We start from the raw sequence: 72,089 nt of genomic DNA, 5'->3' as shown, positions 1-72,089 counted from the left end.
TAAACTAGGCTCTGATACTAATAAATGTAATACACCGAACCCGTATCCATCGCTGAAATAGGATTACGGAGTATTACCAGAATTTAAAGATTAATTAACAGACATTTCATATCATCTGGCATACATATCAGAAACCAATCAAAATCAATTATATTGTCCCTTATGCGAGCCCTCGAGGCTCAAAATACACATTAGAAATAAGTCGGGACTAAATTGGTTACTTAGAATTTTTTTAGAAAACATCAAAATTTTTCAAAGATGCAAGGGACACACGCTCGTATGGCCAGGCCGTGTGTCTCACACGGTCAAGAGGCACACCCATGTCTTAGGCCATGTGGGCATTCGAAATTGGGACACACGGTCGTGTCCCAACCTGTGTCTAAACTTATAAGCTCTCTGACTTGGGTAACATGACCAAGCCGCACGCCCGAGCATTTTGTTTTGTGCAAATTTAAGTTATAAGGGGACACACGACCGTGTCACTTGGCCATGTGTCACACACGGCTGAGACACACACCCGTGTCTATGCCCGTGTGGACAAAAATAGGTCATTTTTCTAGCCATATTTCTCACCAAATTTGTCATCAACCTAAATCAAGATTTTTTGACATCAATAAGTCATAACATGTGTAACACCCCTAACCCATATCCGTCACCGGACTAGGGTTAAGAGGCATTATCGAACAATTTACATCATTATACAAACATTTCATATCCATTGATCACATATCTTCATATCACATTCATTGATAATCACATTGTCCCTTAAATAGGTCTACAAGATCTAAAACATGCTTTTAAGAAGGTTCAGGACTAAACTGGTTTCACATAAAAATTTTCGAAACTTTAAGACTTTTCTAAGTAACAGATGTCTCACGCCCGTATGAACAGCCGCGTGGACAAATATAGGCCATTTGCAAGACCAATTCGCCAACCATAAAGGTCAACCCTTCATAAGCACATTCCAATTATAAGGTCATCTACATATCAAATCTCACATTATAAACAAGTCAAATCTCATGGCTCAATACATTTCAAACATATAGGCACCAATAGCCAAAATCACTTATACACTTAACAAACCAACTAGCCTATACATGCCACATAACCAAAATTACAAACCTTTTAAGTACTGAAACCATAGCTGGATAGTGTGATGGGATCTCCGAAGATTTCCAACCCGAGCGAGCCTTTGGGACACTATAAACATAGAAAAATAACACAAAGTAAGCTATAAAGCTTAGTAAGTTGATATGTAAATAATAAGCAATCTGTTAAACTACTTTTACCAATCCTCACGACATGTTCTCAAGATAATAGAATCAAAATTGCACGTAGTTCCACTATTTACTCATGTTCACATTAAGCTGTCTACTCGAGTCATAGTCACTAAATTATTTATATCTTGCGCTACAGAACTCCATATTAAGATCTGCTTGATTTTCCAAAACTAGACTCATATATCTTCTTACTATAAAATTTTCAGAATTTTTGGTTTAGCCAATAAGTACAGTTAATTCTTCAAAATTGTCCCTGTTCTGCTGTCTAACAGTTTCAACCCTTCTTCTCTAAAAATTAATTATCTCTTAGTACGGGTTTCGAATGATATTTCTGTTTGTCTCTATTGAAAATAAACTCCTTAATAATTTTAATAATATAAATTATAACCCATAATTATTTTTATACAATTTTTAATGATTTTCTAAATTCAGAACAGGGGATTCCAAAATTATTCTGACATTATCTCACAAAAATTCAAATATCTCATAATACAATATTCTTTTACTTACACCGTTTCTTCTATATGAAACTAGATTTAATAAGATTTAATTTCATATCTTATCAACCTCTAATTCGATTCCCACAATTTTTAGTGATTTTTCAAAGTTATACAACTTCTGCTGTCCAAAACTGTTTTATTGCAAATTTTACTCTTTCATGATTTCTTTCATACATTTCATAAAATTTCATTTCCAATTCCATACGTCTTTATAACACATATCATATTTCATCTATACAATTCACATAGATCATATTTCATTTCATTATCAATCATATAATCATTTATATAGCAAACCTTAGCTTCCACAAGTTTAATCAATTTAATTCTCATATAACATTCAATTCATACTTCCATATAGCCAAATGAGCACATTTTGGTATACAACATATTTAAACACATACCTTTCTCATTTCATATACATGATACGGTATGAACTCACCAATTCAGTTTCATTCGATTCTCACATAGGTTCTGTACATACCTGTCTTGCTTAACTCGATCGTACTTTCATTCTCAACTTTCACTTACTTGTTGATTTCTGTCACGAATACCTTGCTTTCGTTGTACCACCACTTATAACCATGTTTCATCCACTTTTCCCGTTGAACCATTTGGAATACTAAAGGATACTCGGGGATCTCGTACACATAGTACCGTAACAATTTCATATCCCAGATATGGTCTTACATGTAATCTCGTATTGATGCCAATAACCCATCCATGGTCTTACACGAATTCTCATATCGATGTCATATCCCAAATATGGTCTTACACGAATTCTCATATCGATGCCATATCCCAAATATGGTCATCTTAGTAACCCTAATGTCATGACATGTGTATCATATCTATTCCTAAGGTTCAACCGTGACTTTTACTTTGTCGAATCTCCGTCGAACATTTTCAAATCATTGTAATCACAATTAAATTCAATATTTAAGCATTCACCATAATTATCTCAACTAAGCATTTAAACATGTATAATTTAATGCTTATTAAACATACGAACTTACCTCATTCGCTGAAACGATAAATTTGGTCGACTAATCCGATACTTTGTTTTCCCCCGTTCTAGATCCAAATCTCATTTATCTCAATCTATATAATATCAAAATTTAATTATTTAATCATAATTTCATTCAATTTAGCACAATTTACATATTTTGGCAAAATTACATTTTTGCCCCTATTATTTCACATTTTTGCAATTTAGTCATTATCACATAAAATCACAATTTCATGAAATTAAACTCAAACCCAAGCTGGCTGAATTTTCCATATCTTACTATCAGCCCATATTTTCAATTTATTTCACATTTTAACCACTAAATTTCCACATTTCACAATTTAATCCAAAATTGACATTTTTTTCAAAAATCACTTTATAAAAGATGAAAATCTAACATTAAATATTCATAATCTATCATAAATAATCAATTTACTCAAGCATTCAACAATTGCAATATGTTAAATCTTTAACAGTTTCGAATTCAGAGGCACGAGCTAGCTAGATTACGAAGCAACGATCTCAAAAATGTAAAAATTATTAAAAACGAGTTAATAATTCATACCTAATTGAAGGGATTAAGGTTGTCGAATGTTGAACATAAAAATGGCTTCTTCCTCTTTCAGTTTCAGCTGAAAATGGTGAAAAGATGATGATGTTTTGTTTTTATTTTATTTAACTTATATTAATTACTTATTTACCCTTTTACCCTTTAAAAACTTTAATAATAACACCAATTGCCACTCCACTATCATCCACTATCTCATAAATGGGATATTTACTACATAAGGACCTTCACTTTTAAGTTCTATAGCTATTTGATATCTTTACCTTATAGAACACAACTTTTACGCTTTACGCGATTTAGTCCTTTTTACCGAATTAAACACTTAAACGGTAAAATTTATTTACGAAAATATCACACAATAATTCTATCATGCTATAAACCATAATAAAATAATAAAATAAATATTTTGACTTCGTATTTATGGTCCCGAAACCACTGTTCCGATTTAGCTAAAACCGGGCTGTTACACAAGGCATTCAAATCAAGTCAAAATCAATACTTAAATATGTAATACTATTACATACCAACAATATTCCCTTAGGCTCTTTAAATGACAACATAACTCATATCAACCAAATAACCAATTTCACCTACATGACCTAATACATATATGCATAATTTACCAAATATACCAATTCAACCTAACCATCAATATACCTATAAGATTTTCATCATTCAACCATTTCAAACACACATCGAACATGATAAGGCCACTTATACACACATCAAAATATATTCATCACAAGTCATTCAAATGGCTAGTCTTAACAAAACATCTATTTTCCAACATTGCCCAAACTAACCTATACATGCCATTATAACCAGAATTAATTTACTATTTATACCGAATGAGCCGTTGGATAGTGTGAATCTGCTCTGACTAGCTTCCAACCAAAACAAGATGCCGAATTACTATAAAACATGGAAAATAACACAGAGTAAGCATTTAAGCTTAGTAAGTTTATATAACAAGAAAATTAACTTACCATTTAATCACATTTAATTTAAGCATGCTAATATAACCAAATCAATTTGGCCAAAAGCCTAAACACATACCATCCACATGTTAGCCATGTAACACTTTCAATAATCAATACACATGGATGTACATAATCATTAGGCAAGATTCATATACAGGTATCATCCATCTCATATTTCAATATATCATTAATATCATTTCTATGTAATTCAAGTATACACCCTTAATTGTTCATTTCGAACTCATATTGTTTCATGTCAAAACTTTACCTGTTGAAGCATTTAAAATATCATAGGATACACGGGTAGTACACACGAAGTGTACAAATCTGTAATCCGTCAATCCATGTACTTGTATGTTTATACAAGCATGTAAACGGGAAGCTCTTGCGAGCCAAATATCGGGAAGCTCAAGAGAGCTGTTAATCGAGAAGCTCATAAGAGCCAAGTATTGGAAAGCTCAAGAGAGTTGTGGTGTATCCGCAACACATGGAGGATTACAACTATATTAGGAACCCTTATGACATGTCATTTGTATCCTTCGGATTTCTAAGGTTAAAACAGGACTCGATAATTATCAGATATATGATCATAATTATACATGGCAATTTGTACAAATCACACACAACAATATTCAATTTAAAACATTTAAATATACAATTTAGTTACACGAACTTACCTCGATAAGTATATGTAGATACCAAGGCTACTAATCTAATACTTTTTCTTTGCCTCGATCTAACTTCGTATTAGGTCTATCCAGATCTATACGAATTTTAATTCAATTTAATATAATTTATATTCAATTTAATCCAACACACATCTTTGGAAAATTACTATTTTACCCCTATACTTTAATTAATTACAATTTAGTCCCTAGGCTCAAAAAATGAAATTCATACAATTTAATCCTTATTCAAGCCTAGCCAATTTTTATACATATCAATAGCAGCCTATGTATTTCACAAAATTTAGAATTTTTCCATAAATTTTTCATCTTTTCAATTTAGTCCCTAATTGACAATTTCATCAAAATTCTCTTTACAAAAGTTGTTTATCTAACAATAACATTTCATTTTCTATCATAAAACTTTAAAGTTAAACTATACTCATCAATGGAAAAACCCTATTACTTTAACGGTTTTGCAAATTAATCCCCGAGATAGCTAGATTAAGCTATTACGATCTCGGAAACATAAAAATCATTAAAAATAGGAAAAAAAATACTTATCCAAATGAGAAAAATAAGGTTGCTAAAACTTAAGCTTCTATGGCTAGGGTTTCCATATTTTTGATGAAAGATGATGAGAACAGATGATAATAATTATTTAATTTATTTATCATCTTTTTATCATTTACTTTCCAAAATTAACCTTAATATTTTCTTCAATTTCTAATGGTGAATAATCATACTTATCCACTAACTCCTTTAAATGGTCTATTTGCTATATAATGACCTTCAATTTTAAATTTCATTGCTATTTGATACTTTTAACTACTAGAATTCAATTTTCACACTTTATGCAATTTAGTACTTTTTATCAAGTTAGGCATGTAAATGGTATTTATACGATATTTCTATCATACTGTAGATCAAAAAATAATATTAAAATAAATTTTCTTCCGACTTCAGATTTGTGGTCCCGAAACCATTGTTCCGATTTCACTGAAAACGGGCTGTTACATAAGGGCTGGTTTGTAATGGCCATTCATTTGGCCAAATGCTTTGAATGAGCAAGGGTCGAATGCCCGAAGTTCAGTTTCATGTATTCTTGCTAATTGGTTGAGGTTGATGTCTTGTGCAGAACGTGCACTGTTACTATGGTTTCGACCTCTCCAAAACAATTAGGTGTATGTCTCTAAAAAACACGTAAATTCATGCAAAACTGAATGTAACAGTCTTGGCAGACGGCGTGTGCCTGGTCATATGGGCCTATTTTGAACATTCATTAAGGCCACATTTGGGCCGAATGAGGGAGTTTAGTAATATACCAAAAACTATTATGTATATTGTCGTACGTAAGTTTTCTAAAAGCATGTTAAAACATGTAAAACTGTATACTCAATTGTATGTTTGTGTGTACGAGCAAGTCTCTATTTAGTAACTCCAACTAAGTTTATATGCATGTCTCTAATCTATAAATCTGTATGCACTATTGGCATGTTTTCGTTCTGCTATGTTCATAAATGAGCATGATTAATCTTAGTGTATCTGAATATGTGATTTGATGTTTGCATGTGCATTGGGGTGAGTTATAAATATAACATGGAGGAAGTTCTGGTAGATTATGTTAATGATTTTGGCAGTTAAATTTCATTATCCGTATCTGGTGATTTTTCGCATATTATCTGGTAGTTCGACTGTATGATTTTTCAATATTACATTAATGTTAATCTGATGTGTTGGTTGGATGAGTACTTAATAACCCTAATTGGTGTGTTGGGTGAACGGAGATGGTGTCTAGCGATTGGGGGTAGGAATTATTTGTAGGACATTGCAATGCTAAGCATGCCTTGTATCTGATATTATTCTGTAATAAGTTTTGTCTGTGCATTATTTGACTATCTGTTATTTTTTTGGGCCATGACACACATTGGGCTTTTAGCTCACCATATTATTTTATCTTCTCAAGTAATCCTCAGAATTAAGATTGGACAGCGTACGAAAACTCTGATTCAAATTCTCATAAACAAGCTGATTTTTAAAGGTTTATTTTTATTTTAAAACATAGACTGTTTTTCTGACCGTTGATAATTTTTTTGGACTTTTTCATTGGTTTTGGGCTTTTATTGGGGTTTAGCAAGTTAGTTTAATTAAACTGCAAGATTTCTCTCTTAACTAAACTGGTCGCACATTTGTTTTCAAAATTGATGAATTACGAGTTTTTACTGTTGCAAATCAAAATAAGCAATTGAGTTTCCGGAGGAATGATTAAGTTAATAACCGTTAAATAACAAATGTGCAACCATGAAGATTTTTTAAAGTAAATAAAGCAGATTTTACAAAATTATTTCCACAAGATCAAACATTTTTTAATAAGGCAAGCTTTCTTCTATTAATCTCTAAGATCCGGTCGTAACGTCTAGGCCGGTTTGGGATGTTACACATAAAATATTTGTGTTTAAATTTCTTGTTGGTATAAATTTCACATTTTATCTTTAAAATATATTTTATTAAAAAATTACATTTTTTATATTTAATATATTTTTTAATTTTAAAATACACGGTGACAAGAATCAGAAGATAATTGAAGCAACCAAACAAATAAGAAATCTAACCCTTATATAAAATATTAATAAATAATTTATAAGGGAATGAAAGTTAATAACAAATTTAATTACGGTAGGTCGTAATACTTACAAGGACCCAAAGTCTTTTTTTTTTATAAAGTTAGTTCAAACAAATATATTCAATTCGCTTCGATTTAAATTTGATCTCACTCGACTGAATTCAAAAAAAATTTAAATCGAATTAAAATATATTCAATTCACTTCAATTTGAATTTTATCTCGTTTAACTCAACTCAAAAAAATTTTAAATCGAATTAAGATGATAAAATAAAATTTATCAACTTGATTAACTAGAAATAGCATTATGTACTTCTCAATTAATTATAATTGATGCCTGCATTAAAAATTGACGCTGGATATGGACAGGTGGGTAGCTGCTGAATCATCAACTGGACCGGATAAGGGCAACAGGGCATGATACCCCTAAAGTTTGCACGTGGGTTGACATTTGGGCCTATTTGCCGCCCATTTTCATTATTTAACTAATCTTTTAATACGGCTCGGTTGACTTCAGAGTAAACGGCTTTTGGCCTGATGTAAAAAGGATCGGATCAAGTCTTATTTCTCCTGGATTCTTCTACAATGTAATTATATCACCTAATCAGCTCTAATATTATTAGATGCTTTACTGATATTCATCACATCTATATCTATATTTATAATAATTAAGTTATACATTATAGTAGTTTCTATCGTAAATGGTGTGAAAAATCATTAAAGATATAGATGGTTCATGCATGAATTAGAGAAATATCCCTTTAAAAAAAAAGAAAAATGGGTTAATTTCTAGAATATTTAGGGAGATAGACCGATTTTAGAGAGAAAAAGAAAAAATGTGTGAAAATGTATCCTGTTGGACGCATTTTCACTGCCACGTCAGATAAAAATGCATCCTACAATATGCTCTTTTTGATTTTTTTGATATATTAATTATTTTAGTTATATGGTTAGATATTAGTGATTTTATTATTGAGCTCGATTCCTTTTTTACTCACATTTTTATTTTTCATTTCATATTGTTTCAAGCTTCTTCTTTTTGTTATTTTTAATTAATATTCTTATCACACTAGTTTTTTTGGTTAGATGATTAAATATTAGTGATTTCATCTTTGAGTTCTAAGTTCAATTCTTCTTTTAAGCGCATTTGTATTTTTTATTTCATATTGTTTCAAGCTTTTTCTTTTTCTTCTTCTTCTTCTTCTAATTTTAATTAATAAATATATTTTTTTCAATTTTTTCAATTTTTAATTCATCTTTTTAATTAATAACTCTTTAATTTATAAAATCAAATAATTATTGCAAATATCGTTATTTTTAGTAAATATAATTTTTATATGTTTAATATTTATTTTTCAATCTATATCATGAGTGTAGTAAAATTTAGTATTATATATGTTTGTATGTATATTTGAAATATTTCACATGTAAAAATATTTGAAATATCATATCCACAATGTAGATGAAAAAACAATGATATTTAAAATATTTTACGTATAAAAATAATAATGATATTTCAAATAATTATTTTATTTTTATAATATTAAAAATCACAATACCCACAATATAGGTGAATAAAATAAATATTTGACATATAAATATTATATATAAAGAAAAATATATAAAAAATTAGTTGATGTTTTTAAAAACTAAAATATATTTAACATAATGATAAATATAAAAAATATATTTTTATTATATAATTATTATATATTATATATTATATAATTTATTTATATAAATAAAGGAGTTATTAATTTTAAATATTGTTAACATAATGATATATAAAATATATATTTATTATATAATTACATATTTATTATTTCATTTTATAAACAAAAGAGTTATAAATTTAAAATAAAAAACTTGAAACAACATGAAATAGAAAAGTACAAATATGCTTAGAAGATGAATAAAATCTAGGACTCAAAGATGAAATCACTATTATTTAACCATCTAACCAAACGAGCTAATGTAATAAAAATATGAAATAAAAAATACAAATGTTAGTAGGAGAAGAATTAAACTCGAGACTCAAGGATAAGACCACTAACATTTAACGATCTAACCAAATGAGTTAATATAACAAAAAAGTCAGAAAGTACACCCTGTAAGACACGTTTTCATCTGACATAGCAGTGAAAACACATTCTAAAAGGCACATTTTCTCTTCCTCTCTCCAAAATTGGCCTATTTCCTTCTCTTTTTTATCTTTAAATTTGACATTTTTATCTAATTTGCTCAGTGGTTCACGCCATAAGTAGTGTAGAGAGCTACTAAGAATGATGGTTTCTTTTTGTTAGGAGGGCATTTGAGTAGAATGTTGTCTATATAGTCAATCCTATTTGTTTGTCCCATTGTCTTAATACTGAGGTGAGGTGCTTGGCATGGGTCCCAGTCATCAAGTGCCCTACTTTCTTAGGTGTAGGTGATAGAGTGGAAGATGTTAGCTAAGAATATTGTTGGAGTCAACTTAAGGGGACTTTGTGAGGTGATCGGACGAAGTGTTTATTAGGTCCGAGGAATTGACGAATTGATAGGTGCTGACAAGAACTCTTTCTCATATATCTTTATGTGATTATGTGGGGCTCACCTTGTGTGATTTGGTGCTTTGGCGAGGTAAGGTTGAGATTATTCTCTCAACGAGGTTGTAAGACCAAGCTTCGTCGAGCTTTTCCTATAAGCAGACAATGAGTGATATGAACAATTGCCCCTAGACGAGAGTTGAATCTCTTGTGGGGCTTTTGAGATTTTTAGAGATGCCTGAAGAGATTTAAAATGTCATGATTATTACCTTTGAATATTGTGCCTTTAAATTAATTGCTTTTGGACACATGTTTGTCTTTAATTAGTGTTTTTCAAAATATGTCGCATTTTTGTTATCATCATTTTGCTTTGTCGCTTTAACTTCTTATCTAGGTACTTATAAATAAGGCTCTTTTTATGACTTCAGGGCTTGTACCTTCTTCTTTTAAAGTTGTTAATCCTTTTTTGTTGTCTTTTAACCAGAACATTTTTTCATTTTCATTTTCTTCATTCCTTTACGAGAGCTCTATCATATCGCTTTTTCTTCAAATAATCAAAATGTGTCATTTTTTTAACTCTATTCTTTTATTTAGCCAGTTGTTAAAGAAAATGTGATGGCAGAAACAATATCATTTTTAGTGTATGTTTGATTTGTTTAGAGGTTTTGATGTTTCTGTATGGTTAAATGTATAGATTTATACAATACAATATATATTTCACTGTATATATTTAGTGTATTTTTATTTAGTTAGGTGTATAATGTTTTTATAGGTTGTATAAGTGTCAAGATAATATTTGTTTTGCTTTAATTATTGTTTCTATCATTAATTGGGGTTAAAATATATAATCTAATGTATTCAATTTATATATTATAGTAGGGACTTTATCATTAACAAGTAGTTGGGTATAGTGGTAATGTACATTATAGTCCTAAAAGGAGAATATAAGTTCAAATCTTGGAGACAACATTGTTAAATACAAAAATCTCGTATACTATAAATTGAATCCTTCCAATAGAATCATTTAGTTTTTTTTTTCTAATACATGTTAAAAAATATCATAAAATTGTAATAATTTTTTTCCACATTTTGATATTCCAATAGTATTAACATCTTAACCTATTTCAGTGAATAAGGAAAAGCATGTTCAAAGAAACTGAGAACTGAGACAACCTCCCAATGAGTTGGATAGGTATATGAAGCATAAATAATATAAGTTGTCCAAGGTATATCTGTGCAATATATTTTTCCTTTATTGTAATTATTACGATTTTTTATTCAAACTTAGTTTAGTAATCATTAATTATTGAAAACTTTTATTCTCATTTGTATCAAATTGTAACGCCCCAAAAATCTCTTATATATATCTATTTTCGTGTGTTTGTGACATAAATACATGTTTGCTTCAGTGGTTAAGTGTTTTGGAAAGTGTTTGAGAGGTCCCAAGTTCTAGCCTGAGCTTGATTAAAATTTTGTTTTTAATTGAATAAATCCCTATCTTTAGCCAGTAGGCTTATAAATAAATGTTAATAAAATATGTTAGAATGAGCTTACTGGTTTGGTGGATAAGTAATGTGTGCCAGGGAGTGTTTTATTTTGCTGCTAGTGTCGTGTGGGTGTTTTAGTCTAACCGAACTAGAGCTGGAGTGGAATTTGAATTAGGTGGTTAAGGGAGGGGTGGACGGTTTTTGGGGAGAAAAGTAAATAGTGGAGGCGTTTGAGTTGGACTGGGATGCTGAGTGGTTGGAATGGATGTGATTTAGTGGAGTAAATCAAGGAGTTTGGGGAGTTACCCTTTGATTCCGAAAATCTCTGCAGAACTCTCATTTACCATCTTTCATTTTTATTTTTTTCTTCTGTCTCCATAGTCGAATTCTGTCCCTTTCTTCCCCACCCCCTTTTCGTTTTCTCTTGACTTCAATCTTCCTGTGTTGCTGCCGAGATTTCGAGTGCTTCCCCTCTACCTGCCTAATTTTTCCCTCTCCACCTTTTCTTTTTCTTTTATTTTCAGCCGAAATCCCTCATTGCTGCTTTTTCCCCCTCCAATTCTCTTTTTTTTTTGTTCTGTTTAGTTGCCGAAATTTCAAGTGTTTCCCCTTATCTTTCGTTTCAGTCTATCTGGCTCCTCAGCTTTTGTTTCCATGCGATAACGGTAAGTAGTGTTTTTGTGTTTTTTTAGTTTTCGGAAGATTTTGATTCTGTTGTTTGTATATAGGGGACGATTGTGAAGCGATTTTTCTTCCCAACGAATTGATTAGTTGTTGAATTCGAGATTGGGTACGCTATTTGCAGGTTGCAGAAGGTTAGGAAGTGCTTAAGCATCGAGAACGACCCAGGTGTGTAAACATAACACTAAAAGCGGGAATTGGCAAAAAGCCAAAAAATGTGTTTGTCGATGCCACACGGGCGTGCGGCCGTCGTGTGGTAGGCTGTGTGATCGAGCATGGGCGTGTGATCGTCAAGGCTGGTCATGTGCAATTCATAGGCCGGGCCGAATTGGGCTGTGTGGGCCACATGGGCGCGTGGGCCCCACACGGGTGTGTGGGAATATTAGGCCAGGCCGTGTGATCCACACGACAAAGGCCATTTCGGGCCGTACGGGCTACACGAGTGTGTGGGCCTCACATGAACATAAAATATGGGCCTGTGGAACCATTTTCATTGTTTGACTGCTAAGGTTGCACAGGTCGCCCAAGTCGACTGTGAACCTACTGAAAGGTCGGTAAGTTTACCTAGACCCCTAATTGACTGAAATGACTAAACGACTGTTATATGTCTATATGAGATAGATATGTATGTTTGTACTTTGAGCATGCTATATACTCTATACTGTTTATACATGATACCATGACATGACTGTATGATGCATTATATTGGGTTTGGGACTAATATTGATTGGAGGAAGTGTACTGAAAGGCCTTGAGCCTAACTTACTAGCAGCTCAGCTGCAACTATTGTCTAGTGTCGCATTCGGTACTATTTGGAGTGTAGGGATGTGTGTGGGTTGATTATATCCCCACTGAAGTGTAGGGTTGGACGGAGATAGAGTGTAGAGGCTGGCTGGGTAGGACCTGTATACTGTATAATCTGTTACTGTACTGATTATTGTTACTGTAATGGGCCAATGTCCAAACATATGATTGCTTTTGTGCTAAGATGGGCTAAAACCCAAACTGATATTGTCTATGATACTGGGAAGGGATTAGGCCCAGACTGTGATTGCTTCCTGCCTATTTGCTTTATATGGGATTACACACTGAGTTTTCGTAAACTCGCCATTCTGATTTGACTGTACAGGTAATCCCCAGACATAGGCGGATCGGTGCGACGGAAGATTCAGCGGTGGCCAAACGATCTATTTAATTCGACTTAGTACTTATTTATGATTTCAATTTTATTTTGGGAGTATTTTGCTGTAATAATGGCCTCTTTGGATTTTTACTTTTAATTTGGGGTTTCTATTGTTTTGACTTACAACTGCTAGTAGTAGGGATGATCGAGTTTTCAAAATGAATCAAACGTTTTAACAAAATACGCACAAATATGCAAACTGTTTTAAAAAGCTTCCGCAATAAGTGACGTTTTGAAAATTAATAATGTTTTGAAAGAGAATAACTTTTGAATATGAAATGGATCGACACGTCTTAGAATTAAGCATAAGAGAGTGTAAAGAAGCGATAAAGAAATAAGGTTTTTGACGACAACTCACTTTTTGAAAAACACTACCATGTGACATTGCCAGATTCGGCCATAACGTCTAGGCCGGGCTTGGGGTGTTACACAAATCTTTATTTTAATTATTATGATTTGTATTAACAATTATTTGTATTTGTATTCTCAAGCATTTATGATGTTTTTCTATACTGGAAAACAGTAAAAATAAAATTAAGAATTTTTTTTAATTTTGAATTTTTTATCAATTAAAAAAGTATTATGCTAAAAGTGTATTCAACTTTAATTTATTTGGACTCAAGAATTTTTATATATCATATTGCTAATGCAGGAAGCATAATCTTCTTATTTATGAGTTGGGGAGGAACTAGGGGTAGTTCTAGACATTGTATTCAAAATAACAGATATGATCAAAATTTATAATGATATTGTTCAAGAAAACTTTATATATCATGTAATAATTAAATAAAATTATATGCTATAATAACTAACAATTATTAATTTAAAAATTACAATATACAATGATCAGTTACACGAATTAAACCAATTTTAGTTATAATATTCAATTACACGAATAACATATTGGATATAATAATAATAATAATAATAATCTCCATAACTAAATTATATTCTAATTAAAATATTTAAATTAAATCATCAATTTATTTATCATATTAATTCCTACAAATACCATTATATTTTTTAAAGGAAAAATTATTAATTCATTTCATGAATGAGACCATATAATTTAAGGGGAAAAAATAATAGGTAGTGAAGGACAAGGTCCACAAACACAACAAAGCTTCAGCCTCAATATCAATAGAATATTATGACGCGTTGACAAACATGCATAAGTAAGACTAAAAAATGTGCCATAAGAGTAGACGAAACTTCTAAAAGTGAAAACTTATTAAACAATAGAAAACAAACAAAAAAAACATATAAAACTTAAGATAACACGGGTCCAAACCTACTCGTGAAACCATTTATTATTCTAAAATACTCTCAAAATAGAAATAAATTAAGAAGCCGGCGAAGAGCCACCCACTTTCAAAGAGTAACTGTTGGTAGTTGATGGAGTTTTAGTGGTGACAGACACCGTCATCTGTCCATCACAACTTATGAAGATAACAAAGATATCCATAAAATAGATCTGTAAAGTGGAACGAAAGACGTAGAATGAATGAGAAGAAGAAAGAAAGAGAAGGTAGCTAGTTTGAAAGCTGACATCATTATATAAAAGAAAGGAAAAAAGGTTTAAGGTTTGAATTTTAGATGGGTAAGTTAAATTGTAAAATAGCCTTATATTTATAACTGTTAATTCCTTATTTGAGTTAGCACTATGAAACATTATATATATTAGTTTAATGTAATTTGTCAATGCCAAATTTATATAAAAACAGTATTGTGGTTATATTATATATGTTACTCATTTCTTACGTTTAGTATAACATCCAATGTTAGTGCAGTGACATTGATTAAGAATACTATTTTAGAATCATATTAATTTCCATTTTGGGATCAATTTTTTTAAATTCCTTATAATAACCAAAATTGTCATTATTTAGTACTAGTTTTCTTAAAATTAATGTTAATCTCTTTTTTGTCACTAAAAATTCAGAATACAAATCCGCAAAATTAAAGAATAATAATATCATTATTATTAATTACTAAAATTTATTTACAATTTTTTAAACAATTTTATAGGTACACTAAATACTAATTATTACCATTTTGTACATTCAATAAACAATTAAGAAAAACTCACCTTTTAAATTGCTATATTATTCCCTTTGATTTTTAATTATTGTAAAAAGGGTATTTTAATTATTTACTTTAAATTTTATTTTAAATGTTTCTTTAATGTTATTAAATATTACCATGCTTTTTTTTAAATTACATATAAAATTAATTATTTTTAAATATAAATATTATATTTATATGTTAATTGAATAGTATAAGTACTTTTTTTAACACATAATATTTTATAAATCATATAGATAATCTTATTATTTCAACATTGTTTTATTGGAATTCATTTTGATATTTAATTATTATAATTATATAAATATGTATTATGGTAAAACATGTAACTATCCAATAATAATTAAAATACTTTGTATTATTCTAAGACTTTAAACTTATAATATGCTTAACCCATAAATTGATATCTAAATTATTTTTTTTCAAATTTATACCTCAATTAGTCAATTAAAAAAAGCTTAACCTAGAAATTCATATCCCTAGTTGGTATATAAACTTGTTTTTGGACACAATAAGTGATATCTAAATTATTCTTTTGTTACCTAATATTGTTGATTTTCTTTTTGGTGAATTATAATAACAGAGCAAAGCCCAAACAACAAACACGACTAGTACGGCTCGAACCCAGACCACATCTGGTGTGATGAACACCTTTAACCATTAAGCCATCATATGAGGTTCCTAATGTTAAAATTTTTGTATAAAAAATTTAATAAATACACACAATTAACCTCGCGCGCACACAAAAATAAATATAGTTAGTCTTCTAAATGAATAAATCATGCCAATCGCAAACTATTTCGTTTATTTTGTTTTCAATAAAAAACTTTAGAGAGTGTGTCAAAACATTTTCGATGGTCAAATTTCTTATAAATATCAATGAATTAATTTTCTTTATTTTTAACCTATAATCATTTTATTCACATTCATTAAAAAACTATATTTTATGTCTTTTCTATCATAGAGTGTGCCAAAAACTCATATTTTATAAAGTATAATCAACCCATTTATCACGTTTAATAAATTTTACATTTATTTATTATAATTTTTATAAGATTTATTAACATATATGGGGTAATTATTAGATAAATAGGCAGTGAAGATTTTTATGATCTGTTGGGGGTTTGAAATTTTATCATATGTCTTATTTATTTTATTTTTAATTTTTTAAATATACAAAATAAAATCTCAATCCGTTTGTGGAGTTAAAATTTTGTACCGTTCATATATCAAATAATTATCATATATAACTTTGTTTCAAAAAAAAAATATCATATATAAAATTACAAATGGGTAGGGAACTAGTTTATTGTAAACATTGAAACGAATAAAAGAATTTTAAGGAGAAAATTGGTAAAGCTGATGAGAAATCTGGTAAAAGTAGTTTTGGATTTAATTTTTTTTTTAATTTTATAATTCTTTTGCATTTCTACATATATATTTTTGAGAATTTTTAATTATTTTATATTTTAGATTTTTAAAAAAATTTAAAACTTTCATAACAACACCATTATTGTCACGTGTTAGAATTTCAAAATTCAGAGTAGTCTTAACTTAAATAGAGTGGTGACTAAAACTCTTGTCAAATAGTTGTTTGTCACAAATTTGAACCGTGTTATCTCATCTCTTACCCCTTATATTGTATTAAAAAAAATTGAAATAATAATTTGCTAAAAGAACATAAGTACAATGAAGAAGTAAAAGAAGTTCTAAATTTATTTTTTCTTAACGTTATTAATTTTAATTTTTACTAATATAATTTATAAATTTAAATCCTTAAAATACATTATCAACGGACGAGTAGACGAAAGAATTAAGAAACTAAATATAATTAGACGAGAAGAGATTGTATAAAACTGTGATTTTACATCATCACTATCCCTTCCCAATAAGACTATAAGAGAATGATAAATCATAACTAAAAATGCTGAATATGAGGGTCTTCTATTGGAAAGGGATAGAAAATCACAATTTCATCGCATCCTTTCTTCTGATTAGACTAGAACAGTTGTTAAAACTTTGTTACTTTTAAGCAAATATTTAATTCAAAAGTCTAAATGCATATATAAATTATAAGACAAAAAATGGCTAACTACTGTTTTTGGTGATATTATAAAAGGACAAGTTTTGAAGACGCTTGTTGATGGCAAGCTTTTCGTTGTTTCCTTTGGCCTTTCTTCATTTGCCTATTATTCTCCAATCAATTTGATGTAAGTATACTGAAGTTTCACATTTATCAGATCAGCTTTTAATAATACAATATCACAAACCAAGCAGTGCATATGAGGATTGCTTAGGTCCTGGGATGAGTCAGACGGGACCTTGGATGACGTGTTCGTTCTAAAATACACGGCCGAAATGGCCCTATCAGCTCACCATTATTATATAAACCAAGAGTACGAAAGAAGAAGCAAGTTGGAAAACATTGCAGAAAAATCTCAAACCAACAACTTTTTCTTTCCTTTATCTTTTTGTTTGTTCTTTTGGCGAAAGGTGAAGTTCATGAAGAAGCTTCATGGTTCTATCCTATTCATCCCGGAAAAGTCACAGTTTTGAATACAGCCGCAGTACCAAGTATTTTTAATATTACTACGCTGGGTTACTTTTGAGGCCGGTTGTTACGTTGTTGATTTGGTCACAGCTCTCTCTCTCTCTCTCTCTCTTTCCTGTTGATTTATAAAAACACCATTGTTGCCGATATTGACTTGCTTGCTTCCTCATCTTTCCTATTAAAGTCTCGGAGCATGACAACTATTTCGCTCCTTCTTTATATGCTTTCTCACTGCTTTCTTCTGCAACCCAAAACCAACCTTGTTGCTTTCACTTAAAAGGGTCAGGATTTTTCTGCTTTTCTCTTACTGAATGCAGCTCTTCATCACCCTAGCACCAATCCATGTAAATCACTTTTCTCATGCATTTTCTACTCGTTTGTTTAACTTAGTTATCTTTCTTCTTAACGTTTTTGGGGTGTTGCAGATAGTAGATCATGTCGTTTTTACCAGCACGAAAGGGGAGACACAGACAACGGTACCAGGATCATCTCAGACTTGTTGCTGGGTATATCTCAAGTTGATTCACTGCTTTCTAATTTTGACCTTCTTCCTTGTTGCTGCCTCATGAAAATTCTTATGTCAGTTCTGCTAACGCTCAAATAATGTGATTGTGGATATCTTTTTGGTGGTCGTGATATTTAATGTAGCGCACATCGTTTTAGATGAATAGGGTGCCTATTTTCTTCGTTAGAGGTGTTAAAAAATGAGTGGTTAGCATCCATCCTTATCTTACTGCCTTACTTACTGCTGCTCTATTCGAAACAGAAGAGAGTAAAATAACGACAAGAAGTGCCAAATTGTTGATAGTGATTTTACTTTTTATGACAATAGACTGATAAACAATAAAACAGAGATGGGCCATTGCCTTGACTCTCTATGTTCCCCTGTTATTGTCATCATATTTAATTGCGCCACATCCATTTTTTCTCTAAGGACGGAAAAGTTAAAATACTAAAAAAAGAAAAGAAAAGAAGGGTACATCTAGAAGTGGTCATGTTTTTAAACAAAAACGATAAAATTAAGGCATAATTTTTGTTTTTGAGGGAGTAGTATGGGTGACAAAACTTAAGATTTATAGGGTTAACAAGCACATGAATCTATTTAAATGCTGAAATTACTTTGTTAACTTCTCTGCCTCTTTCTGCTATGTTACTCTACATCTATTATGTGCTTATAGCATATGACGAATGGACACTTAGAAGATAGTTTTCTTGGCATAAATTAGAGGCGTTGATCACTTGATAATTTCTTTTTCAAGTGAGCTGCTAGTATTCCATTTCACTTTTGCTTTTTACCTAACGGAACACAAGCACGCTTAGTTATTAATTAATAAGTTAGTGGTAGTGCAAAGTATCATGATGAGATCAACTTACCGGAATCTTTACAAGTGGAGTAAAATGTAAATGACTGCAAAACTGTTTTGTTTCTGTGCGGCCTTCTTAACTCATATTTGGTGTTTATGGTGCAAAAACTTAGGTGCATTCCATACAGACTGCAGAAGGATGTCGAGGATAGTAACAGCAGTGTGACGAGCAGGATAAATGTTCTTATGATTTCCACACCAAACCGTGATGATCTTGTGTTCCCTAAGGTAGATACTTATCTTCCCACTCCATTTCCTCATTATATGCCAAACTGTTTAGTCTGATGTATTTATACGTAAACTGTATACTGTATGAAATTGTGATAACAACCTAGTGTCATTGTTAGGGTGGATGGGAAAATGATGAGACGGTTCATGAAGCAGCATGTCGGGAGGCCCTGGAGGAAGCCGGAGTGAAAGGAATACTTGATGTAGGTTTCGATATCCCTTCTTGGCATAGGCATCACTATCTCTTCTTACAGATTCTGGATACCAGAGTTATCTGACTTACTCTCCTTTTAATTATCAGTGTTATTAAATTAACCTGCATAGTTCATGTTGTTGACAGTCATAAACAGTCTTTTCTAAATTGTCATTAGCTATTGGCTTACATACCTAGTATGAAATGAGGAAATACTCGGGCCACAAAAAAGGAATTTAATTTGTTCGAGTGTGCTCAGTACCTTATCTGTTTCCTTGATTCATGATGCTAAATATCTTTGAGCAGTGCTAGCTGGTCTCGGTTTTGGTTGATACATTATTTTGAGATGAGTTCTTCAAAAGCATTTGACTCGTTTCAATTATAGTGGATCAATATTGGCAATTGATGAAAATCACGATGTACTTATGAATGGATGGAAACATTTATATATACGAAGGTTTTACTTAACAGGTTTATATGCCCTACGGCATGATGAAATCATTGATTATGGTTACGCCAAAAAAAGAAAGAAAAGAAAAAAAAGGGACTTGAGGCAAGTACACGGTGGTGGATTGTTGCTGTTAAAATTGTTATGCTGAAGCTGCAGGTGTTTTTCATCTTTTGCAAGTTCGATGAGAATGGGCTGTTGCATGTGTATGCGCCACTCATGCTAATACGTATCTTTATGGAAACTCCCCTTTTCAAATAAACATGTCTCACCAGCTGTAGTTCCTGCTTTCCATATTTCTAAGCGAACATTGGGTTGCTTTGATCCTTTAATCTTTTAAACACGTCCTCATTTGATGAAGCAGAAATTTGGATGAGGTTTAAATTCCGTCGCTTACATGTCTGTATTACTCATCGTACTTCACTGCACAAAATCATTGCTACATGGACCGGCATTTCTTACATAAAGCTGCGTTTTCATATATAACAATGGTGTCATTTTTACGTTATCCAGGAGGATCCACTGGGAGTCTGGGAGTTTAGAAGCAAGAGTAGACAAAACTGCTGCAACAGGGAAGGTGGTTGTAGAGGTTATATGTTTGCCTTGGAGGTGACTGAAGAACTTGACTCTTGGGCAGAACAGACAAGTTACAAGAGGCAATGGGTCAGTAATAAAAAACCTAAGGTTTAACATTTTTTTTAACCACGAATTTGTGTCCTTTCGATTTTTCACCACTTGAGCTTAATTTTGCTTCTACCAATTTGATGACTTCGACTGAAACTGTTTCATGTGCTTTACAGCTCTCCCCAGAAGAAGCGTATAAATTTTGCCGGTATGATTGGATGAGAGATGCTCTTCAAGTATTTTTAAGAGCCATCGAGGAGAGGGGGAGTAGGAGGGCAGAAAAGCTGGTGGAGCTCCCTATGTTTCCAGCGGCGGATTCCATGGCGGAGCATCAGATGTTAACATCAGCTGGTTGCTCTGAGAAACTACCCACCGTACAGCATCTTGAAGAGTCTTTTACTAATAAGTGTATTGTGCAGGGTTAATGAGTCCTAGAGAAATGTTATCAGTTAGGTGTTTGCCATCATTAATTAACTGTTGAATACCGTGTCACAGACAGTCTTCTAATCTCCTCTTGCTGGTGCAACTTCTGTAAAAAGATAACAAAGGTGGAGAGCAAACCGAAAACTAGAGTTCTTTCTTAATGTTAAGAGTTTAAATTATATAAAAATGATGTTAATTCTTACCCTACATTCTTTCACATTAAATCAACTCATCATAACACTTCAACTCTGTTTCTAACTACAACCTCAAAGAAATTCTCTACAGTTTCATTTTGGTGTTCTTACTATTTGTAATTGCAAATTTATAAGAAAGTGCAGTAACAGACACAAAAGCAAACATTGATATGTAAAGCTTTTACGATTAAAAGAAAAAAGAACATAAGAACTTAAGTCTTAAGCTACTCATCATCAGAGAAAGTAAACCAATCAAAGTTGGTTAGTTGATTATACACGTCACCCTAACTGTTAGTATATTAACTGAGTTGTAGTTAATTGATGGTTAGTGCTAATCAAAACAAGTTAAGATTATTGATCATCTGGTTCGATTGTTGTTTCATGATTCTTTGGCTTCCTTAATTGCTGCTACAATATTTTGTGATGTTGGATTGTGTGTATTATTATTGTAGCTATTGTGATACTGACCGAGAAAAGTGAACCAGATAGTTTAGATACTGCTGCAAATGTCCAATCTTCAAGTACTAAGTTTACCACCAAGAAAATCAATTTGATGTTAATTCTAATTTCTCGTTATGGCAACAACAAATTTTGTTGACCTTAAAGAAATAGGTTGTAGAAATTTGTTAATGGTTCAATAGTTCCTCATTCCAGATTTGTGATTGATGTAGAAGGAAAGCAAACTATTAACCTTGCTTCAGAAGAATTTGAACAACAACACAGCTCACTCCTTCACAACTGTTTATTGTGAGTGCAGGTGTTTTGTCTTATCTATTTGGGCATGTGCTTGTACGATTTGGGAAACTTTAGTGAGGCTTTACAACAACAAGACTACTTTTAAGTTGATGACTTTCGGAAAACAATTCCATGCATAGAAGGAAGGAGAGTTGACTATGTGTGAATTTCTTTTAAATATCAAGTCTATTTGTGATAGCTTGGCAAGGTGTGGAGAGTTGATTTAAGAGCGTGAGCATATTACAACCTTAAATGGGGTGCCACTTGAGTATGACCATAAAATTGTTGTAATTACCTTCAAGGGGTTACTACTATACCATTTGATGCTGAGACAATAAAGGAAAGTGTAACACCCCTAACCCGAATACGTCGCCGGAACAGGGTTACGGAGCATTATCAAAATTTACAAATTAATTTTCAGACATTTCATTTCATCTAGCATTCATATTTGAAACCAACCAAAATCAAAATATTAATGAGCCAACGTTGGCTAAATTAACTTATACATGCCATTATAACTAGAATCCAATCATCCAAAATTACCGATAAAATCAATGGATAGTGTGATATATCTCCGACAAGTTTCCAACCTAATCAAGTTTCCAACCCAATCGAGCTTCCAATAAACTGTAGGGTAAATAAAAAAAATAAATACGTAAGCAATGAATGCTTAGTAAGCTCGTGTAGTCTTTAATCATATTAGTTCTTTTAAAATATGAAATTTATACATATCAATGATAACCCAATATTGATACCACAATACCCATGAAGCTATATTCATCAACTTACAAGGTGAATAAATCCACAGTATCACTTAAACTTATTATCCCAAGCTTAGTAGGATTTTATATAACCTTAACTCTTGATAATTTCTTTATTTTCGTTTGCATTTCTTTACTTTCCACGCTTGTTCCATATGCATGTCACACAAGTCATAAACATATCATTCAACCATGGTCACAAGTTAGTCCATTTACCCAAAGCCTTTCCCGATCTGATCACATGATAAGTCATTTCATAAGAAAATTGCTTAATTTAAACTTTAATACTTTTTCATGAGCAGTAGCATATTTTCACTTAAATACTTACCAATTCAATGCATCATATAAATAATTATATTACCATTCAAGACAACTCCCAATATTTTACCTTTCGAAGAACAACTTACGGATATGAGTACATCGTTTTCAGAAGCCCGAAGGCTGAACTTAAGCTCATAAGAGCTAAACAGATAGTACACATGAAAGTCCGCAACAAATGCTGAACCTCAGTTTACTTGGGTAATTTGTCGTCAATTCATCCTTTGGCACAGAACGATTGTACTCAATCCAGCGTTCAATCCAAACTGGGTATTAAATCCGATAATATATTTCCAATAAAAATTCAATTCCATGTTTTCTATTACCCTTATTGTTTTCCATATTTATCTCGTTGAATTTCTCAGAAATTTCGATGGATTTTCAGAGGTACACTTTTAGTGTACAAATCCGGGTCTGTCAATTCATATTCATGTGCGCACATTTCCATTTCAGAGAGCACACTCCCGCGAACCTCATCCTTACAGCGGGATTACTAGTCCAGGCTAAATCCCCTGTAATATAAACTCATAGAGTATTGTCGGGATTACCAGTCCAGGCTAAATCCCCTGCAATGACAATTACTCTAATGAGCTTGGATCTGAATTACCAGTCCAGGCTAAATTCATACCCTAATTCGGATTACCCGTCCGGGCTAAATCCATTTTCCACATATTCTTCGGGAGGGCTATATCAGGATAGGATCACCTGTCTGGGCTAGATCCTTTTTACCGTCAATTCCTTTTCAGATATCCATCGAATTTTCCTTCCATTCAACCCGAATTTCTTCCCCTTTTTATCAAATATATCAATGTTTCATCAATTTTCATACAATGAACATTCAAATCATATTCACATCAATAACATACATTTCAAGAATTTAAGAATATAATTCAAGTTACACGAACTTACCGGGATAAATTGTAGAAATACCAAAATTTAGGGACATTTTGGTAATTTTCCATTTTCCTCGAATTTCCACCCAATCTTGATCTAAATTAATATTTCATTCCATTTATTAATTTAAATAACAAAACAATTCATTTCATGCAATTTGGTCATTTTTGATATTTTTACAAAATTACCCTTAAAATTTTACTTTTATTCAATTTAGTCCCTAAAACTAAAACATGTAAATTAGCTATTTTAAAATAAAATCATATTAGCTGAATATTCACATATATATTTTTTCCTCCTCCACTCCATTCCACATCCTTGATATATACATAATACCACTATTTACTTGTTTACTCATAACAAGCTGTTCACTTGAGTCATAGTCACTAAATTAATTATATCTTAAGCTACAGAACTCTGAATTGAGATCTGCAAATTTTATCTGAAGCTAGACTCACATATATTCTTATCATAAAATTTTTAAAATTTTTGGTTTATCCAATAAGTACGGTTTATTCATTAAAGTTTCCCCTGTTTCACTATTTGAAAGTTCCAACCCCTATTTACTAAAAATTAATTATCTCTTTGTACAGAATTTGAATGATGTTCCCGTTTGTTTCTATTGAAAATATACTCATTCAGTATTTTAAACATATAAATTTAAGCCTCTAATTATTTTTATTCAATTTTTTATGATTTTGCAAAGTCAGAACATGGGAATCCAAATTCATTCTGACATTGTCTCACAAAATTTATTATATCTCATGATTTACAATTCCATTACTTACACCGTTTCTTCTATGAGAAACTAGACTTAATAATATTTAATTCCATATTTTTTTCATACTCTAATTTTATTTTCATAATTTATGGTGATTTTTAAAATTTAGCCCACTGTTGTTGTCCAAAACTGTTTTAGTGCAAGATATTTATTATCATGTTTATAACACCCTTAGTTTCTTTCTCTACACTATTTCTCATCACTTTCTCTTAATTTTTCTTCACTAAAATATCAAGAACATAAGACCATATATGCAAAAACTTTACATTAACATCATTTCCATACTTTTTCAATAATATCAAACTTTAAAAAAATATTAAAATCTTGATGTTCTTACCTTGTCATATTGATTTCAATCTTTAACTTGATTTTCTCTCTCCTCTGGCTTCTATTTCTTGAATCCAACTTGATATTATAGCTCCCCATAGTCTTCTTGTTATCTTTCTCTCTTGATGGATATGGAAATTCTTTTGATTTCTAGATGAAAATGGTAAATTTTTGGTGGAAGGACCAAATTGTAAAGAAAACAAAACTTTCTTTCTTTCTCTCTTTTCTCACGTTGCTGCATGGGAAAAATGGTGGGTTGAATGATTCTTCATCTTTCTTTTCTTATATATATACACTAAATAAAATAATAATAAAATAATAAAATATCATTTAAAAATTAAATTAAAATATTAATAAACTAATATTTATTTATTTAATTAATCTAAAATATCTCCAACATATCATTATCTTCTATATTTCTCTCTCTTCTAATTGACCATTTTGCCCTTCATGATCTTTTAAAATTCCATCCTTGAGTCATCACTTAATTTGGTAAAATTGTGATTTAGTCCCTCAAAATTCTTCACCTTTTTCAATTTGGTCCTAATCCATCCATTTTCCTTAGTTTCTAGATCATTCCACCCTTAAAATATTTAAACCATTGGTCCTTCAACTTTTTCATATTTACATTTTAACCCCTCAAATTTTGAGTATTTACTCTTGGACAACAAAACTTTTCTCACTTTTGCGATTTAATCCTTTCTTGAACTAATATGTCATAATATACTTCCCAATGTTGACATAACTCCAAAATTTCCCCTTTTTGTCGCTTTATTTCCTTATTTTATTATATCAAAGATAATATCTTACTATAAAAAAATTTTGGGGTATTACAGAAAGTATTGTTTCTTAAGCTAATTTCTAACCTTATATAACAGTTCATTAAAGTTAGGTTAGGAAAATGTTGACTGGTTAGCCACTGTCTACTCTTGTTGCATATAGGGTGAGCGAAACTTGATTGAATTTCAAAACCTCAAAAAAAGAAATAGAATTTCGAGTTAATCGAATTAAATTATTCAAGTCAACTCGAATAAGTAATTCGAGTTTCGAGTACGAGTTGAGTTGATTTGAATTTTACAATTCAAATAATTCAAATCATTTGAATAACAGATTGGTGTAAATACCCCTTTGATCCTTATCAATTTTGAAAATGAGCAAATTAGTCTCTCTCTTACCAAAAATGATGGGAGTCGAATCCACCAATATAAACCTACGCCTTAATTTGCAAATTATGCAGTATAGGGAGTAGGGTCGATCCCTCAAAGACTGGTTTACTGTAAATTGTCACTCGTTTGGCCAGATTTATGTCGGGGCAGTTGTCGTGCCCAAGACGTTCGGGGGGATAAAAATTTGAAAACCTGAAATTAACAGAAAAATAACGTCAAAAGTAAAGGTTGAAAATAGAATAATAAAAACTGTGAAATAAATATTAAGAAAAATTAATTAGAATGAGCTCAGCTTTAGACACGAATTTTCCTCGTCTTTGAACCGATCCTCGAAATTGGATGAACTCCTCTTTTCCAATAAGCTAGTTATAGCTACCAAGGACGCCTCGGACACCAACTCTTCCTTGTGTAAATTAGTTATGGAACGTCCAATAACTAACTCTTACCGACCGAACAACCACGAAACGTTCGTGATTTAGAACTCCGGCAGCTTTGCGTTCTAGAAGAGCCTAGCTCGAACCAATGCCCTCAACCGCGTGGGGCATTTAAATCCGGTTACTACTTCCCTTGACGGAACCAAACAGCAGCCTCCACTTGGCACGCCAATGTGTTCACAGAAAACCGATTAGAAACATTCTTTTCGGAATTCCAACTGTACGTCTAATCACACCAAATCAAACGACGTCTTTTTTGACTTAGTGTTGATCTGACTTTATGAGCTGACAAAATCATACTCTTAATCCGGAGAAGCAATAAGTACTGGAATTTTAGGAGTTAAATGGCTCGGGTTCGTAACTTACGGGTTTTGACGAGGCTAATTTCGGCCTAAAGCTGAAAATGGGTTTAGTTGGCTAAGGTTTGGGACATGTTGGTATTTGATAAATTAAATAAGGTAGAAAAGGTTGAAAAGATGGGTGATGTGATTAAGTGTGGGGGTGATTGAAAAAGGGAATTTGAAAAAGGTGTTGTAAATGGAAAGTAGTAAAAGCTGGAAGTTTTTAGGAATTAAAAGTTAAAGAAACTAAAGACAATAAATAAATTTGTGAAAAGTTGAAAATAAATGTGAAATGGATGGTAGGCTACTGGAACTAATGAAAATTGAAGGAAAACAAGCTAAGAAATAACAAAGGCTACGTGAGAAAGGAGAGAATTGAAAGACAAAAGCTAAAATATTTTTTGATTCATTGATGAAATGATGAACAATACAAGCACTATTTATACTAGAGGATTTACTAAATTAGGAACCTACTAGTCATAGGAAATTAAGGAAAAAAAATATTCCATGACCAAAAATATCCCAAAATAATCTCCCCCACTAAATCAACAAATTTTCAGCTAATTAAAAATAGGAAAAATTCTACTTTGGCCCTCCTTCTTTGCTTCTTTCTTTAATTTGGCCCAATTGTTCCCTTTTTCTTCTATTTAGCCCCCAAATTGCATTCCTGCACAAAATTCAATAAATATGGCAAAGTTAGTGGTGCATTCTCATAAATTAACCAATTTAATTACATAAAATATGTAACTTTAGCATTTAATCAAAAAATTACAAAAAAAATCAAAATAATTTTCAAAAATTCAAAATATTTATAAAAATTTCAAATTTCATTTTTTTAAAATTATAAAAAATTTAAAAAAAATCTAAAAAATATATAAAGAAATTTAATTTTTTCTAAAATAATAATTTTTAAAATTAAATAAGTTAAAAAATTCAAGTTTGTTATACTAAAGTATCTTATTTTTTTATTATTTTACTTTGAAAAAGTTTTCAAAAATTAGATATAATGTAACAAGATTTTAATTTGATATGTTTAATTTTTTAATTTAACTCGAACGATTCGATTCGATTTGATTTGATTCGACTCGACTTGACTTTTATTTCACTCGACTCAATTCTAAAAAATTTCCAATCGAGTTAGTTTGATAAAATAGGACTCGTCAACTCGATTAACTCAAATTTTTTTGCTCGATTTGATTTGACTTGATTCAATCGAATGTTCATCCCTAGTTGCATATACTCCATCCTATAGACATGTTGTGTCATATAGTAAGAGTTTTAGGGGTGGAAGAGGTTATTGCAGGCATCAAGGCTCCCGCTCACAATGTTAATTATGTGGAAAACTAAGACATTTAGTGGACATATGTTTCTTCAAGTTTGATCCTAATTTTACAAGGGTATCTTACAGGTATAATGCTCCATTACTTACTTGTACGCCTAGCTCACACACACGTGAAAATATGTGTACCTACAACTCCACTATTGTACACAACTTTTACTTAAAACCAAAAGCCAATCCATGCACAAATCTTTCCCCTTGTAACCCCACCTTTAATCACATACTTCCAGATAACCCTCCATCTAGTCATATATTTCATCTATCTTATAATCCTAACCATTGCCTGGTTCCCTACAACTCTACTCCTTTCATACAACCAAATAGTCATTTTTTATCATTAATACCTTTCACCAATCAACTGTCCTCAACTTTTGTCCCAAATTGGATTTGACCAAGTTGTGACATATGTGGTTGAGACATGCTGGTGAGAAATCCTTGCAAATTCTAGCAAAGTAAGGATTTTTGAATGGTCCAAAGGCTTCAAGTTAGAATTTTGCAAGCACTGTGTTCTACAAAAGCAAAAGAGAGTGAAGTTTAGCATCATTATCTATGATACGAAAGGTATTTTGGATTATTTTCACTCAAATGTGTGGGGGGCTTCCAAGAAACATTGTTAGGAGGAAAACACTACTTTGTAACTTTTGTTGCTGAATTTTCTAGAAGATTTTGGGTGTGTACGATGAAAACTGAAGATGAAATGCTTAGAATCTTCCTTAAATAGAAAACTATGATAAAAAAAAACCAAACTAGCAGAAAGATTAAGTAGCTTAGGACAGACAATGGAAGGGAATATAAAAGTGATCCATTCTTCGACGAGTGCTAAAAGTATGGTATTGTTTGACACTTCGTTGTTAGGGATACACCACAACAAAATGAGGTGGAAAAGCATATGAATCATACATTATTGGAAAAAGTTCGATATATGTTGTCCAATATTGGGTTGTACAAGCAATTTTATGCTAAGGTCGTGTCATATGATTGTCATCTATTAATCATTTACCATCATCTACAATTGAGGGAAAAACACTTATGGAGGTATGGTTTGGAAAACCTACTACTGATTACGATTCTTTACATGTGTTTAGATGCATCTTTTATTACCATGTAAAAGAGTCAAAATTATATCCGAGAGCAAATAAGCTATGTTTATGGGAATCACCTCTGAAGTAAAGAGATTCCGACTTTGGTGTTTAGACACAAAGAAAATGATCTATATCAAATATGTTACCTTTGATGAACTTGCCATATTAAAAAAGGTAACAAATGAATATTTTCAAAGAAGTGGTACTTTACAGCAGGTGGAGTGTACTCCAAAATAGGAGGCCTTTGAGCATATGGTGATTAGCGCAGATAATGAGTCTGATTCTTCAATCATAGCGGAGGAATCAAAAAATGAAGAGGTTTCAACCCAAGAATCGTCAAATACACCATAACCATTTGCAATTAGAATGCCAAGGAGATAAATTCGTAACCTGCTCATTTTACTAATATGATGGCCTATGCAGCCTTGTTGAGAAGTGTTGTAGATTTCAGAAAGTGAGAAGTGCAAAAGTATCATGGATGAAGAAATACAATCTCTCTAGAAGAATAATACTTGGGAGTTGGTGCAAGTGGGTATTTGCAAAGAAAAAAGGGTTTCCTATCAAGAAAGATGTTAAACAAAAGCAAGGTTGGCAACTAAAGGCTACACTTAGAAGGAAGGAATTGACTACAATAAAGTAGTTTCACCTATTGTGAAACATTCCTCCATTAGAATTTTGTTGGCTTTGGTAGCCGACTGCCTCCTGACGTACCAACGTCCAGAGTAAAAATCTTGCACAAAATATGTCAAATAGGCGGTGTCTGCAAGTATATGAGTCAGGTTGTAATATAGTTACAACGAAGTAGGTGAGTACTCCAAGGATTGTACCCAAAAGAAGGGAGTACTAAATTAATCCTAACCTAAGCACAAATAGAGCTAATTAGTACTTTAAATAAATTATATTATGAATAAACATAAAGAAAGGATTTTTGGTATTTTTATAAATAAAGAATAAAATACTATAAAAGGAAAACTTTGAGAAATTTGATATGGAAACTGAATCAGATCTGAGCATGGGTGATTAGCTCACTTCGGTAGTCATAAGTAACTGTTACTTCGAGTTTTTGTTCAATCAACTAGCGTTACCCTCGCAGGATCTCTCAATCTTCCACTAGAATAATGACTTGGAAAAAACTACTTATCTCTCAACCTCACAGTCCAGACCGGCTTGGGGCTAAGGTGTTCACAGATAAGCCATGCCAATTTTGGGTTAATTCCCACCTAAATGACTTCCTAAGGTCGTCAAGCCTAGGGTTTAAGTTCTTCCTCTCCTAAACAGCTGATTCATTAATAAAAGCCTGCACAACAATCAATTAATCATACCTCCACTCACTAATCCCCCATAAGAGGATTAGTTCCTCATAGATCTCAAAAACATAATAAACTTGATGTAAAAGATGAACATTAATAGCAAATCAAGAGCCGAAGGTTTAAGAGAATCCTGAATTGTGTTTAATTGAAGCACGAAATCCACAAAGAGTTGATCAAGTTCCACAAATCAAATCTCCTAACAAACACAAAACTAACAATAAGCTAAAGCCTAAGAAAAAGGAAAAACTAAAAATTAAAATTATAAAAAAATTATAAGGTATGAAAAGTTGTCCATAACAAGTGTTAAATGAGCCTATTTATAAAGTTAGGGTTGTCGTCGTCCTCAACCTTAGGTTAGTTGACACTCTCGTGTTTAACTTTTGATTGTGCAGACCAAAACGTCCTTAGCTCATAAGTATTTCTCGTACAGGATCGATCTCTTAACACCCTAGTACGTGTGCCGCGACATCGAAGGCAGTATGCTCGTACTTAGGGTAGCTTTAGGGGTGTGTCGCGACATCTCTTGGTTGTGTCGCGACACTGAAAGAAGTCTTGGAATTCTTGCTCTCTGCTTCCTATGTTGCGACATCAAACTTCCTGTGTTGCAACACAGCGACTAGTATTGAGTTGGTACGTCGTCTAATGGTCTTCTGCACACTCACAAAGTATATTAGCTCACCCTTAGGCCTCATTCGACCCCTAAGGTCAATAAAATACTCAAATTACACTTTTTATTCAATGTAAATAAAATTATAAAAACTCAACTAAAACCTAATAAAAACGCTTGTATTCAAGCTCTTCAAATAGGAAAACTAGTTTAATCTATTGCACCGAATTACAACAAATCAGTAGCATAGTTGAATTTGGAGCTAGATCAACATGATGTGAAGACAACTTTCTTGCATGGTGATTTAGAATAGGAAATCTATATGACATGGCCAGAAGGATACAAGGTTGCTATTGGAGAAAATTGGGTTTGTAAGCTAAAAAAATCATTGTACGGGTTGAAGCAATCCCTGAGGTAGGTACAAGCAATTTGATAGCTTTATGAGCAGGCAAAAGTACACCAGAAGCAAATATGACCATTGTGTATATTTGTGAAAGCTACTAGATAATCTTTCATTTATCTTCTCCTGAATATTGATAATATGTTGATCGCTTTGAAAAGTCAGAGAAATAGATGAATTAAAGGCTCACCTAAATCAAGAGTTTGAGATGAAGAATCTAGTTGAGGTCAAGAAAATTCTTGACATGGAGATACATAGAGATAGAAAGAGAGGCAAGCTTTATTTGACTCAAAAGCAATATTTAAGAAAGGTATTACAATGTTTTGGTCTGCATGATAATACAAATCATGTAAGTACTTGTCTCGCTTCTCATTTGAAACTCAGTGCTCAATTATCTCCTAAAAGTGATAAAGAACGAGAATATATGAAAAAGGTTCCGTATGCTAATGTAGTTGGGAGCCTGATGTATCGATGGTGTGTACTAGGCCAGACATTTCACAAGCAGTTAGAGTTGTGAGTAGGTATATGCATAATCCTGGTAAAGGACATTGGCAAGTTGTGAAATGGATTCTACGGTATCTTCTGGAAACCGTAGATGTCGGTTTGATCTTAAAGCAGTATAAGACGCTGGGTCAATGTTTAGTCAGACAGGTTGATTGTAATTATGCCAGTGATTTGGATAAATTTCAATCTACTACTTGGCATCTATTTACTCTTGCTAGAGCCCTAATAAGTTAGAAGTCTACCTTACAGCCTACAATAGTTTTGTCAACGACAGAGGCAGAGTATATGGCAATTTCAAAAGCTGTTAAAAAGGTTGTTTGGCTTAATGGATTGTTGGAAGACTTGGGAGTTGTTCAAAGTCACATTAGCCTTTATTGTTACAATTAAATCACTATTCATTTAGTTAAAAACCAAGTTTATGATTCAAGAACCAAGCACATCGACATAAGGTATCACTTTGTGAGAGAAATCTTTTAAGAGGGAAATATTCTACTTCAAAAGATTCCAACAGCTGAAAATCCTACAAATATAATGACTAGGGTGGTAACGACAATCAAGTTCAATCAATATTTTAACTTGATTAATATTCTGCGAGTTTGAACACCTTCGGGTGTATGGCTCTCGAGAACACATTTGGAGGCACTTTTAAAGATGACTTCACAACGTTTGAGAAGTGGAAGACACTAGAAGTTGAGTGAGATCGAAAAATTCACCAAAGTTGGAGATTTGTTAGTTATTTTCTCCTTTTTAAATCCCATATTGAATGGGAGCAAACGTTTGCTACCTCATCTCCTATACGTAAAGGCATTAGTGCCTTAAGTTTGAAGGTATCTCTTCCTTTGTTCTTCCCTTTTGCTTTGATATACTTAGTTATATTGGGTTCCATTAGTTTGTATATTTTTTTGGTACTAGTGAAGTTATCATTTGGTGTTGGTGTCCAAGGACATAGGCAGTTTGTTGAACCTCGTAAATTTGGTGCATTCTCTCTTTATCATTTTATTTGTATTTATTGATTTTTCTATGGCATTTGATATTCAATAGTAAATTATCGGGTTAATCCACTATGCTTGGGTAGTTTTAATTTGCTTTTGTCATTCTCAATTTATTTTGGTGTTCAATATTGAAGCTACATTGGTGTGGGATATTACCCAATGTCCTCAGCATAAAGCGCCTATTTATAAGACTTAAAAGGCTCCGGATATTTGATACCCATACATTAATGTACATACATTAACATCATTAATACTTGAATATTCCTAATTGATGAAAGTACGTTATAAAATTCATGTATGTTTATACTTACATTAATATGAATTTCATCATTAATGCCTTAGTTCATATAATTGAGACTATTGACCAGATTGGGATTAAATTGCAAAAAGAATTTGGTTTAATCGAACCTGAACTAATGAGCTCATAGCTCAAAACACAAGACAAGCTTATAGTAAGGGTTTGAGATTCTTGATCCATGATAAATTACAAATACAAAATCTAAAAACGATTTACCCATAAAGTAAACGTATTATACATTGAACTTTTAGCATCAAAAGTGTCCATTACGCATGTTTTACAAAATCAATTTCCAGCAAAACATATGTTTGTATAAATTACATTTTTTATGTGAGAAAGAAAAAGCTTTAATTTGAGACTTGTATCATAAGCCCGAAAGAGTCGGTAAAAAGTATCTCGTGGTTGTGGGAATGATGGGTATTGAATGATGAGAATGATAATTGGATTGTGATCATGATTCATGCAGTATGCAATCATATGAGGAAGGTTAGTCTATTAAAAAACCTTTTTGTGCTTTGATAAAATTATATACATTCAGATCAAAGTCATGCATGCTCATAAGTACTGATAATTTGATGATCAATTCCTGATTCAAACTGAGACACTCTCCTCCAAGCTCCAATGTCAGGATCTTCGGAGAATATATTATAGTCTCAAACTCCTTAGATATATATGAGGAGAAAGGAGTTGATGATCATTGGAAAAGAAAAGTGCCAGAAAGTTCATTCGAGGAGCACACGTCAATCATGGGTGTATATATAAATTAAGCTCTGCTGATGAGCCCATGATTGCAGTTACTCAGTGGAGAAATCATCAGAAAGCTTAATTAATATTTATATATGGCCCAAGGGATATAATTGAACTCCAGGTGGATGTATGATGATGAGTACTTGTACTAATCAATTATCACCTGAATAATCTCATGTTATCTTTGACATATTCATGCATGCAGCGCGCAGGTCATTTCCTCTCTTGATATTGGGTTTTAACTCTTCTTTTAATTAGTCAAGTTGGAAACACAAGTAATATGGCGTAAATGATGAAAATAAATAAATAGAGGTCTGTTTGTAGGAAGTTTTGCAGTTAAAGAAGACATTTACGGTGTAGGTTTTGATGTTCTACTTTTCATTCTCAAACATCGAGCATGTGGGATCATCACATTAGATAAGAAAAGTGGCTGTATTAATTTAGTGATATTCATAATGAAGAGCAATTGTGCTCATGCGAGTGTATGAGGGTCCAAAAGGAATCAAGGCCCACGCTAGCTAAGATCATTAGCATCCATTGCTCACTCATAGTACTTTGGATTCATTAGAAAGCCATGAATCAATGCATTTGAAAATTTCTCCTTATTTAAACACCCAAGATGCAAACGACGGATGAACAAGACCAACTATCTTTCGTTCCTTGAAAACCAGCAATCTCATTATTGCTCTAACTAAAACTTGTTCCTTTGCACTCTCTAAGGCAGAAATACAACTTTCTTCTTCATAGCACATTAACTGAAGGCAGACAGGTACTATCCATCAAATCCAAATAATTTCTTTGTCTTCATGGATCTCAGCAACTCAAAGTCTTCCTCTTCTAAAAGCAAAAGAAAGCAGCAACCTCAGCACCAACAACAGCAACAACAGGAAACAAGATTCTTGGGTGTAAGGAGGAGACCATGGGGTAGATACGCAGCGGAGATAAGAGACCCTTCCACAAAAGAAAGGCATTGGCTCGGCACGTTTGACACTGCGGAGGATGCAGCCTTGGCCTACGACCGTGCCTCTCGCTCCATGCGTGGCTCCAAGGCTCGAACCAACTTTGTCTATTCTGATATGCCAGCTGGTTCATCCGTCACCTCCATCATCTCCCCTGACGAATTCCAGCATGACATTTCATCCATCTTTTCCATTAATCCCCCTTTCCACCATCAAAATGATGCTAACCACAACCAGATTTTCTTCAATCAAGACCCTTTCAATGCATGCCAGTTTTATTCCGGATTACCCGCCCAGGAGAGCGATGCAGTTCAGTCTTACAGGCCCATTACTGGGCTCATGGAAGCTGGAAATGGTGGTTCTCCACAGTTCAGGGATAACTCGTCTGAGTTGCCACCTTTGCCTCCTGATGTCTCCTCTACCTGTTACGGGTACGGGTCGGGAGTTGATGGCTCAGATATGGGTTATGGAGCTTGGAATGACACAGGCCTGTTCGGGTTCTCGGATCAAAACTCAAATGGGTTTGACTCGTCTGTGGGCTTTAACTCATACGAGTTAGAGCAGGACAGCCCTTTCCTTGAGAACATGTCATTGCCATCGCTTCCTGATTCGGTAGCTGACGCATTTGATTTGGGTTCATCCCCCACTTACTTTTTTCAATAACTTCCACAAGAACAATAAACAGCAAACTGCTATTGCTACTACTATATTTTATATATATATATATTATCAGCTTAGTTTGGGTTCTTGCTGTTAACGCCTTTCCTATTTCCATGTTTTCTTTTCTTGGCCGGGACAAGTAACGTTTCCTTGGATTGTTGTTGGATTTGGGTCCATTTTGAGAAAATGGCCAGCTTCTAAACCTCTTTTGTACTTCATGATATGCCTTATGAGAGGCCCAAAGTGTTTTCACATTTGTACATCGCTGCGTATTTATAATCAACTTGGACAATTTTATTCAAATGTTAAATTGTAATATGTGATTACTATTTAACCTTTTTAATTTTAGTATTTGTAATTAGGTTTTTCATCTTTTAGTAATAATAATAAAATGTTAAGAGTTCTGTCGACATTCATTTCTCTCAATTTGCAATAACGATAATTTGACACTGCTCACATAGATTGAACCTTTAAGATCTTAATGCTTCATATCTAACTCTCATCTTGCATAAACCCTATATAACCTGTCTCAACATTTATTCTAACTTAAATCCCACCATAAATAAAATGGTTTATATGTCAAAAAAGCCCTTAAGAAAATGCGAAAAAAAAATCAATTAAGCTCCTGTATTAAATCCAAACACAATTAAGCCTCTTCCGTTAACTAAAACAATCAATTAAGCTTTTTCGTTAACGAAATCTACAGTTGATAGTGTTGACTGTTAATATATATTGACAGAACAATCAAATGGTGACACATGATAGCTTATGGTTATAAAAAGTTATAAAAATCGTTAAAAATAAAAAAAATTATAAAAATTATTAAGTATTTAAAATATATTAAAATTATATAAACTTATAAATATTAAAAAATTATAAATTAATAAAATATATTTAAAAGTTTATAAAAACATATAAAAATTCATAAAAACTTATAAATAATATTAAAAATTCCAATAAATTATAAAAATTATTAAAAATTTAAAACTATAAAAAAATCATTTAACCTCCTAAAATCATAATGAATACATGATATTCCACCAAGAGTTAGAAAATGTGAAATAAAATGTTATCAATATTCCACACATAAAACAATAATAGTGAAATCCTCTTCTTTTTATTTATATCTTATTGTTTTTATTTTTAAAATTTTTATCTCCAATACCATAACACTAATAAAATGATAAACAAAATATATCTGTTAAGTAAATAACAAGTTTTGGGATAGGTAATAAATTAATAAGAATCACTCCCCTATCAATTCTCTACCTCTTATAAAAATCAACTCGCCCTATAGTTAGCTTTATCCTTGAGATATGTCTTTTTTGCAACCACTCTTGCATTCTCTTTTGGATTCATTTGTTAATTTGGTGGGTTCAACAAGCTTGTCTTAATTTTTGGTGGAAACTTTGCAAGCAGCTCCTGCAACATAAACTCTTCAAATAACAATTGAGCATCTTCAGACAGAGGTTTCGCCCTTGGCATATGCATCTTTTCAACACTACTCTTCTCAATGTTGTTCTCCTTGCTACCATTATCAACGACCAAGTTGTAAAAGTTACCAATAATAGTGCAATTAGTTTGGAAATGTTGTCGGTCTTGGGTTGTATCTGTATCCTTCAATGCCAACATTAGCTTTCATACTGCCAAAATTTGTCCATCTCCTGAATCTTCTCCATTGCTATCACCATTGAGTTTGCATATTATCTCATTTCCTTCCTCAATTTCTTTGTCCCAGTCGCCACATTCTACAATGTTGATATTCCTTTTTTTTAGACAATTGCTAGAGCGATGTCCAAGTAGATTACACCAGTAGCATTTTCCAACAATCGACTTAGCATATGGGTTCTTCCACATATGTGATGTTTGTGTCTCGATCCTCCTCCCCTAACTTCTTTCTTGCTGCTTTATCATAATTGGATTTTTTTTCGTTTGAATTTGCACGTATTCAGTTGATGTATTATTCTCCAAATTTCTTGATGCATATTGATAGAAATTCTTCTTAGTCTAATCCACCTTATTCTCTTTCATCATCATCTCTTCCATATTTTGTGCTTTGGCCATGTTCTCCAATGTTTGCACACCGACCTTGTCTTAAATTGCAATCCACTAAGGTATATGGCTACTTGCTGGTTGTCGGACTTCATCAGATTGTTGCGTTTGAAAAGCTTCATGAACTTTATGGTGTAGTCATGAACTAATCTGTTTCCTTGGGTTCACCGTTGATATTGCAAGAATAGATATTGCTTATAATCTGGGGGAAATCGAGCCTTGAACAATTGCTTCATTCTATACCATGTCCATACTCGTCCCTCTCCCTCACGGTGCCTTGTGTCTTGTAAAAGTTCCCACCAAGCCAAGGTTATTCCCTTCAAAAATCTATCTACTTTAGCAAGCCAATCCCTAAAAACCCCCAATACTCAAATTACCATCGAAGTGATGAAGATCTATCTTTAGATGGAATTCATCATCTCAAGCATATCGTTTGGCGGGTTGGCGTTGTTGGTTTCCACTTGCCCTATGTTCTCTGAATCTTTCACGTTGGCTTGTTGTTGATATGGTCAAACAAGATGGCGCCTTCTCATACATGGTGCTTGGGCAAATTCCCCAGCTTCATGCCTTGGACTTGTATTTGTGGTGAGAGCATCCATACGTAGATTCATTTCATCTAATTTACTATCAAGATATTCTCTCAAGAAACAAATCGCCTCTTGGAAATTCAAGGGAGTGGCAATATTCTATTGATTTTCTTGAGCATCTCCTCCTATTTGGTTGTTGTGAGAACCTCAACTTTACTAGTGTTAACAAAATATTAAATAATATATACAATACAAAATGCATATAAAGTTAGATAATTTAATAATTATATTATCAAATTTTATAAAGTTTATATATATAATAACAGAACAACAATAAAAGATGAAAAGATCATTTTAATAAGTTCACCTACTGAACTCTGCATGCCTAGAACTAATGCCCCCACCAACCAACATTATAACCCTAAGATAAAAATCGTGCATTGAACCAAAAAGTATAATGAAACATGTAGATTTTTTAAATTTTGGGGTTGACCACTATCATTAAAGAAATCGAAAACCCTAAATTAGGAAACCCAAAAATCAAAAAGTCCTCTTCTTTTCCGTAATCAAATCTAAAATTCTAAACAAAAAAATTAAAATACCCAAAATTCCTCTTCTAATTAGTAGTCAAATAGAAAACCCTAAACCAATATCTCAAAAATCAAAAACCTTAAACAAAAATATCAAAAATCAAAAACCCTAAACCAAAATCTCAAAAGTAAAAAATCCTAAAGCAAAATTCCCAAACTTCAAAACCCTCAGCCAAAATCAAAATAACATATATAATGTTTTCAAAGTGAACTTTTAAAAACATACCCCAAAATAAAAACACCACATAAATATCATCGAAAATCAAAATACGATTCTATAATAAGTTTTGGGTAATTTTCTTTCGCACAATTTTTTTACTTTCTCAAATTAGGGTTCAATTTCTACTCTCTTTTTTTTTAGATTATCTGATTCAAGTATTTTTTTTAGGATCGGCATTCTCATTTCTGAAACGATTTTAGTGTCTATGTATTTTATGTTTTATTTTTTAATTATTTTTTAATGAATAAAAGTTTTTTTTGAATTATTTTTTATTTTAATTACATGTGAAATGCGCTTAGGTGGAATAAAAACATTTTTCCACATCAACGTTGTCGAAACCATTTTATTTTTTTGAAAAAAAAATAAAAATTAGTTGTTGATGAAAATTTGGAGTTGCCACCAATATTTTATTAAGGTGTGACTGGATCACCTAAAACGACTTTGGTCTACGAGTTTTTTAGAAAAATGGGTTCGAGAGTCAGTTACGTTCGAGGAAGGATTAGCACCCTCGTTACGCCCAAAAATTGGTATCAAATTGATTAATTAATGTCTTAACGTCGAGAGTTAAAAATACGATCCTTAATTAAATTAAATTTTTTTATTAAGACTCTCTCATTTTGAAACAGAAAACATCACACCCAATGCGTTAGGGTACGATATTTTATTTCTTCAAGATGAGTTTGTCCAAAAGGTTTGTGTGATAAAATTTAAAAGGATATTCAATTGTTTAAAATTTATGAAGAAATTGCAGCCCAATACATTAGGGCACAATCCCTTAAAATCCCAAACATTGAATATTTCCTTTATTAATTTTTTTAAAAGAAATCTTTATCTCGAGAAATCAACACGTCACATCCAATGCATTAGGACACAACATATTGAATTCCCGACGACAAGTCTTTCATTTTATTTTTGATTAAAGAGCAATTCTCGATTGTTAAATTTAACGAAGAAAATTGAAACCCAATACATTAGGGCTCAATTTTCTTGAAAAATCCTAAATATGAGTATTATCTCTATTTTGAAAATTTTCTGTTTTTAAGTTCGAGTAAAAAGATGATGTAATGTTATATTAAATGTAAAATACAATAATAAATACAACTATTGCGTAGAAATAAGATAAACAAATAAATAAACGAATTAATGTACATAATAAAAATAATGACATGCGAAATATCAAATAAATGAACAAAATAAAAGCATTCTTTAGAATATAAATGAAAACACAAATGAATAAACGAGTGAGGAAAATAAAAAAACTTATAAAATAAAAAAGAGTAAACAATAAAGAATATAAAGTGTGTTTATAATATGTATGTTGAAATTATGGAAAAAAAACATGGATTTACATATAAAATTTGGATTATAGAATTTATATAACAAATTATATATAGCGCATTTATAAAAAGAAATATATAAACATATATATTATAAAATATGTGTAAAAAAGAATGTATATTTGAGCATTTTAAAAAAAAATAAATATATACGTGTATATATATATAAATAAAAAAATATTTGTTAGAAAAAAATTATATACACATGTGCACATATATAAATAATAAATATATACATATATAGATTTTTGAAAAAAAATAAAAAAAATAATTACATATATATAAAAATAATAATTACATTATTAATTAATTAAAAAATAAAGAAAAAAACTATATTGAACTGTAGACAAAAATCAGGGGCAAATTTGCAAATAATTGGAGACTATAGGACCCTATTGAATACGCCAATAATTCAGAGGGGCTGGAAAGGAAATTATCCCTTCCCCTTCAAAACGGCGTCGTTCAAATAGGATTAAATTGAAATAAAAAAAAATTGAAGGGATAAATTTTAAAAAAACTCAATTGTAAAACATTAAGAGGCGGAGGGGCTAAAAGCGCAATTTACCCCTCCGCTTAAAAACACGCGAATCTTAGGCCGGGTCGGGTCGGAGTCGGGTCAACCCATGCCTAAAACGACTCCGTTTTGAAGGGCTATTTAAGCCACTAACTCTCCCCCAAAAATTTCATTTTAAGCCTTTTTTTTAAAAAACAAAAAAAAACTTTCAAAAGCTCTCCCCTCCCTCATCGTCCGGCCAGGGTCCGGGCACTGGCCGATCGTCGGCCACCGCACCGGCCGCCGGCCTCCAGCGACGGCACCGCAGTTTGCGGTGGCCGAAAAAGGGAAAAATCCCCTATTCGGCTTTAGCGGCCCCTCTAAACCCAAATCCGGGCTCGAAAACACCAAAATACCAACAAAAATCCTCAAAGCAGGCAAGAAACCTTTCGGTTTTCGGCCACCGATCCTCGGGGGTGGCTCCCTTTACCGTCTCAGTGACGTTTCAGACTCGAACGAAGGTGAGTCGTTTTCTTTTTCCCTTTTTATTTTATTTTCGCATGTAAAAAAAATAAAAATGAAAAAATGAAAGAAAAATCTTGTAACGAAGCAAGAAAATAGATGTTAACCTCCAATATTTGATGTTTTTTGATCTAGTATTCTCTGCTCTTTTTGTTATGAAATATTCATTTTTTATTGATTCTTCGATCCACATTTACAGTATCTTAAGATTGTTTTTATAGCAATCGTGAAACAAGAAAAAATAAAAAGAAATCTTCTGGTATCTGCTTGATTTGATTTCAATATTTTCTTGCCATATGCTGCTTTGCTTCTTTTTTTGCTGTGCAGGTACGAGCGCGTGGAGATTCGGAGGGCATGGTTGCGGCGGCTGAAAATTAGAAACCCTAGGGTTTCCGATGATTTTGGGCCACTGTAATTTGGGTCCTTGTTTTATTTTATTTTGGGCCTTATAGGCCTGCTTGTAATTTGGGCCTTTTTAGACCCGGGCAAAATAGTGTATTACAGCTGCCCCTCTTTGCTTGTTATCAGGTAACAAGAACAGAGCAAAGACCAAAAACCAATTTTGCCTGGTCGTACTGAACTTTGGGGCTTTTCTTTAAGTAACTTCATTCATTCCTACTGCATCTTCAGAGATATAGGAACGAATGCTTCAATCTACTCCACTGCAATGCCATAGAGATAGGATTCGTACGTTGTAGTTTCTCAAGAGAACAAAATTTGCTATCTTTAATCTACTCCACTGCAACTTCAGGGAGATAAGACTTATAGCTTCAACTTGATCTGCTGCAACTTAAAGATGAATTTGATGCGATCTGCTCTACTGTAATTTCATAGAGATAAGATCCATCACTCTAATCCACTACCACTTTAGGGAGACAGGATTTGCTTATTTAGTTTGCCCCACTGTAATTTCTGGGGGATAAGACTTGCTTTCTTGAGTCTGCTCCACTGCAACTTCAGGGAGATAAGACTCGCTTTCTTGGGTCTACTCCATTGCAACTTCAGGGAGATCAGACCTGCTTACTCAGTCTACTCCTCTGCAACTTCAAGGAGATAAGACTAGATGCGATCTGCTCTCTGCAACTTCAGAGAAATAAGAATTGTGATTTTAATCCGCTCCACTACAACTTCAGGGAGATAAGATTATTAGCTTTAATATGCTCCACTGCAACTTCAGGGAGATAAGATTCGCCATCTTCAGTCTTTTAAATTGCAATGTTGGGGAAACAAGATTCGCTGTCGTAGCTTCAATCTGTTCTACTACACCTCCAGGGAAGTAAGATTCACCGTTGTGGCCTTAATCTGCTCTACTGTAATGCCAAAGAGATAAGATTCGCTGCCCACAGCTTCAATTCGCTCCACTTCAGCTAATCCAGGCCTTAACGCCAGGGAGATAAGATTCGCCGTCGTGGCTTCGATCTGCTTCGCTGCAACGTCAGGGAAATAAGATTCACCGTTGTGGCTTCAATCTTTTCTATTACAATGTCAGGGCGATAAGACTAAAGTCTTCTATCTGCTTCACTGCCAGTACAGGAAGGCAAGATCTGTTATTTTCAACCTACTCCACTGCTGCTCAGGGAGACAAGGCAGGTATCTTCGATCTACTTTGCTGTCAATACAGGCAAACAAGATCTGCTATTTTTAACCTACTCCATTGCTGCTCAGGGAGACAAGGCTGGAATTTCACTAGCTTGTTCTCTGGGGAACATGACCTGTATAATTCAATTCATGAACCTAATTATGTCTATTGATTAGGATGTCATGATCAGAATAAATCAAATGCTCCTAACTAGACGTGTATGAATGACATTTGAATGAATGCAGAATGTCATTTTTTCGAGAATGATTCTCCTTTATCACTTAGGTTATCATTGCTCAAATTTTATTAATGCTTTATCACTGACGTGTTACAACGCCCTCCTGATCAGCTGGCGTTTTCAAAGAAACACTTTGTTTGATTACCCCCACTGTAAACCTCAAAGTTCAATCTACCAGGACGCAAAATTTGTATCATCTTTCTTCCACTGTGACCGAAGGGTAGAAAAAATTTGGCTTTTCTCAATCCTCTCCTATCGTAATTCAAAGATGCAGATCATGAAACTCTTTTACATCATTCCCAGGGTGCCATACCAAATGCTCATGCACAAATGAAGGGTTTTTTTTCCAAAGGGAATTTCTTCTTACTCCTTGGTGATTGAAGCTTTTTCACCAAGCCAGACTTCTTGTCATCTCATTCAATTAATATTTAGACAACAAAATCTGAAAGAACAGTCTTAATTTAGACTTTTTCTTTCTTAGACATTTCAATTTTTAAGCTTGGTGCGTTCTAAACAATAATCCTATTTCAGGTTACTAAATTTTTAGAAATTTCCAAAGTAATATGCAAAAATCTTTTCATGAATGTTTATTAGTCCATCAATCATTATTTTAATGCGACATGCTTGCATAAAGATCAAAAATACTGACTAAGAAAGGAATTAATTCAGGGCATAACTCAAATAATAGAAAAGGATTTATTGATAGCAAATGTCTTGAAAAGAAAAAGTATTCAAGAACAGCAAAGAATGAAGTATCGCAAGAACAAACAAATTCAATACAAGTATTATGAAGACTAGGTGCCTTGGATATCGCAGCTTGAACTTCTCCGTGCAAACTAAGAACCATTTTGAATTTAACATGTGTTTAGGAGATCTACAATACTTCGTCGACGCCCCAAGATGTCGCATATCCTTTTCTTGTTGATTTAGGTATAGCAAGATCACCACATGCCCCATTCTGACCAATGTTTGAGCCGCCCTTTTCGGGTTTTCAACTCAAATTCCCTTTGGTCTCAAGGCGCCCTTTGCGAGTTTTCACATTGGCCTCTCTCTTTTTTTTAAAGCGCCCTTTGCGGGTTTTCACTTTGATTCCTACTTTTCAAGTGAAATATTTCTTGACCGAATCTGAATTTACAGGATTCGGTAAATTTTTGCCATCCATTTCACTCAAAATCAAAGCGTCTCCAGAGAAAGCCTTTTTTACAACATAAGGTCCTTCCCAGTTTGGCATTCATTTCCCTCTGAAATCCTTTTGTAAAGGGAGGATTTTCTTTAACACCAAGTCCCCCTCATGAAATTCTCTAGGACGGACCTTTTTGTTATATGCTCTCATCATTCGTTTCTGGTACATTTGACCGTGACGAATAGTTTTTAGTCTTTTTTCCTCTATCAAATTCAACTGATCATACCGAGATTGGATCCATTCAACCTCATCCAACTTTAACTCAGCCAATACCTGGAGAGAAGGGATTTCAACTTCAATGGGTAAAACTGCCTCCATCCCATAAACCAAAGAAAAAGGCGTTGCCCCAGTAGAAGTCCTGATAGATGTTCGGTAAGCAAGAAGAGCGAATGGTAACTTCTCATGGCAATCCTTGTAAGTTTCAGCCATTTTCGCCATAATTTTCTTAATATTTTTGTTGGCCGCCTCTACTGCACCATTCATTTTTGGATGATACGGTGATGAATTATGGTGTCTAATCTTGAATTGGTTGCAGACTTCCGCTATTGTGCTGTTATTCAGATTTAGCGCATTGTCAGATATGATTCTTTCAGGCATTCCATATCGACATATGATCTCTTTCTTCAAAAACTTACTAACTGCTGACTTCGTGACATTAGCATATGAGGCTGCTTCTACCCACTTAGTGAAGTAGTCAATAACTACAAAAATGAAACGATGTCCATTAGAAGCCTTTGGCGATATTGGCCCAATGACATCCATCCCCCACATGGAGAAAGACCATGTAGAAGTCATAACATGAAAAGGTGAAGGAGGCGCGTGCATTTTATCTCCATAAATTTGGCATTTATGGCACTTCTTGGCATAATTGATGCAATCTCCTTCCATGGTGGACCAGTAATATCCGAATCTAATGATCTGTCTAGCCATGGTGAATCCATTGGCGTGTGTTCCACAAATACCGTCATGGACTTCTTCTAAAATTTCCTTAGCCTCTACAGCATCCACGCATCTCAACAGTACTCGATCCTTTCCCCTTTTGTATAGAATCTCTCCATCTAAGACATAGTCGATAGCTAGTCTCCTCAATTTCCTCTTATCATTCTCCGTTGCCTGATTAAGATATTCGCGATTCTTCACATATAGCAATATGTCTTGGTACTAGGGACGATTATCATTCTCCACTTCTTCAATACTGTAGCAGTGGGCCGGGATCTCATAAATACTAATTTGAATGGGCTTCATGTCCTTTAATCTGTTCACTTTAATCTCACTTTAATCATGGAGGCTAAAGTAGCCAGAGCATCAGCCATCTGATTTTCTTCCCGTGGGAGATAATAAAAGGTAATGTTGTCAAATTCTTCAATCAATTCTAGAACCAATCTCCGATAACGGATTAACTTGGGGTCTCTTGTTTCCCATTCCTCTTTTAGCTGGTATATTACTAATGTTGAATCTCTATATATTTCAACTGTCTTAATTTTCCGCTCTATGGCTGCCCGGATTCCTATGATGCAAGCTTCATATTCGGCCATGTTGTTGGTGCAATCAAAGTCCAATTTACTGGTGAAAGAATGATGATCCCCATTTGGAGATACCAAGATTGCCCCAATCCCATTGCCTAACGCATTCGAAGCTCCATCAAAGTTTAACCTCCAAGAATGATTTTCTTGAGGACCCTCTTCAGTATTTGCCACACACATCAAGTCTTCATTCGGGAAATCAAAGTCTAGAGGCTCATAATCTTCTAAAGCTCTACTAGCTAAGAAATCTGCTATCGCACTCCCTTTGATGGCTTTCTATCTTACATATACTATATCGAACTCAGAGAGCAAAATTTGTCATCTAGCCATTCTCCCGTTCAACGCAGTTGACTCCATCATATACTTTAAAGGGTCTAATTTTGAAATCAGCCAAGTTGTATGGTAGAGCAAGTATTGCCTCAATCTTTTTTCGTCCAAATCAGGGCACAACATAATTTTTCAATAAGTGAATATCTCATTTCACAATCAGTGAATTTCTTACTGAGATAATATATCGCCTTTTCCTTCTTTCCAGTCTCATCATGCTGACCCAACACACATCCCATGGAACTATCAAACACCATTAAATACAGAATCAATGGTCTATTCGGGCTAGGTGGTGACAGTACTAGAGTATTGGATAAGTATTGTTTTATCTTTTCAAAAGCTTCCTGGCAGTCTTCATTCCAAACACCTAGATTATGTTTCTTCAGAAGATGAAATATGGGATCACATTTCTCGGTCAACTGTGAAATGAACTGAGCAATATAATTCAGTCTTCCTAAGAAACCTCGAACCTCTTTCTGAGTACGTGGGGGCAGTAAATCTCGTATTGCCTTGACTTTGTTCGGGTCAATCTCGATTCCTTTCTCACTGACTATGAAGCCCAACAACTTCCCTGACCTGGCTCCAAAAGTGCATTTTGTTGGATTAAGTTTGAGCTGAAACTTTCTTAGTCTTAAGAATAATTTTCTCAGGACCTACACATGTTTCTCCTCTATTCCAGATTTGGTAATCATATCATCTACATAAACTTCAATCTCTTTGTGCATCATGTCATAGAACAAGGCTACCATGGCTCTCTGATATGTTGCTCCCGCATTCTTTAATTCGAATGGCATCACTTTATAGCAAAATGTTCCACACAAAGTAATAAATGTAGTCTTTCCCATATCTTCAGGATGCATCTTTATCTGATTATATCCTAAGAAACCATCCATGAAAGAGAACAGTGAATACCCCGCCGTATTATCCACCAAAGTATCAATATGTGGCAATGGGAAATTGTCTTTTGGGCTTGCTTTGTTCAAATCTCTATAATCCCCGCACATTCGTACCTTTCCATCTTTTTTAGGGACTGGAATGATGTTGGCTACCCATTCAGAATATTTGACCTCCTGTAAAAACCCAGCATCAAACTGCTTCTTAACTTCCTCTTTTATTTTAAGCACAATATTAGACCTCATTCTTCTTAGCTTCTATTGAACTGGCTTACAATCCTCCCTTATAGGTAGGCGATGCACTACAATGTCAGTGCTCAACCCGGACATATCTTGGTATGACCATGCGAAGACATCTTTGAATTCTTAGAGTAGTTCAATGAGGTCTCGTCTTGTCTTTGCGGAAATCTCAGTTTCAACTTTCACCTCTTTCCCTTCTTCCAAGCTCACAACTTCTATTACTTCCTTGTGAGGTAGAATTTGTTTTTATTTTTGTTCTACCATTCTCAACAAGTCCAAAGATAAACCACCATCTACGTCACATTTAAAGTCCTACGATCCCTCTAAACACATGTTTCATTCAAGAGGAAATTCTGAGTTTGTAGCAGCGTCATTCACGTCATTGATATACAGGGACCTAATATGGTTACAAGAGAATGCATGAATTTATGTACAATTATTTGGGCAATATGATTATAAATGAAGGAATAATTTAATATATTTACTCGTATGGAAAGAATATTTGCTTGAAACAATTGCAAAGATGTATTTTATTAAAATAATGATATTTGAACATAAGCTTTTTACACAAAAGAGTTCTTATTATTTCTAGGCTAAAACAACAAGTTTTCTCTGAATATTACTCTGAGACAGTTCTAAATACTTCAGGTATTTCTTCCGCAGTCCAATTATTTAGAACACTCCTAGGTTCATAAGGACAAATGTTTAACAAGCTTATCTCTTCATTTGCATCCTCATTTAGGGCATTGATGTGCATATTTTCCAATGTCTCTTTGATGCTTTCCTCAATCAGTATATTTCTCTCAAAATGAATGATCCCTCCAGATACGAAGGTTTTGGATATATGGGGAATTATCATTGGCTCCCATTTAATTTCTTCCCCCCTTAAACGCGCCATTCTTCTTTCTTGCCTTCTTTTTAACTCCTTCTTTCTCTGTCCTCTATCTAGCTTGTACCCTAAGCCAAAGTTGTCTTGTTTTTCTTTCAGCACTGGAACCTCAATTTTCCCTTGAAGGTATTTCCCTAATCCTCTTTTGGGTAAAGCTCTGTTCCCTACCAACAATTGCAAACCCATCTCTGTAGTTTTGGATATTTTAGGCACCAGAATTTTGCTCCATTCAAGAACAAATGTTGCATTTACAAACTCCAGAGATCGGAACGAGCATTCCACCGACTCGTCATTAGTCTCCACATACGGCGCCTCATTAGATACAGCCACTATAATATCCTCTTCGGCATTTATTGTCACCTGCCGACCTTCTGACACTAACTTTAATTTCTGATGTAAAGATGACGGTATGGCCCCCGCTGAATGTATCTATGGTCTCCCTAATAAGCAATTGTAGGAGGGTCTGATGTCCATCACAAGAAAATCCACCTCATAAACTGTTGGGCCAATCAATAAGGGTATCTCAATTCTTCCCATGCCTTTCTCACTATACCGTCAAACGCCCTCACTATATTTTGGCATGTTTTCATGAAGGAGCTGTCTATGGCAAGCCTGTTAAGTGTGGATAATGGCAACACGTTCAAAGCTGATCCATTGTCAATCAACAATCCTGGCAAAGTATACCCCTTGCATCGTGTAGTTATATGCAAAGCCTTAGTAGACCCCATGCCCCCAGGTGGTATTTCATCATCATTGAAGGATATGAAATTATCAGCACTGATATTATTGACCAACCGATCCAATTTGCTGACAGAAATATCGTTGGCCACATAGGTCTCGTTTAGCACCTTCATCAACACACTTCGGTGTACTTCTGAATTCAAGAGTAAGACTAGTACAGATGTGTGAGCCGGTTGTTTATGCAACTGTTCGATGACATTATACTCACTGTGCTTCAAAAATTTGAGGAATTCCACAGCTTCTTCCTCTTTCACTGGCTCGTTGATGGATAACACAGGCTCCGCTATTTTCCCTTTCTTTTGTTCCACTGTTATGGCCCTTCCTTTCACAGGTTCTGGATAAACACCTATACCTTGATCCTCTATAATATCCTTTCCAGAGACAGTTGTATTGCACTCGTAGTTCCACGGAACTTTCCTACTATCTTGGTAAGAAAAGGTTGTTGGTTTCTTAATTATGATCTTTGGCATTGCTGGTGTTTTCACTTCATCATTCTTTGGTCGTGAGATGATAACTACAGGATGAGTTACTTTTGGAACCTTCATTGATTCAGATGCACATATACTTCCTTCTTTCTTAACCTCTTCGTAGAACTCCACCTCCTTGTCATCCATCATGCCTTGAACTAAGGCCCTGAATTCTACACACTCTTGAATATCGTGTCCCTCCTCGTGATGGAACTCATAGTAGTTTTTCCCTCCACAGCTTCTTTCAGGATCTAAGACAAACAACCCCTTTTCTACTGTCTTCTTCCAGACCCATCTTAAAGGAATTTTCACTTCTGCGATATCTTCCTTGATTTTTCTACCAATGTTCTAATCTATCATGTTCACTCCATTATCATTATGATTAGGTAACGGATTCTCTGTACTCGACGAATCATCCAATTTAACAATGTCCATGCCTATTAGTCTTTCAACCAGCTTTTTGAACACCATACAATGTTCTATGGAATGTCCCACGATTCCCGCGTGATAATCGCATTATGTATTTGCATCGTACCACTTGGGGTACGGAGGCTGCAAATGTTTCAAGTAGTGAAGGGAAACCATGTTTGCATTGAATAGATTCTGATACAGCTCCTTATACGATATTGAAATTGGTGTAAATTGAAGCTTCTCCGTATTTTGTCTTGTGTCAGATCCCTGTTTTGATGATCATTGTTGGTTAACAGCCACTTTTCCCAACTGATTCACCGTAATCGTCTTTGAATACCCCTTGCTATATGAACTTGTGTTGTTGACCTCATTTTCCTTCTTCTTCGAGGCCGACCTTCTACTTCTTTCTCCAGCATCTATCTTCCCGCTTCTGATAGCATTTTCTATCATTTCACCATTCATAACTATGTCAAAAAAGCTTTTAGTAGCACTTTCTAACATATGTGTAATAAATGGGGCTTTCAACGTGTTAACGAAAAGCATTGTCATCTCTCTTTCTAGAAAAGATGGCTGAACTTGGACGGCAACCTCCCTCCACCTCTGTGCATATTGCCTAAAACTTTTACCGGGCTTTTTTTCCATGTTTTGTAGAGTGATTCTATCAGGTATCATGTCGGTTACATGATTGTACTGCTTTATGAATGCCTGTGCTAAATCTCTCCATGAATTAACCTTGATACGACTCAGTTGATTGTACCACTTGGATGCTGCCCCTGTGAGGCTATCCTGAAAACAATGTATCAACAGCTGGTCGTTATTAACATACCCAGTCATCCGCCTACAAAACGTGGTAATATGGGCTTCGAGGCTACTAGTTCCATTGTACTTCTCAAACTCGGGCATTTTGAATTTGTAAGGGAGTACTAAATCTAGAACCAAGCTCAATTCTTTAGCGTCAATCCCATGGTAGCTCTCAGTACTTTTCAGCGCTCTAAATTTTTCCTCCGGCCATTTATACTTTTCTTCGAGCTATTTTGGCAATTCATCCTTCATTTTCTCTCTTCCAACTGTTTCATCGAATCAAGGACAATAGGATTGACAAGGTTATCTCCGAGATTAGAGCCTGATCCAGCCTAAAAATTCATTGGTGTTGTAACACCGGCCTGAAACTACTGAGGCTGGATGGTGACAGAAGATTTGCGCGGATATACCTCAACATGCTGAAGGGTAAAGCCTAGGGGATAAATGGGTCCCTCACTGTCTCCTTCTTCAACATTGAGCACAGAGCCCTTTCCTTTATCAGCTCCCCTAGTTAACAACTGAGTTAATTGAGTCATCATATTCCCCTGAGATTCCATCATTTTATCCATCATTTTTTGCTGAATCTTTTCGAGTTGCTCTTTCATTTGTTGTTGAAGCTGATCTTACATTTCTTTTTGGAATTGTCTTAGCCTTTCCATCATTTGGTCCATGTCTTTAGTTTTTGATCGAGTATCGTAGTGGTGTTTGGTGGGTTGGTTGGTTTCTAGATTAACTGAGGAGTGATTTAAATTAATTAGAATCTTTTAATATTTTTTAATGCATATGAAGCAAATAAAATGCATGAATTGAATGCAAAAAGGCGTCAATTTTGATTCAATTCCATTTAAGAAAACTTTATTAGAAATTAAATTTCTTTACATAAAGTGAATTACAAATAAAGCTTTGTCTTATTACTCAGAATTCTAATATTCCTAAGTAACAAAGCTAACTCTTGCCCCCGATCCGATTCTAATTCATACTTCACACTCAACATGTCGGCCTGCACTGCTAAAGTCTGTATGTGATCGGCTACTTCACGAATCTGGACCACAGCTTCCTCCATAATATGATCTCTGCTCCTAACTTGATTCTGAAAGTAGTGAAGCTGTTCGTTATTACGACTTTCAATTGCCTCCAAGCACTCGATCCGGATCTCACAATTTTGCAATGTCATTTCTAACTCTTCTATTCTTTTTTTCATTTTCTCAATCTTGCTTAAGCTTGCTCTCAATTCTATTGCAGAGTTTCGATTTCGATATTGACGAAGAGATCTTTCCAACTCGGTCACCCTGTCTTTTAACTCGCCTTTTTCCTTTTGGCTTTCTGACAAACTATTCTCTAAAGCATCATTTCGTGTCTGAACCTCTTGGAATTTCTGTTCCCATCTATCAACTTTGTCCTTTTCTTCTCGAATTTCTGTTCGCCACTGTTCTGAAGTTTTTCCCAGCCTAGCAGTTCTCATTGACAGACGCAACATGTTATAATCTATCTTCAAACTATCCAACTCCTCTTCGACCTTGTTTTTCCCTTTTCTTAATTTCTCAGTTTCGAGCTTTTGAACGTCTATGTTTAATATTAAGCTCACCTTCTCTTCCTCCATTTGTTCTATCTTCTTTTCTAAATCCGCATTTCTTCTTTCAAAATCTTGTCTTATAATTTCCAACTCAGAAGGGATGACCCGCAAATATTCCTCTATTGACTGGTTGTTTTCCTGATTCGACTTAGGTGTATTCTCATTGATCCTCCTAACCCACCATTCATTATACTCAGGAGTTGTTATCGGACCCACAGCTAACCTCTTCATTCGGCGAGTCTGTTTCCATACACTAGACATCTCTTGAATCATTTTCCTATAACCATCATCCCTGTATGAGAATTCACACTCATCCATTCCTTGGGTCGCAGGTATAAATTGCCTTGACCTATACTGCCTTAGCACTAGCAATGGGATATATCCAACAGCTCCTCAAATTTCAAGCAGAGGAACCCAATCAAAATTACCACATCTATACAGGATCTCATCTAGAAGCAACCAAAGAGCTCTCCACTCGATGTCTTCTTCTTGAAGATTCTGAAGAATTGCCATCCACTTCTCCTCTGAAATGTTGTCTCTCATCGGTGTGGTTACAATCTCCTTTAGTGGTGAATAATTTTCAGAGAAAACCTGGTACGAAACCCTATCAACCTTCCAAAAGTGGTTGTGAAACCATGCAAGTAGGAGCTGTGCACATCCAATGAATCTACCCTCTCCCGCTTTTCGGCATGCACTCAATGGCCTGAAGGTTTATGCCAAAATTGCCAAAATTGGTGTAACCATCTTATCAAGCCGGTCAAATAAATCAGTGACTGCTTCATCAACATGTCCCACAGCTTTAGGGAAGACAACTAAGCCATATATACTCAAAGCAAAGACGTCTAACCTCTTCCTCACATCTGGGTGTGTTAGAATTAAATCTTTCAAACTCTTCCAAGGAATGCACTTGCTATCCCCCTTTTTCTTAATCCGTGTAATAACCTATTGCTCACTCATCCCTATTATATTCATCATCTTCTTCGAAAAGGTTGGCACATTTACAGCTCTTGAGTAGACATTGTCTATTTGAAACTTTGAACATCGGAGTAAAGCCACATATTCTTCTATCGTAGGCACCAAATCGACCTTCCCAAATGTGAAGCAGTTGTAAGCAGGATTCTAAAACTGAGCGAGGGCTCGAAACAAGTGCTTGTCTACCTTCACATCAAGTAAATAAGACAAATTCCCATAATTATTATAAAATAGCTGTCTAACCTCGTCATTCCACTGATCCCAGATTTCCCTCAACTCTTGCAGATTGTTTTGAGTTACACTGATGTGAGTAAAGTCTCATAATTTCGATACATATCCATCAGCCAAACTATCGCCTTTCTCTCGCTGTATTGTTTCAGAGCAAGTTCGGACAGCCGCATTATCCTCCACTTTATCAAGAAACCCTTTTTCCATTATAAGCTTTCTATCTAGCAACTGAATATGAACCGACGCCTTTTATGATGAAATGAAATGTCATGTCATGCAATCAAAATAAAACACGAAAAGTCAGTATCATATAAACATAGAATATAATTAAGAAATAGTAAAATACCTAATCGGATATCTACTAAGGTTCAGTGTAGTTCTACCTAAGGTGGATTCCTAAGGTTCATTATTTGAAGTTCGGCTTCTAGGGCAAAGGTACCCAAACCAGCAGATTCCTCGATCTTCACCCATTATAGGCTCATATAGATCAATTTCGGTTCAAGGGGATACATTTTCCCTATGACTATTGGGAGATGAAAATCTCACCAAGGCATAGGTACATATGTATCCCGAAAGTGATCTACTATCCTATACGGAGGTGACAACCTCACGAAAGAATAGTTTCTCACTCCCACTTAGAGGGTAAAATCGTTCAACTCATGTAATGTATAATGCAAAAATAACTAAAATACTTAGATCAATTAAACAGGAAAATAATGAATGCAAAAGGATCTTATGAATTTTAAAATTTATTTTTCGACCATAAGACAAAAATTAATCAACTTTGTGGCTTGACTCTCTTATTTTTTTAAAGTCCCCAGTGGAGTCTCCAAGCTGTCGAAACTATTTTATCTTTTTTGAAAAAAACAAAAATTAGTTGTCGATGAAAATTTAGAGTCCACCAATCTTTTATTAAGGTGTGATTGGATCACCCAAAACGACTTTGGTCTACGAGTTTTTTAGAAAAACGGGTTCGGGAGTCAGTTACGTTCGAGGAAGGATTAGCACCCTCGTTACGCCCAAAAATTGATACCAAATTGATTAATTAATGTCTTAACGTCGAGAGTTAAAAATACGATCCTTAATTAAATTAATTTTTATTAAGACTCTCTCATTTTGAAATAGAAAACATCACACCCAATGCGTTAGGGCACGATATTTTATTTCTTCAAGATGAGTTTGTCCAAAAGGTTTGTGTGATAAAATTTAAAATAATATTCAATTGTTTAAAATTTATGAAGAAATCGCAGCCCAATACATTAGGGCACAATCCCTTAAAATCCCAAACATTGAATATTTCCTTTATTAATTTTTTTAAAAAAATCTTTATCTCAAGAAATCAACATGTCACATCCAATGCATTAGGACACAACATATTGAATTTCCGACGACAAGCCTTTCATTTTATTTTTGATTAAAGAGCAATTCTCGATTGTTAGATTTAACGAAGAAAATTGGAACCCAATACGTTAGGGCTCAATTTTCTTGAAAAATCCTAAATACGAGTATTATCTCTATTTTGAAAATTTTATGTTTTTAAGTTCGAGTAAAAAGATGATGTAATGTTATATTAAATGTAAAATACAATAATAAATATAACTATGGCGTAGAAATAAGATAAACAAATAAATAAACGAAAATAATGACATGCGAAATATCAAATAAATGAACAAAATAAAAACATTCTTTAGAATATAAATGAAAACGCAAATGAATAAACGAGTGAGGGAAATAAAAAATCTTATAAAATAAAAAAGAGTAAACAATAAAGAATATAAAGTGTGTATATAATATGCATGTTGAAATTATGGAAAAAAACATGGATTTACATATAAAATTTGGATTATAGAATTTATATAACAGATTATATATAACGCATTTATAAAAAGAAATATATAAACATATATATTGTAAAATATGTGTAAAAAATAATGTATATTTGAGCATTTTAAAAATATATATACGTATATATATATAAATAAAAAGATATTTGTTAGAAAAAAATTATATACTCATGTGCACATATATAAATAATAAATATATACATATATAGATTTTTGAAAAAAATTTTAAAAAAATAATTACATATATATATAAAATAATTACATTATTAATTAATTAAAAAAATAAAGAAAAAAACTAAATTGAACTGTAGACAAAAATCTGGGGCAAATTTGTAAATAATTGAAGACTGGAGGACCCTATTGAATACGCCAATAATTCAGAGGGGCTGGAAAGAAAATTATCCCTTCCCCTTCAAAACGGCATTGTTCAAATAGGATTAAACTGAAATCGAAAAAAATTGAAGGGATAAATTAAAAAAAAAACTCAATTGTAAAACATTAAGAGGCGGAGGGGCTAAAAGCACAATTTACCCCTCCGCTTAAAAACAAGCGGATCCTAGGCTGGGTCGAAGTTGAGTCAACCCATGCCCAAAACAACGCCGTTTTGAAGGGCTATTTAAGCCACTGACTCTCCCTAAAAAATTTCATTTTAAGCCTTTTCTTAAAAAAACAAAAAAAAAACTTTCAAAAAGCTCTCCCCTCCTTCATCGTCTGGCCAGGGTCCGGGCACCGGTCGATTGTCGGCCACCGTGCCGGCCGCCTGCCTCCGACGACAGCACCGCCGTCTGCTGTGGCCAGAAAAGGGGAAAATCCCCTATTCGGCTTTTCTGGCCCCTCTAAACCCAAATCCGGGCTCGAAAACACCAAAATACCATCAAAAATCCTCAAAGCAGGCAAGAAACCTTTCGGTTTCCGGCCACCGATCCTCGAGGGTGGCTCCCTCTACAGTCTTAGTGATGTTTCAGACTCAAACGAAGGTGAGTCGTTTTCTTTTTCCCTTTTTATTTTATTTTCGCATGTAAAAAAAATAAAAAACGAAAGAAAAATCTTGAAACGAAGCAAGAAAATAGATGTTAACCTCCGATATTTGATTTTTTTGATCTCGTTGTATTCTCTACTCTTTTTGTTATGAAATATTCGTTTTTATTGATTTTTCGATCCACATTTACAGTATCTTAAGATTGCTTTTATAGCAATCGTGAAACAAGAAAAAATAAAAAGAAATCTTCTGGTATCTGCTTGATTTGATTTTAATATTTTCTTACCATATGCTGCTTTGCTTCTTTTTTTGCTGTGCAGATACGAGCGCGTGGAGATTCAGAGGGCATGGTTGCTGCGGCTGAAGATTAGAAACCCTAGGGTTTCTGATGATTTTGGGCCACTGCAATTTGGGTCCTTGTTTTATTTCATTTTGGGCCATATAGGCTTGCTTGTAATTTGGGCCTTTTTAGACCCGGGCAAAATAGTGTATTACAAACGTTGTTAAACATTTAATGGCAACGTCAACTTGTCCATTAAAAATAGACCAATTTGACAAAAAAAAATAAAACATTAGGGGTTAAAGTGCTCCAAAAAAAAGATAAAGGACCAAAGTGAACAAACAGTCAAAAGTTAGGGGTTATTTTTTACATTATGCCTATTTTATTTGAATAGGTGTCACAAGTTAATTAGATATTAACTTATTTGAAAAATTATTAAATTATTCTTACATATTTAAAATAAATGATATTTTTACAAAAATATTTTTGTCCTTTTACATTTTTAATAAAATCAATATAAAATTTATATATGTTTAAATTTCAACCCATGATACTAGTATTTATAAAAAGTAAAATATAATATTATTAAATTTTATTTTATATTTTTATATATTTCAATCATAGGTTAACCAAATATCAACTTGCAGTTGAAAAAAAAGATAAAAATGTCCTCATTTTATAAAGTAATTTATAATATTTTGAAAATGTTTTTGTCTTTTCATATTTTTAAATAAAAATATCATGATAGGATTTGAACTTAAGTCACATAAATTTCAAACATTTATTTAATATAAAATGTTTACAAATATATTATTTTCATCCGCCTTTTTTTCACCCACAATACAAGTGTGCTATAGAACTAGTATACATAATTTCATTGATTGAGTTACTCAACTCAATACTGAATTTTTTATAATTTAATTTTTAATATTTGATTTTCTTTTCACCAACATGATAAATATTTAGGGTGCATTTATTATTTTTAATATTAGTTTGAAAATTTATACTATCTTATTATTTAAATTCCTAACTGTGTTAGTGTTATGAGTCAATTAGACACCAGCTAGGTTAAGGAAAACTTAGTTAAGGAAATATAGAATTGTTCTCTTCTTCTTCTTCTTCTTCTTTTTTTTGTATTTAAAATAAATTATATGATGTGAGGGTACTTTTAGTTTTATCTTTTACTTTTTATATACAGCCAATAAAAAAGTTACAAATAATGAAATTTGAACACATGACATCAACATGTATAGAATTTAAACTTTACCACTCCAATTAACGCTTCATTATTAATTAATTTCACATCATATGTTTTATTATTTATTGTATCTTATTTTTAAAAACATTTATATTCTAATTATATAGTTTCTACACGCATTCGTGCTAGAAAAATGCACTTGATGAGATTCAAATCCAAAACACCATAATTTTTAATATCTTTACTATTTCAACTAAAGCTTCATTTGTTTCTTAAATCATTTTTTTATAAATGTATTTATTACATAATTTTTTATCAATATCGTGGGCGTGTCATAATCTAAATTTATTAATTTTTTTATTTTTAAATATTTTTTTATTTATTTTCATTTAAAGCTTTTAACATTTTTATTCATTTAATATAATAAGTTAATTACCAACAATCCAAAAAGTGCAAGTGATTAAAAATTGACACCTTTAAGGCCTAGGGTTAATTTTGGTGTTAACATTCCATTCTCTCTAAATTGTAATGTAAGATTTCGTGGTACTAAAAAATATATAATAAATTTATGTAATTATACATCAATTAATCAAAATATTTCAATAAATATATATAAAATAATGTATTTATATTTTAGTAATATAATACTTCTAATTATTTAATAATTTTTTATTCTGTTAAAATTTTATGGTAAGCTATATAAATAGTTACGCAATTATTAATATATCTCTGTTTTGGTCACTCAGATTAAAAAATTTTATGTTAGTCATTAACATTATTAAAATTTAATATTTTGATCACTTCTCCATTAAATTATTAATAGAATATTAATATACCCTTTTTTTATTGGCATAATAATAAATATAGCCATCCAATATTAACATATTCAATAAATTTGATTATAATTCTAAAAGAAATCAATAAATTTAATCCTCAACTTTATACATTCTATCAATTTAGTCTTGATTCTTAAAAATTTTTAAAAAAAAATTAAAACATAGAAATAAAAAATAATATTTTGAAATTTTATAAAAATGATCTAAATGTTTATTTTTTTATTCTTTTCGGACGCAAACCCTATTATTGGGGGTCAGCCACGACTTTTACTAGTTAAGCTAAGAATTTACATAAAAATATAAATCGCGAGTTAGGCATAGATAAATGATTAGATGTGTTTATTATAATTGTATAAATAATTGCAAATTGAGGCTTTTTTACACAAATAATATAAAATAATATATTAAATTCGAAAATAGGTTTCTCCCAAAATTATTTATGGGAATGGTATGGCCAACACAGAGGAAGGTGGTGGATAGGCGACACCACCACCCTAAAATTAACAGTTTCAGTTTCCTGATATGAAAAAAAAATTAATCAAATGTGGGCATTTGGTAGGCGGCACCCAAACAAAAAATACACACTGTATAACCCGTTTTTTTAATACCCCAAAAATTACTACAGTAAGTAAGATAATATCCTTGATATAGTAAAATAAAGAAATAAAGTGATAAAAAGGGTAATATTGAGTTATGTCAACATTGGGAAGTATATTATGACATATTAATTCAAGAAAGGATTAAATTGCAAAAGTGAGAAAAGTTTTGTTGCCCAAGAGTAAATACTCAAAATTTGAGGGGTTAAAGTGTAAATATGAAAAAATTGAAGGACCAATAGTGTATTTTAAGGGTGGAATAATCTAGAAACTAAGGAAAATGGATGAATTAGGACCAAATTGAAAAGATGAAGAATTTTGAAGGACTAAATTGCAATTTTACCAAATTAAGTGATGACTCAAGGATGGAATTTCAAAATATTATGAAGGGAAAAATGGTCAAATAGAGAGAGAGAGAATTCTAGAAGGTAATGATGATGTTTGTGATATTTTTAATTAATTAATTAGATAAATGTTATTTAATTAATATTTTATTAAGATTTTTAGTATTATTTTATTATTAAATGATTAATATAAAAGGGAGGAAAGATGATGAAAAAATTATCATCTTTCCATGCAACCAACGTTAGAAGAGAAGAGAAGAAAGAAAGTTTTGCTTTCTTTACAATTTGGTCATTTTACCAAAAATTCACTATTTTCACCTAGAATTCAAAAGAATTTCCATAGCTTCCAAGAGAGAAAAGTAATAAGGAGACAATGGGGAGCTAGAATGTCAAGTTAGATTCAAGAAATATAAGAAATGGAAGCTGGAGGAGAGAGAAAATCAAGTTAAAGATTGAAATCAATAGCACAAGGTAAGAACATCAAGATTTTAATATATTTTTAAGTTTGTTATTGTTGAAAAAAGTATGGAAATGATGTTATAGTAGAGTTTTCTTAAATGAAGTCTTATGGTCTTGATATATTAGTGAAGAGAAATAAGTGAAAATGATGGGAAATATTATAGAGAAAGGGAATTAGGGAGTTATAAACTTAGTAATCAACATCTTGCACTAAAACAGTTTTGGACAGTAGCAGTAGGTTAACTTTGAAAAATCACCATAAATTGTGGAAATCGAATTATAGGATTAAAAAAATATGAAATTAAATCTTATTAAGTCTAGTTTCTCATAGAAGAAACGTGTAAGTAATGGAATTGTAAATCATGAGATATAATAAATTTTGTGAGACAAGATCAGAATGAATTTGGGTTCCCCCGTTCTGACTTTTAAAAATCCTCAAAAATTTAATAAAAATAATTATGAGTTATAATTTATATTCTTAGAATCCTTATTGAGTCTATTTTCAAAGGAAACAAACGGAAATATCATCCGAATTTTGTATAATGAGATAATTATTTTTTAGTAAAGAGAGGTCAGAACTGTCAAACAGTGAAACAGAGGAAACTTTAAAGAATAAAATGTACTTATTGGCTAAACCAAAAATTCTGAAAATCTTATGGTAAGAAGATATGTGAGTCTAGTTTCATAGGAATTTAGCGGATCTTAATTTTGAGTTTCATAGCTCAAGATATAAATAATTTAGTGACTATGACTCAAGTGGATAGCTTTGAATTAATATATAAATAAATGGTGGAATTATATATAATGTTACATATAAGCATATTATACATTAAGGATGTGGAATGGAGAGGAGGAGGAGGAAAATAAATGATTATTCAACTAGCATGAGTTCTCATTAAAAATGACCAATTTGCGTGTTTTAGGTTCAAGGACTAAATTGAATAAAAGTAATATTTTAAGGGTAAATTGGTAAAAATGTCAAAAAGTGATCAAATTGCATGAAATGAATTTTTTATTATTTAATTTAATAAATTTAATGAAATATTAATTTATATCAAGATTGGGTGAAAATTCGAGGAAAATAGAAAATTACCAAAATGTCCTTGAATTTTGGTATTTCTGCAATTTAGCCTGGTAAGTTCGTATAACTTGAATTATATTCATAGATGATTGAAATATATATTGGATTGAGAAATTGATTTGAATTGTGAACATGAGAAATTGTGAATTGAATGAAATGGAAATGAAGCTTTGAATTACATGAGTAAATATCGGGTCTCGTAGGCCCTATTTGTTATGAATATAATATTTTGAGGATATGTTGTAAAGAATTATAAAAGCACGTTAATAATTTAAAAGTTTTAATTCGGATGAAATTTTGTAACTCAGTTTAATACATATGCAAATGTATGTCTTCTAGTAATGCCTCGTACCCTATTCCGGCGTCGAATACGGGTAAGGGGTGTTACAATGTGACATCGCCAGATTCGGTCATAACGTTTAGACCGGTTTTGGGGTGTTACAGTTTTAACCCGTATAACCTGTAGTCTACACAGCCCGAGGAGAACCTGGTGAAGCCTACTTGACATGCGGCACTAGTCTAGCATGGATGGGATTACTTTGCTGCTTTGATGCGTTTGCCGATGGGATGAGACCCTTAAGGGTCTCGTGAAAATGGATGGTAAACGTTGTTTGGGACCTTATAATGGTCCCCAAAGTGAAAGAAAGAAAAAAAACAAACCAGTGAAGAAGAAAAGAACGAAGGGGAAAAAAAGAAGAAGGAAAGAATAAAGAGTAGCAGAATAGAAGAGAAGAAAATCAAAGGAGAAATTTGGGGTTAGTTTAGGGTTAAGGAAAAAAAGGATTTAGGGTCAGTTTAGGATTAGCTTGGGGTTTAGTTTGAGGTTAAGAAAAAAAGATTTGTGGATTTTGTTTGTTTAGGGTTTGAAAAAAAAGAAATTAAGGTATTTTTGTTTAGTTTAGGGTTTTTTATAGGTTATAAATGTTATTTTCTATTTTATTTATTTTAAAAATGTTATAATTCAGAATCTGATATTTTTTTTATTTTTTTGTAAGGTATTATTTCGGTACAAAAGGAAGGTTGTTTGATTTATTTCAGAAAGTGTGCAGGTATGTTTCTGTTTGATTTTTAAAGTCTTATGCTTTTTTTTATTTTTTTATTTATATTCAAATAACAACATTAGTCCCATTAGGTTTATTATGTTGAGAAAGTTTATGTTGTTTTAACATAATTTTTTTTTGTTTTTTTTATGTATGTAAAAGATGAGTCTATTTAGTTGGAATTGATGTGATGTTTTGTTATATTTTTTAATGGGCATTTTTTTGTGTTTATTATTAGATGTACATAACAACATATAGTCCAACCAACTAGGTTTATTTTGTTTTCATAGTTTCTATTATTTTAACATAAATTTTTTATTTTATATGTAGGTAGGTAAAAGATAGGACCATTGAGTTGAAATTTATAAGATATTTTTATTTAATTTGTTAATTATATACTGCAATAGTATAGCAAAAAATGTGATGTGGACAAAACTGTTTAGTATTTTTGTAATGAAATTTTTGTATTGTATTTATTGTAAAATTTATTCTATTACATTTAGGAATTTTAATAAGTATTTAAAATGGACCACCTTAAAAATAAATTATCAAAATGTGCTATTACATTTAGGATGTCACGTATCTGTATTTTAATAATATTTTTTTATTAGTGCGATAAAAATGCTCAAATACAAATTAATTATCGAAATGTATTTTTTTGTAACAAATTAATTGAACTCCTTGTTTTAAAATTACAAATATTGAAATGGGTTCTTTGATTAATAACGATAATCACATATCAAACACAGTTAATAAGATGGTAATAAATTGTTATTTGTTACTCACGAGTTCCCTTATAAAAAGTTTCACGTCATTTACGAAATTAAATTATGTTATATTAACTATTTCTATAATTTAATGGTGTCAGTGCCCATACCACGCATTAAGGGATCGTGTGAATGGTTTAGGATATCCCCTGGATGAACGACTAATGTCATACTTGGAGTTACTCGGATTCGGGTCAGTGACATTGATCTGGAAGTTTGATTTGTGGTACGACTTAATATCCGCCTTGGTCGAGCGATGGCGCCCGAAGACCCACACTTTTCATTTGTCGTGTGGGGAGTGCACTATCACTCTAGAGGATGTTACACTACAACTAAGGCTCCCAATCGACGGGAGTGCAGTAACTAGCGTAAGTACGATATCTGAACTGGTTACCCTTTGTGATAACCTATTAGGAGTCTCGTCCGGTGATGCTGAGTCGAAATTTACAGGTTTGAGGTTTTTATAGTTGAAGGTCAATTTTAAGAATTTATCGATTAATGCCACTGAGTGGGAGGTGATGTGCGTCATTCAAGCGTACATTATACATATTATAAGGGGTGTACTCATGTTGAATGCAAACAACAACAAGGTCCATTTGATGTACTTACCTAGCTTAATTGATTTGCATAATGCCCATTCATGTTGTTGGGGTTCTGCAGTATTAGCTATGTTGTATCGCAAGCTTTGTCGGATGACAAAGCCTTTTGCCATGGGCATAGGCGGATGCCTCATATCGCTACAATCTTGGGCTCTTTACTGGATGTCATTCTTGGCATCTGTTAGTCACCAAGTATATGTTTTTCCACTCGTAAATAGGTGACAAAATCTTACCTATTATAGTAATTAATTGAAAATTTTTTTCTAATGATATTATTCTAACAAGTTATTTTTTTCGTAGATGGAGTACAAATCCGGGTATCGGGAGGTCATACACGGTTCTGATATATCGCCTGATGATTCAACAACATACTGGGGAAGGGGTAAGCTATTCTAATATTCGTAACATGTAATTACTTTGTATATCTTACTTGAATCGTGTTAGAATTTAACTATTTTATTAATTGTGCAGTTTATCTAGATGCCCTATTCCTTGCCAAAAATTGCAACTATTATTCCCTCATCTTCCCATATTCACTCACACATGTGGCGCATTAATGCACCTATTATCAATTTCCAGACAGTGGAGTGGTATAACAAGGATCGAGTACTTCGGTAGTTCAGTTGCATACAGTATATCCCGGCTCTGCCAATGCAATTGGGGAAGACCCATGGGATTAACAATAGGGGAAAGCACGGAAATAATTGGGCAGTAGTGCATCAATAATATATTGCAGTGTGGGACAACCGCATGGTGCAGAGACCTTAGATGGATATTTCTTTCGATTTGCAGCCCTCGTTAGAGTACATATAGTGGTACTCTGATATGGGGAAACCATATTTATTTTGTGGGAAATCGATTGTAATCCCCTTGCACATGTATTAACTTGGAGCATACGATCATCCTTTTCCACATACGTCTCCTACACCCAAGCTAGAGCCCTTGCTTGAACCTGAGCTAGAGTCTGAGCCAGAGCCCGAACCCAACCAATCTCATACACAATCTGGGGATAAATCTTATCATCTAGACTTGGGGTTTGATGACTATTTCTCAGGCTCGTTAGGCCACAGATATCATTCAGAGTTTTCGGGATCCAGTTTTAATATACCTGATCTGATATCAACGACGACATTTGATATCTTCAACCCATTACCACTGTAGTACTCCACTTCTCCCGCCCCATGTCCACCTCAGTACTCCACTCCTCCCAACCCAACATCATCGATGACGTTTGGGGTATTTGATTTTTCTACTATGTTTAGCACACCCTCAAGTTCGAGTGAGGAGAATGTTGATCGCCACGATAACCCGCAACATGAACGCTGACCACCATAAAAATATACCCCTAGGACCATACCATCAAACCATCAAGTTTAGGAGTTTCTATAATTTAAATAATCAAGTTTATATTTATTTAATTACAGTAAAATATAAATGCAAAAATACAAACTTTGTAATTTTAAATGACAGGTGTTGAAACAAACTTGGAACAAACTTTGTAATTTTAATTGGCACGTATTGGAACAAACTTGGAACAAACTTTGTAATATAAATTAGATACACTGGAGTACATTAGCTCAATTCCTACCCAATTGCGACGATTGTCTAATATGGTAGGTTCGCTGCGGGCATTTACTCCTATTATGCCGAACTAATTTGCATATGCCACAAAGTTTCCCGTTAGTTTTCTCTCTAATGTTCATTTCATTATGGATTCTAGTTGATTGTGGATGACCTTCTGGATTCCTACGCAACCCTTTGTCTAGGATAAGCTCGAAAGTTATCGGCGAAACCTCTCTTGTAAACAGGTCAAGTAGGACGGGGAGCTCGTTCTCTCAAACACGCAACGTGCGTTCGAAAGTGTACACCTCATCGATAAACTGTTCAACACTGAGTGAGGTGAGAGCACATGCTACCAAAACATGCGCGCATGGATAATGAAGTGTCTGGAACCTCTTGCAATCGCACCGTCTGTTTCAGAGATCATCTTCGTAAGACCTAGGTGGTATATCGGGTCAACGATTGATGGTCTCTGTAACTTAAAACATTTCAAAATGTTTTGAATATACTTCTACATTCATCGACCTTGCCCTCCGACGATTCGCAACGATTGTATCTTTAACATCTTCGACAAACATGTATCCCGTCTCCATCTGGTTGACTTGTTACTATCCCATTTTTAGCATCAAGGTAGCCAGACTATAGAATGTAGCCAAGAACATAGATGAAATCAAAAGATGTCATGGTTTTTTCTCAACACAGAGTTAACCCCCTCTGCAAAGTTGGTGGTCATATGACCATAGCGAAACCCTTCATCAAAACTTTAAGCCCATTGTCACAGCTTTATGGTACCCAACCACTGTCGAAAAGGTGTGTTCATTTCACCTTCCATGTCACTTTCAAGTCTAGTCATCCTTTGTCGGAAAAGGTGTGGCTCTAGCTCGTACGCTGTGTACGCTGTGTATATATTAAGAAAAGATTAGTTACAGTCACGAATTAAACATTAAAATGTATATTGAAAAGATAAAGGCATTCTTTACCCATTTCTAAAACTTATTTCCTCCTGTCTGCATTCTTATACTTTCGATGGAAGTTTTTCGCGATGTGCCGGATGTAGTAAAAAGATTTCTATGGTACATCGGAATGCTTAATGGCGGTAATTATTCTATTTCCTTTATCAGAGATGATGCAGATATTATCATCATTAACAACATACTTCCACAGGTTCGTAAGGAAGAAATCTCATGATTCTATGTTCTCTTTGTCCATAATGGAAAACATTATCGGGAGCATATTCTTGTTCCCGTCTTGAGCAACCGCAATAAGTAGGATCTTCATATATTTTTCGTATAGTCAGATCCCATCTACCTACACAAATGGCTTGTAGTGGAGAAATTCTCGCACGCATGGATCAATCGTCCAGAAAATTCGTTGGAAAATTTTTTTTCCCAGTTGTAGTTGGTCATCTGGGCCGTAATAAAGTCGTGTCTCTAACTCAATGACAGTTCCCGACACGTACTCCTGTAAAGTGGCTATCCACCCTTGTAGCTCATTGTACGACGTATCAAAATCTCTGTATAATTGATCCATTGCCATCCGTTTAGCTATTTATGCTTTTCGGTATGATACTCGATACTGGAATTGTGCTTGCATTTCAGCAATCAATATAAAAAATTTAATGGTCGGCATGTCCTTCACCATTGGCGTAATGCATGCACAAATAGTTTTGGAATCAAGTTTTTGGTGATCTTCTGTCATACGTGTTGAAGTGCATGTGTGAGGCTCAACAAATGTTCGTATCTCCCACATCTGTGACTTCTGGATAAATGTAGCTCGTACCCACTAATTGTAACCTTCCGTCGACCTCTAACACTCCCCAATATATAATGTCGGTGTAGACATGACTTTGTAGTCCACTACACATTCATGCTATACCGCTTATTGGTAAATACGCACCCTTCTTTGCTTTCGAATTTCTGGCCCACGAATAACTCCTTAAGATCAGAATCTACGGTCATTCGGTGAGCAGGTAGTATATTAGGGTACTCCGGGAACTCGACTGTATGCATTGCATCGGGTTTTATGAACAACATGTGTGCCCCAAGATTATTGTGTATCACAATGCATTAACATTTCAATCGTCATTTACGCCTTTGTTGTTAGTATCACCTGGAACCTCATCCACATCGGGATCACTATCGACCTCGTGACCAGAAGGATCACTACTATCGCATCTGTCATCACCAACCGCATCAGTTTCGGATGCAGCATTAAGATCGATGTCGATCCCGTGTAAAATCGATTGACTATAAATGTTCTTCACCTAATGGAGTGGGATCTTCAGTTGGCTCTACATAAGCTAACTTAGAAAATAACTGAATCGTTGCATTTTGGTCACTCCAATTCCCATAATAAAGAGCGACCATTGTCTCCACGTCTTTATCGTCTACAAGTTCTATCTCGGTGAATTTGATGGGATCTGTTGAAACTGGAAACTTGTAGAAAAGTTTCGAGATCCTTTTTCCATAATGTCTAACAATTTTTGCACTAATCATTTTCTTTATATAATCATCTGAGACATTTCTATTAAATCTAATTGCTATTTGTTGGCGACATTCAAATATACATCCAACTATTGTCAAAATTACTCCATTGAAATAAACGCATACAAAAAAAACTAATTATTCATCTTCAATACTAAATCTGTTAAAAAAGAAATAAAAATTCTCAATACAATTTCGAACAGCAAAAAAATTACTTTAATAAAAAATAATCTGTAAAAAAAAGACCAACATTATATAAATATGCAAAACTTTTCATTCGTAAGCTCAGCATTATATCAACATTAAGTTCTCATTTCGTACATGTACAACCATATTTAGTCATTTTTTTTTCACATTTTCTAGGCTCTAACTTTTACTTTACCTTCGCATTTAACCACTTAAACTCATTTCTACGTTTTCTTCCATCTCCGATTCTGTATTTTTCTCCGGGAAATTCTTTATATTAAATTTTGAATTCTCTTCAAATTCATCTTCTACAATCCATTTTGGAAATTCCTCAAGATCTTATTCCTCTTCCATCTTTATAACAGGTATTGAATTTATAAAGTAATTTCCTAACAACTAATTTATCCATCCATGGCATGTCAAAGACATTTTGCTTCCTAGTCAACTTTAGCGAACCTATACTTTGTCTCGCTATTTTCTTTGCTCCATAAGAGATTATAAACTTCACGTAGTATATAATTATATTCCAATAGGTTCGTGGTACCAATGTCTTCCAAAGTTGGTCTAAAATCATTTGATGCTACCGTTTTATTAATGTCCCTCTTAGGGTCAATTATCGCACTTTATTCTTTCTAATTATTTCATGAATCTTCCATAACACGTCTTGCATATTTTGATTTATGGTAATAAGGTGTTGAACTATGTTTCTTCTGTTTCATTCTATAATCTTACACTTCTCTAATCATCCTATCAACTTTCTCTCTTTGTGCTGAAGTTGTTATCTCATCAGGCAATATCAGATTTATTGTCATTTCTTCCAATATCTATGACAGAAACTAAGTTTTTTTTTTAATTTCAGTATTTATCTATTTTTTCCCTAGTGTCATCACTAGCTAACAATTAATTTATAATAATTACTAACAAAATAACTTAAAAATAATTTAAAAACAACATAAAAAATTACATTTATAACAAATCACAATAAGCATCAAACTAAACAAATTAGTAACAAAATAATTTCTAATCGATTCTATTTAAAAAAAAAACATACTTTCACCTTCCATTTCTCTACTATCATTTTTTTTGCTTCTCCTTTCTTTCTTAACTTTCTTTTCCTTTAATCTTCTCTATTAAATTTTTTTTACCTTTTTTTCTTCTCCCTCTCTTCTTCCCTTCTACTTTCTTTTTCTTTTTTAAATAAAGAAACTGCTTCTCCAATTTTAAAATTACGAAACGGGACCATAGTTATAATATCCCCCAAATTTGCTTCTTCTCCGTTGTCACCTATTAGATAGAGGTCACTAATGCCGCCTGCTAAAGAGGGATCACTAGTGCCACTTATTGATATGACATCACCCCAAATACTATGCCCATATATAAAAACGAGTATATATTAAATTCAATATTTAGGTATCGCCTATCAACAAGACTTCACATATTAAAATATTATTTTTTAATTGTATGGGACAATTGTTAGAAAACAAGAGTGGTGTCATCTGTACACCACCCTTCACCATCTTATCTATACCATTTTAGTAATTAATATAACATATAACCCAATTTTGAATTTAATATATTTATTATATTATCTTTGTAAAAAAGGCGCAAGTTGAGAAATACGGATAAGGTCAGATTATTTAAGCGTAGATAGTTGGTTGACCAACCTAACCCCGGATGACCAACCCAACCTAACCGCTTCCTGGATCCAATTGCGATTGCTTCAATGTAAAAAATACTAAACGCAACCACCACCATCATCAGTATTCCTCTTTTGAACAAACAAATAAAGGCAGGCAAAAAAAAAAAAAACAACGTTATTCTGCAATGGATCGAGCATTTCAGAGAACCAAAGTCCTAACCGGTCACCTCCTCCAATCACCTCCTACTTCGTCCTTTCAAACCCCTTCTCTTTCTTCAAACGCCTGTTTGAACTACTCTCCGCCCGAACTTTCCGAAAAATACGCATTCGACATCAACGATATGCGGAAGCTAATGGACGGGCACGACCTGGAGGAGCGGGATCGGCTGTTTGGCATGATCACGCAGAGCAAGGTGTTCAATCCCAGAGTGAGGGGAGGGAAGGTGTTTGTGTCGCCGGACTATAACCAGTCCATGGAGCAGCAGCGGGAGATGACGTGGAAACGCATCGAGTATTTGTTCGAGAGGGGAGTGTTCCAAGGGTGGTTAACGGGGGAAGGAGAAGAAGTTGAGATGAGAAGGTTCGCTTGCTTTGAGGTTTTGGGTCTCTTCGATCATTCCATCTCCATTAAGCTTGGAGTTCACTTCTTCTTGTGGTGCGTTATCCGCCTTTTCTCTTTTCTATCTTCTTAAGATTAATCTAAATTTTTGGATTTCGTTTTACTTTTCAAACTCTACATAGAAATATGAAAAATATATTTTTTCTGAATAATTTTATTTTCATAAATAAAAAAATATAATTTTTTTCCTATAAGCGCGCTGATGAAGAAAATGAAAAGAAGAATAATTTTACGTTGAAAATTTTAAAGATATAAAATAAAACATTTAAAAATAAATTAATATACAATTTTCTCTCTTTTTATCATTCTAATTTATCATTCTAATTTGGAAGATAAGATGATCACCTTTTTATTTTTATTTCTCTCATTTTTTTAAGCACATTCAAAATTTTTTTTTTTCAATTTTTTACTTTCTCCTTTTACCCAAGCAAACACACTTTAAAAGTAATAGACTTCCTTTATGCATTATTTCCCTTACTTTGCTTTTAGGTGTAAAAATAGATTTGAATACATAAAAAAAGAGTAACCATTAGAATTTTTATATTTTTTGAGTAAGAAAATGTTATCATGAAGTCTACCAAAATGATTTCAAGTGTTTTGATTTTAAACAGAAGTTGTAAAATCGTATAGGTCGCATGTTTTTATGAATTTAGTATGTAGGACAAGATATAACTTTGTGAAAACTTTTCATGAAGGGATATTATTTCAAGATTTCAGATAGTTCTCTATAAAAGAATACTTTCATAGCACTTGTTAGTTTCTATGGATGCATTCATTTACACTGAATTGAACTATTACTTATATTCAACTACTCATTCTCTCTCTCTCTCTCTCTCTCTCTCTCTCTCTCTCAAATTCTTAGTTTTGGTTAAATATGTTCAAGAAAAGCTTGGGCTGCATTTTTTTTTGTAGTGGCAGTTTTTCATGGTAATATTTAAAAATGTTACCAAGAGCCCTTTTGCACTTAAGAGTAGTAGCTCCCTTGAAGTGTCTTTATTAACTGTATATTCATTTCTTCTTCATTTTCCTTGGTTGCATTACTCTGTTTTATAATATACAACACAATGCCTTGTTTTAATTGATTTTCAATTTGTTTATTTTACTTAAATATGATCCTACCTGTTAGCAATGAAGAATAAAAGATCAAATAGCAAAAGATATAAGTATCAAAAGAAACTAACCAACAAAGTCTTAGTGTATTGAAGTTTGAAATTTAATGGAACCGAGAGCTGTTTGTTGCTTGCCTTACATTTTATTTATGAATTTAACCCATTGTTATAGGAAGGGGTGCAGACTTTTTAGTCGACAAGGTTAAAGTAGAAAGTAAGAAAATTTGGAACTGAGTTCTACTATTGTCATAATGTATGCAGGGGTGGTGCCATCCAATTTTTTGGTACAAAGCACCACCATGACAAGTGGCTGAGGGACACTGAAAATTACTTGATCAAAGGTTGCTTTGCAATGACTGAGTTGGGGCATGGAAGTAATGTATGTAAAGGTTGTCTAATC

General features: G+C 33.1%; 3 protein-coding genes across 4 annotated transcripts in view; all 3 read left to right on the top strand.

Moving 5' to 3' along the window:
• Nucleotides 1–17,727: 17,727 nt before the first annotated feature.
• On the top strand, nt 17,728–21,622 carry LOC107946186 (nudix hydrolase 13, mitochondrial). 2 transcript variants are annotated; one of them, XM_016880415.2, is made up of 6 exons: nt 17,728–18,479; nt 18,561–18,641; nt 19,613–19,727; nt 19,847–19,930; nt 20,882–21,031; nt 21,169–21,622. In XM_016880415.2, the coding sequence occupies exons 2-6, from the start codon at nt 18,571–18,573 to the stop codon at nt 21,415–21,417; spliced, it is 669 nt and encodes a 222-aa protein (XP_016735904.1). In that variant the 5' UTR covers nt 17,728–18,479; nt 18,561–18,570; the 3' UTR covers nt 21,418–21,622. The 2 variants fall into 2 exon arrangements, with proteins under 2 accessions (XP_016735904.1, XP_016735903.1); XM_016880414.2 differs by having other exon boundaries at nt 17,868–18,479; nt 20,882–21,052.
• A 13,829-nt stretch (nt 21,623–35,451) lies between these two features.
• On the top strand, nt 35,452–36,267 carry LOC107943539 (ethylene-responsive transcription factor LEP). The gene has a single exon (XM_016877288.1). It carries the CDS (start codon nt 35,452–35,454, stop codon nt 36,265–36,267), a length of 816 nt encoding a protein of 271 aa, XP_016732777.1.
• Nucleotides 36,268–69,915: 33,648 nt separating this feature from the next.
• LOC107946128 (acyl-coenzyme A oxidase 3, peroxisomal) overlaps nt 69,916–72,089 on the top strand; it is a 5,865-nt gene continuing 3,691 nt past the window's right edge. The window contains exons 1-2 of the mRNA XM_041106893.1: nt 69,916–70,616; nt 71,951–72,068. Of these exons, the coding sequence (XP_040962827.1) occupies nt 70,147–70,616; nt 71,951–72,068 (588 nt within the window). The 5' untranslated portion in view covers nt 69,916–70,146. The remainder of the gene's footprint in view (nt 70,617–71,950; nt 72,069–72,089) is intronic.

This window comes from Gossypium hirsutum, chromosome D12 (assembly GCF_007990345.1).
Source record: "Gossypium hirsutum isolate 1008001.06 chromosome D12, Gossypium_hirsutum_v2.1, whole genome shotgun sequence".
NCBI classification, from domain to species: Eukaryota; Viridiplantae; Streptophyta; class Magnoliopsida; order Malvales; family Malvaceae; genus Gossypium; species Gossypium hirsutum.
Note: the sequence above shows the minus strand (reverse complement) of the source record. Positions and strands in the feature narration are given on the sequence as shown.

Bases quoted from the DNA above. Each gene is read 5' to 3' on its own strand.
- LOC107946186 (XM_016880414.2), top strand. From the start codon at position 18,571: ATGTCGTTTTTACCAGCACGAAAGGGGAGACACAGACAACGGTACCAG. The intron at 18,642-19,612 runs GTATATCTCAAG...GCAAAAACTTAG, and splicing joins CATCTCAGACTTGTTGCTGG to GTGCATTCCATACAGACTGC. The intron at 21,053-21,168 runs GTTTAACATTTT...TGTGCTTTACAG, and splicing joins TCAGTAATAAAAAACCTAAG to CTCTCCCCAGAAGAAGCGTA.
- LOC107943539 (XM_016877288.1), top strand. From the start codon at position 35,452: ATGGATCTCAGCAACTCAAAGTCTTCCTCTTCTAAAAGCAAAAGAAAG.